This window comes from Cryptomeria japonica, chromosome 2 (assembly GCF_030272615.1).
Source record: "Cryptomeria japonica chromosome 2, Sugi_1.0, whole genome shotgun sequence".
NCBI classification, from domain to species: domain Eukaryota; kingdom Viridiplantae; phylum Streptophyta; class Pinopsida; order Cupressales; family Cupressaceae; genus Cryptomeria; species Cryptomeria japonica.
Window position 1 is genome coordinate 265152665 of NC_081406.1, and position 72089 is coordinate 265224753.

The 72089-nt window shown below is 37.3% G+C and overlaps 1 protein-coding gene across 1 annotated transcript; it reads left to right on the top strand.

Annotated features, from left to right (window-relative positions):
• The first annotated feature begins 4538 nt into the window (after positions 1 to 4538).
• On the top strand, positions 4539 to 47224 carry LOC131056091 (uncharacterized). The gene is made up of 2 exons (XM_057990429.2): positions 4539 to 5306; positions 46797 to 47224. The coding sequence occupies exon 1, from the start codon at positions 4869 to 4871 to the stop codon at positions 5298 to 5300; it is 432 nt and encodes a 143-aa protein (XP_057846412.1). The 5' UTR covers positions 4539 to 4868; the 3' UTR covers positions 5301 to 5306; positions 46797 to 47224.
• Positions 47225 to 72089: the final 24865 nt, after the last annotated feature.

Sequence of the window (72089 nt, forward strand, 5' to 3'; positions counted from 1 at the left end):
TATTCACTTCTAAGCATCAAAAGGAGAGAAGGTATTTGAAAGATCAAGAAAATCCTAACTTTCACACCACTGGTCAAATGTAGACACGTGGAAACCCACCAAATCTGGTTTGGCTGACCAAGGGGGTGTGTATAACATTCCTGACACCACATCAACACCTAACATTGATTACTTATTGTTAGGGTTCCCACAGATACTGAGAGGGGGGGGGTGAATCAGTATCTGACTGGTAATGAAATTTTCTTAAAACTGAATATGCAGAACATAAAGTAACAGTATACCGGTATGCAAGAATTAATGTAAATAACAGAATCAAAAACATCCACATGAAAAGAACACCATAACACAAGATGTTTAACGAGGAAACCCGGTGTGGGAAAACCTCGGTGGGATTTGTGACCCACAATATTCACTTACTGGCCAATAAGAGAATATTACTTACAATAGGGGCCTGCACATGCAGGAAGGCCAACTGCCTAGAGCACACTGCTCAATAAGAAGTCAAACTGACTTACAATGAGGATTATGCAAATCCAATGATCTGTACTGCTTTACAATAGCATCTTCAATGCCGGATTCAGTACCGGTTCTTGCTCTGTTCTTTACATATACCCTTGACCTACAATTTGCACATTAGGTCTTCCTTATAATTTATTATGTTTCCTATCCATATCTTACAAATGTCTACAATGATCTCTTTTATATACAAGAGTCATTTTACAATTTGCCAAGTCGACTTACAATAATAAACAAAATATTACATATCAAAAATCCTGTCGGCCTCTATGCCGGTATACATATTTCCTTCTGTGCTGGTGTACATCTTCTATGCCGGTGCCGGTGTAGATTGATCTTGCTGATGCCGGTGCACTGTCTTGTTTGAATAATGCTTTGCCGATATAATGTCTTGTCGGTGCCATAGGATTTGCAAGGTTGCCTGTGTAATGCTTTGCCGGTACAATGTCTTGCTGGTGCCATAGGATTGCAAGGTTGCCATCAATGACAAAACCTTCAATCACACACAATGTCTCATTGGAGTGTCCATATGCCAACACTTATATGTTTGAGTGCAAAAAGGAAGAAGATTGCTCACAAAATCCATGATCTAAAGAAAAAGCTCCAACAAAGGGGGTGCATGTAGGTAATAGATGAGGTATGGATGCCATATATCTCCTCAGGATCAATGAGAATGTGTTTAAGAATTTTCATGTAGCCCCAAGATTTGAGATTTGGCAGTTGGGGGAGTTGTTGAGCATTTAAGAGGTTTCTGCAGTTTGAAAACACACCATCACAATTGTTGTTGGGGTTTAGGGGCAACCCTGCCATCATGCTAATGAGTAAGTCACCACAAAAACATGACCTTGAAGAGATTAACCTTGTTTGGGATTGGGCCTCAGGCCTCCCATATGCCACTTATTGAAGGTGAGGGAAAGAGGCAAGAGGAAAGGTGAACACCGAGGATCAAAAGACTTTAAGAAAATGAAAGAAAAGTGACTGGGATTGTGGTTGGAGTTTTTCCTTGACTCTTACCATAGAGGTAAGGATCAAGGAGAAAAATCCTCCCAAGATCATCAAAAGCAAGGCTTGTTGAGCATACACTTATACTAAGAGGTGGGTTAATCAGTATAAGGCCAATTATATTAAACTTCAAACTTTAACAATCACAGATCAATAATATTACTAATAGTAGCAAAATCAAGAACAAAAATCAAACAATATCCATACATGATAGAACACCATATTTACGTGGAAACCTTTTTGGGAAAAAACTATGGTGAAATGACCACTTGGATTTTCTATCCAAATATAGCCTCACAAAATAATGATAAAATAATCCTACAATATTTGTAGACACCAATCTTCTAGAGACACCAATCCCCACTTACAAAGTTTGTAGACACCAACCTACTATAGGGACCAATCTACTGGAGACACTAATCTCTTTTATCGGGAGGCACCAACCTCTTTGACAAATTTCATCTTCAATATGATTCTTTTGAACAAAATATTCTTATTAGATTTGTTCTAATTTAGGTTTTGTCTACTCTACTCTACATTATCTCTATTCTACTCCGATTCACATGATTTAGCATTACATACACATTGTTTCCACCTTTTTTACACAAATTTGCTTTGCATATTTAGATCTCTCTTGGGTGCCAAAATAAATATTAGGTCAACCCAAAACACCTAAAAATAAACCCTTATGCATTAAGCTTTCCATAAAAAGGTTGATTAAAAAAACATAGCGATTAGAGGGTCAACCAAACAAATTAAACAAAATTCATTGTCATATAAATGAGGCGTTGAGGATCAGGGTTCAGCCTTATCGCTTTCCAAATAAATAAGGTAACACTTAAACTAAACACCTAAGTGCCAAAACATATCGAGAAAAGAGACCAACATCCTTTTTGTTGGGGGTCAAGGATCACAGTTTCCCTTTAACCCATTTCACACAACTTTGCATATTACTTTAGGTTGAAATGACAATTGTCGAAGCCCAATAATGATAGTTGGGGACAATCCTTAAAACATCTTCAAACCATTGCCAAAACACTTTAAGTTGAAAAGTTGAACGTTTAATGCCAATAGAGAACTTGGTAGTCACTTGTCAAGGGTTGGGATTGGGAATTCCCTTTATGTCTTTCCTCACAAAATTGAGCAACTTGGTGAGGTCATGACTTTCAGCTCATAATTCAAAATTTTAACCCAATTCAATTGTTGGAAAGATGTCCAAGAGATATAATTTTGTCCTTTAAAAAGTAGTGCTTTTGGCAGTCCATTTCAAAGGACCAACAATAATCTTGATCTCACATTCCACTCCAAAGACCTCCAAAAAAGTAATTTACTAGAGCATATAAAAATATTTAAAGATTTAGATTCTTGTATTTGTTTGTTCCCCCACTTCCTGAATAATCCTTATCAGACCCTTAACAAACTTCATGCTCCATGCTCCTTTGACATTAGTGACAACAATCACAACAAGCCGTAGAAGAAACATTGATAGGGAAATTGACAAGGTTCAAGCCTATGGGTTTGGACTTACCAAAGAGGAAAACCAAAGGGCCAAGGGTTGAAGAAAATAAATGGAGAAGGGGTGAATGAGACTGTTACAAGGAAGGGGAAAGGAAATCAATGGGATTGGGAATTTGGGTTTCCACATTAACCCTTACCAAAAGCTAAGGGTTACCACAAAAGCCTGCTCCCCACTTGCAAAAAGAGTTAGAAACTTTTAAGATGGCAAAAAAATAGAATTAGGCCTTGACCCTTCCGCTTACCTCCTTCCAAATGAAAGAAGTCAAGCAAAAGGTCCAAAGACCAATCACTGAAAGTATAATAGGTAGAAATTAAGGAAAGGGAAATCAAGGTTGGGCTTCATGCCTTTCTCTTACTTCCTTCCAAATGGAAGGTAATAAGTGGAAGATCCAAAGGCTAAAACATTTCTAAACCTAAGCTTGGCGAGGGTGTCAAGGGTCAGGCCTTGCGTCTTTCTCTTACACCCTTCAAATATGGGAGTAAGAAGGAAGCCCAAGAGTCGACCACCGACAAAGAACGTGAACTTAGGAAATTTCAGATAGATCCTTGGAAATTGAGGACGAATGGAAGCATGTAGCGGTATAGAGAGAAAGGGAATATGGACAACTTGAACCCCCCCAAACATACTTAGCCACTTTTTGACATTTTGCAATTTAGGAAATTTTGGCTAAGGCATGGGAAAGGGACAATAGTACTCAAGCAAGGTGTTTCATTTGGATCTCATATAAATTATAATTGATGGGCAACTAGGGGACTTGAAATGTCAACAATTTCCATGGCGTTAGACCTTGGCCAATGACCATTAATTTTGATATAAAGAATAGATCGTAATATGTAGTGCATGGTTGATTGTTTGGATGAGTATGCTACTGCTAATACTTCAATAAGATTTTAACCACCTATCATAATATTCATAAAACAACCTATCATGCCCAAATTGAAAGTGAAGTGACTATTTTAAGCGCTCGTGATAATAATATGCTTCTAACATTTGCAATGTTCATCTTAGATGTGTTGTGGATGTGATGGTGAGATTGAAACACATATTTAAAACTAAGTAATTGTGACAAATTTTAATAACTAACAAAGTTTATCCATGTAGAGCCTATGTAGAAATGATGAACTATGTAATGCTATGTTCACCAATGGTGAACTGAATAATGTTGAAATTTAGGTGGAGAGGGCACAATTTTTAGAACCCCATACATCACATAAACCTAGTGTCTTGCCATAATGTTGTATTCATGTTATCAAATGCAAAATGATGACAAAGCATTAATATGAAGGAATGTTGCGACCATAACACCAAATATACCATACATTACGATATAATATTATTAATATACACAATAATATTTTATTAACGATCAAATATTATAGAATGATTAGTTCATTAAATAACAATATATCAATTATTCATAATTTTTTATTTCTAAACTTTTGAGTGATGTTGATATAGCCATTAATAACTGGTCACTTCTCAAAAATGATAAAAATGATACCAGTAGAAGAAAATACATGACAACATTTTTTATTACACAAAAATTATGTGAATGCTCCCACACCCAACTACAAATTGTGCAATTTTTCGTACCATTGTGGTCTCCATGCTTGTCTCTACAGCCACAAGGATAAGGGGTACACCACCACCAGGCCCTCTGTCCTATTACCAGTTGAAAGCTTGTGAAGGCAAGTAAGGCGAAGAGGAATATTGTTGGTGCTGTTGCTGGCCAAGTTACTATTCTATTAAGTGCATAAAACACCACCCAGACACTGTTCAAACACATCCGAAGGGATATCAATCCGAGTGTGGATTACACACGTTGTTTAACATGTCTCTGTCTACGAGTTTTAGCTCAGGGACAAGCAGGGTTCGAGTCCACTGCGCCCCACCTCAAACTTCCTCATTTAGACCCAGAAAAAGAGTAGCATTAGCATATGCAAGAATAAAGAGGCCAGTGGAAGAGCGCTTCAATATACTCTGCGAGAGGAATGTATCGGAAAACCAACTGGAGGAGCTCTGCGTGGAGAGGTGGTCAAAATGGGAGAGCGGGAAATGCAAACTGTACTGGGAATGGCAGGTTGATCAACAGGTTTACATTGTGAAAGGAAGTGTGAGGGTGGTTCCTAATGGCTGTGACGATGATGGCGCCTGGTTCTACGCAGGCGACCTCGTGCGATATCCCAAGTGGCTCGAGGCCTCCTTGTATTTCCAGGGCCCTTACGAGGAGCGCTACCGTTTTTTGGCCTACGGGGACGATTAATTCAAGGTAATTTTTCTTAAACCCTAAACCGCAAATTTAAACTTTTTTTGTTCGTGTTCCAAAGGAATTTTTTATTTCTTTTCATCACTTTAATTTTTCTTAAACCCCATACTTAATCTATTTTAGTTTTGACCCTAAAGGAGTTCTATTTTCTTTGCATTACTGCTTATGTTATTGAAATTTTGTTTTCTTGATGTCCATCTCATGATCAAGCCCTTGAAAAAAAGTGTTAAACTCAGAAGTGTTTACAAATTCAACCATTGCTTGGTACTTATATTCCATTGGTACATATTCCATCTCGTTATTTTTTGTTTCTGTTCATTGCTTCCAAGGTTGATTAGAGCATAGCCACTCAAGACATTGGAATCGTTGTGTGTGCAAAAACTTTTATGCTTTTTTTTATAGCCTTTGCACCTAGCAGACAACCATTGTTGCCTTCATGCATCACATTACCCCTTGTTCATTGCGTGTTCTTGTGCATGACTAAGTGTAGCCTTGCATATGACCTAGTAGATGCATTCCAACCATGTAATAGAATGCTAACTGTTAGGGAGTGCAATTGACAAAACAATTGGAGGTGGATGGTTTGAAATGGATCTTTACAACTTATTTATTTTGTAACTTTAATGTTTTTATTTTTAACTACTTGCCTCTCACATTGAGAAGGTTGTTGAATGGTGGACATTGTAAAATTGTAAGCAAACAACTAGATGTGTTTCCTCTTCCTGGGTCATAAGAATCTTCATTCCTAGATGTGATCTTTGTAAACAACCGTAGTATCCTGTTCATTTCTATATGTGAATAGAAGTAATTGTTAAATTCTTCCACTTCGATTGTATTATTGGTTTATTGTGCTTCATTTTCCTTTTGTAAAATATATGAATCCTTCCCTTCACATTATAGGTTTGTCTCCTAGAACTCCTAAGATTCGAATTTTGGTATTAGAGCATTGTTTTCACATGCTAGTACAAACATGTGTACAATGGTAGAAGGAAGGTTGTGTGCTTGGTTCATCTTTTGAGTTTTTGGACACACATCATAGCAAAGGTAAAAGTAAGGATGCAATGAAATTGCCAGAATTTTTTTCCAACATTTGACATGATTGATGAAACTTTGGAGGCATCGTGTTAGGTGCTCTTCAAGCAATTCTTGGATCTCATGGCTCAACTTGGATTGGTGCAAAATGCAGTGAGCTAATCATTCCTAGGCCATCACAAAATCTTTTCAACGTACATTCAATTTGGATATTCCCATGTTTAAAAGTAATATTAATGTCATAGTGTTGGATATTTGGGTGTGACAATTGGAAGTTATTTCTTTGCAAATTGCTTCATAGATGAAGATAAAATTTTGTTTGGAGCATTGAAGATGTCCATTTCAATGCCCCATTGGTGGCATATGCATAGAACTTGAGGGATCATGATTTGATTTGGATGGGGGATTCCATTGTCAACATTTTGGAAGAAGAATACTATCCCCTTAGGCACTTTGAGGATGAGTACATGAAATTTTAGTAGTGTAATGACCAATTAGTTGAAGATTAAACCAATGAGTTCCACAACCACTTTGTGCATTGAATGAAGACACTCTCAAGCAACACAAGGTGCTCAAATATAGAAGTGGATTATCACCTTACATTCACACAAAGATGAAGTTTTTGACACCGAAGACATTGGGGCATGCCTTTTGCAATATATCCAAGATAAAATCCAAAATGAAGCTCAACTAGAAATATTCTTTGCACAAGAACAAACTAGCGTATGAAACCACTTCCAAGTTGCTAGTGGAGAAGTAGAATTTTATTGTGCAGAAGTTGCAACAAAACACCAAATCATTAGCGCAAAACTCAAAAGACATGATATTGTTTGCATCAAGCAAGTACAAAGGAAAAAAGAAGGGTGATAATTGGTGACATTTTTGTTGCATGATTTTCCATAGTGATGTTAAATGTCATGTGCAACAATTGCTTATTGTGCAAGCCACATAAGATACCATGTAGCTTGAGGATATTGATTAGGAGGCATAGTTTCTCGACACAAGTGTTGTGACAATTGATACTGTAGAGGAATGCAAGCTTATCTTTTGTATGAAGTACAATGGTAATCAAAGAACATTAGCATGCAAGATATGATCAATCACTTGGGCCTTTCCACTAAAATACACTTGAGGCCATACTCTTTAGGATGGTTACAACAAGGTAAATAAATTCTTGTAAAACAACAATGGACTTCAATTCAAAGAATGTAGTTAAACCAAAGTTCCCAGACTTGGACTCGGCTCTGACTCGGCAAGGCTGACTCGGCTTGTGACTTGGCTCGGACTCGGCAATGACTCGGCAAAATAAGAACCCTTGAAATTTAGAGATTTTTAATGATTTAAAACTTGTTTCATACACCCATTATTGAATTAAGATTAAAGACACTATAACATCATCAAATAGAAGCTAATTTGATCACATACATAAACATACATCCATCACATGCGTAGAAATGTAAATTGTAGCTGAAGGTTTCTTGACTCCACCCAGAGTAAGACCTTAATTTTTGGTTTTTATAATTAAAATGTCAATCATCACATACTAGCTATTAGAAACAACAAAATAAAGCAAGTGTTCCAACAAGCCAAGAAATTCTTAAGCCTGAGTTGCATGAATCGGGCATAAGCATGCTCTGTGCATGGAAGTTCAAGTGCCCTCATTTAATACCTACTATATTCCTGCAGAGTAGCTACAATTCCCTCCAACCAACAAGGGTGGGGCCATGCTAACCAATTACAGTTTCAATATATCTATGTTAAAAATTCTATTCCACCCTCCACTAAACCAACTAGTACTGCTAGCACACAAACATTCTGCAGCATAAAATATGACTGGAAACTCATAGCAATCACTGAACTTTTAACTCCATATCTGATGGTAAAATAACACAAAATGGACTGATAATGAAAATTAATATATTAACAGTAGACCCCATAAGTGAAAAGCCTTATCATCCCCAAAATCTACATATCAGATCAAGTTACTTGATTTGGACGGTGCTTCCTCTGACTGAAACTTACCTTCAGCTTTACTCACCAGGAAAGTTCAAAATGTCTAAATGACGATAATAATATATTGGCACCCATTTCACTGTCAAGTATAAGTTTATAACCATCTCCAATGTTGACTCTTACTTCATTCCAGTAAAATAGAACTCTGAAACAGAACCATAAATATGTGTACTTCATAAACATTTAAAGGGGGATGTTTTTGGTACATAGCTAATGAACCATTAAGAGAAACTATATGATCAATAGAAAAAAGGCACCATTCACGTTAAGGTAATAGATTAATAATCCATTGCTTCTGCTAAAACTAAATATGCTAGTAAAGAAGAATGATTACAATCAGATGTTGCAGAAAGAACTCCAACAGTCACGTTAATTGTTAAGCCTTTTATAATGAAAGTCATTCTTACAGATTTCAACTATATGCATATAACATCGACAACCAGGAAATTAATTTAATCCTATCATGGAACTAGAAGTTTTCAGAAAGCTCACATCATCTTCATCACAGCGAGTCACGGCCTTCGGACTCGGCGAGTCAGGGAGTGACTCGCTGAGTCGGCGAGTCAGGCGAGTCACGCCCCCTGACCTGTCCGAGCCCGGGTCAAGGTCACCGTGACCCGGCAGGGGTCACCCGGCCCACTGACTCGCCTGACTTGCCGCGAGTCATGGAACTCTGAGTTAAACCCGTGCAAAACATAGTTGCTAGTGACATCGTGTTGTTGGAAGTTTGCGATATCCTACTTGAAAGGCCATATGTGTATGATAAAGATGGTGTGTACTAGGCAAAGCCACATAGATGTACAATTTATGATGGTTATTGATATTTCTATCTTCACGAGTCTTCACCAAAGACTAAAGTAACCTTGATATTTGCCAAACAATGTTGCAAAATTATCTCGCGTACAAAAAAGTTGTGCTTTTCATGGCTTGCTTGAAGACACTTATGTAGGAGAGCAAGTGTGCATTGGTAGCACACAAGATTGCTCAAACATCGTCATAGATTCATAGCAGTAGCAAATTGATAAAGTACTATAGTGGTACATGGATGTCTTTGAAGATTGCAAAGATCTTTTGATACACTACATGGTGCAACACAAGATCAACTTGCTTCTTGTATCAGCTCTTCCTAAGAGCCCTTTGTACTGCATATGTTATTCGAAGAATAATGAATTCAATGTCAAATCTAGGAGTTGATTGATCAATTGAAGATCAAACCTAGCTTATCTCTTCTCCATGTGGCAGTTTGATAGTCGTTTTGCCAAAGAAAGATGGCACATGTGGCCATTCCATTGAGTATTGCACGCTTAACAAGCTCATAGTGAAAACTTGATATCCTCTTTAGTGTAAATGTTTCGATTTTCAATTCAAGATGCAAGTTATATTCAAGGTTATTTTTCTTCTTTCAAGTATATGTTATTTCTTAATATAATAGATCTGATTATTATCTGGTATGTTGCAGATGGAGAAGGAACATTTATGAATTTCAATGTTCTTCTCATAATCACCGATTGATATATATATGCCAACAAGGAGGATCAAGCAATACCTTGACCGGTCATGTCTATTAGACATGACCGATCAAGATATTACTTGATCGCACCTCTTCAATCATAATCACATTTAACTTATACCAATCGGTATATATATAGCTTAACAAGTTAACCGATACTAACTGGCGTGCATATAATCAACAAGTGAATCGATGCTAATCGGTATGTATGCAGTCATTTAATAAACCCGATAACAATTGGTATTTATATAGTTAACATGTTTGACCGATACTAATCGGTGTGCATATGATTAACAAGGTAAACCGATACCAATCGGTATTTTGTGCTTTATGATTTGCAACCGATAATAATCGGTAGTTAGACATTGGTTAAGAATCCGATGTTGATCGGAATTTGCAAGCAAGGTTATATATATATAAATCGAAGAATAATCATCAAATGAAGGAATGATAACTGAAGTCTTATCATAGTCTATTGATAAGATAGATGATTGAATGAGAGACTTCATTTATCTCTCATTCAATCATTTATCTTACCGAAGCTATCATGTATCAACATTTAGTACACCGACGATCTCTGGACCAACTCCATAGTGCACGATTCTTCATGAAGATCAACCTCAAATAAAGATATCATTAGCTACCATTTCATGCCAAACATGCTTGGAAAATTGCATTCAAAACCAAGGAGACATTGTACCAATAGATGGCAATGCCTTTTGACTTTACCAACATGCCAACAACATTCATGCACCTAAGGAATGAAATCTTGTGACGCTTCACCAACTCCTTTGTCATTCTCTACTTGGATGACATCCTTTTCTTTGACAAGACTTGGGAGGAATAAGTGGAGCACATCTTGGATATTTTGTGCCAACACAAGTTGCAAGTGAACTTTAGCAAATGTAGCACAAATCCAGTACTCTAGCTTCATCACCAATTGTATGGGGATCCATGTAGATTTAGAGAAATTCAATGTGATTTGAAGTTGGCCAACTCTGTGCAACATCATTGACTTTGGCAACTTTCTTGGACTTGCAAAAGTTTTCTATAGGTTTGTTCTCAGATATCTGCACATTTCTTGTTTGCTAAGTCAAAATTATGTACACTAGGGTAGTGTTTGTTTGACACTTGTGCAACAACATGCTTTTGAGGAGCTCTAGTATTGACTTGTGCAATGCTTTTTTTGGCAATGCCTAACATTACTTAGTCCTTTGAGATTCAATTCAATGCCTCTAACCATGCATTAAATGCAATACCACTTAGCATTGGCATCTAGTTGCCTATCTTTCAAAGACATTGAGTGACATCGTGTAATATCACCAATCGGAAACAATTGTATGTCATTGTACAGGCTATTAAGTAGTGGCAACACTACATTCCTGGTAAGGAGATAGTTATTCATTCTAATCACATGTCAACCACTTCAGTTCCTACACACACAAAACAACTAGAGAATATGCGCCACATGAAATGGATAACATAGGTTTTGTAGTTCCATCTGATGATCAAGCACAAGAAGGGGAAGACAATAAGGTAGCAGATGTCATGACCCCTTTTCATAATCAAAATAATTGGAAGATTGGTTACCTTTTTTTAATTTCCCTTAGGCTAAGGGATAAAGCTGCGGAAATAATTTAATAATAATATTTTAAGTTGTCCTAGTAACTTTATTTTTTCAACTGTAATGTCCCCATTCAGAAATAGGATTTAATAATAAATAATAATAATAATAAATTAAAACATAAAATAAAAAAATATAATACAATATAATTAAGATGTAATTAAGTTAATGAATGTTCAGAAGGTGTGGAATGAAGAGTTGTGAGTTTCTCAAAAATGAGATATAGGAGGGAGAAGAGATCATTTGAAATGGGGAAGGAGGAGGCAAGAAATGAATGAAGCATGGGAATCAAGGAAGGATTAATGGAGGAAGAAAGGAATGGGAAGTAGATAAGGTTGGGTCTCTTTCAAAGGGCAAGAATTATGAAGGGTTGTACTATTTAAAATGGTGCTAATTGTGAAAGGTTGCGTCTCTTGCCAAGGGGCAGGCATGATGAAGAGATGTGACCTCTCCCTCACATGGGAAGATATAAAGGGAATAAGGTTCATTTGAGGAAGAGATGGTAGGGAGATCAATTTGGAGAATAATATATTATTCTCAAAGGCAGCAATGAAAAGTGGTGACTCAATTGTTATAAAAGGTAGTGCCTCAATTCCTATGAAAGGTGGTGACTCTTCCCCCAATAAAGTATAATGGAGAGATCATTCCAAGCATTCAAGGATCACTCTCTCGCTCATCAATCATCCAATCAATAATCACTTAGTCATTACTCACCAATAACCCAAATCATCCAATCAAAGGAATTCATTGAATCAATTAATCAATCATACAAATATCATCGATGGCATAGAGGATCTGATATCTGAAGACATAAGCTCAGGCAGTCCGTCTAATTACTGTTGTGTGGTATGATCATTCTGTGCAAACTCCTAAATGCTATAACAATATTATATATATCTGTTTCTGCACATCACTATCTGCATAACTACTTCAGCATCTTTATGATTTTTTACATACTGTTGACATGACTCTATATATATATATCTGTTTCTGCACATCACTGTCTGCATAACTACTTCAGCATCTTTATGATTATTTACATACTGTTGAGATGACTATATATATATATATATGTCATAGTTAATGTAAATCAGACCATTATATTCTGCAATTACTTCATGTAATATATATGTCCTCATACATTCTGAGCAAAGTTGCATGGACACGGATACGGATACAAATATGGACACGGCCTTTTAAGACCCTCAATATGGATACGGCTAGATACGTCATTCATGAAAACACATACACATATATTTAACACAATTTTCTAAGTTATTCGAGGAGATTTTCATTACTTCAAAAGCAATATATACACATAATTGCTACAAAAATAATGATAAGTTGATTTAACATTTTACAATATGCAAAAATAGTAGAGTTGTATTGGAAGATAACCCAAAAAATGGGTCACTGAAATAGAATAACATTTCATTTGTCTTTCTCATTTGGTGTAGGTTTTGTTTGAAAATGCATGAATGAAATTTTTAAAAATAAAATTTAGGAAGATTTATGTCAATTTTTTTAAAAATCAAATCACATGGTATCTAGCATGGTTGGAAATCAAGGTTTTTTGGGTATGCATGGGTACAATATTCGACATCTATCCGGGCTGTATCGGATACGTATCCGTTTTGGATACGGGCATGGATACGGGGATACGCGTGCCCAGGGAGGGACAAAGGAGTTTTCGGCTACTCCGAGTCTGAGTGTTTTCCATTCTGTCATAGAAGGAAGAGGATCTGCAAGAGGGGTATGGTAATGAGGCATTCCTCTATGGTACACCACCTCTATGAGGGGACCAGATGGTCCCATGAGGCCAAGGGGGTACAGTGGGCACCGCTCTTGGGCCTAGGGGAGATGGTTTTCAGGGCACCCTGTTGCAACCTTTCTCTCCTATCATGATGCATAAGTACAGGGGGATCAATCATAAAGGGAAGGAGAAGGTTGCCAAGATGAGGGGATAACGGAAAGGGGACACCTCACTGGGTGGGCCACCTCGTATGGATGGCATGGGCCACATTAGGCCAAGAGGGATGGTATATCCTCTCTTGGGCCCAGGGTAGAGGGTCCGAGACACCTCATCGAGGTCACTTTCCTCTATGCTCTCCTATGGTCGAGCCTCCAAAACATTTAGAGTATTTAATGGATGAATCCCTAATTTTGTTACTGATTATTATATATATATATGCTGCTGTAAATTCACTAATCTGATTACTGTTCTGTTATGATTTCACAAATCTGATTTCTGAGATTATTGTTGTAAGAAGTTTCTAATCTGCTGCAGGGTTTCAATTGGGTGAAAGGTATTTCCTAAATCCACTTATCCACTTGGAAATTAAGAAATTAGGGCAAACATGGGGCATACCCAATTAGGGACATTACATCAAGATTGAAAAATGATGACTTGTGTATAATTATTATTTTAATAAAATGGGGCTAGTGTATTTTTATTAAAAAGTGTTTTTGACACTTTTGGAGGGAAAGAAAATTCAAAGTAAAAAGGTGTTTATAAAAGGAAGAACTTGGCATAAAAGAAGACATCATTTGTGTTCATCTCCATGCCTAAGGACAAAATGTCAAAAACCCTCTGGTGTGAGGAATTTGGAGAACGGAAACCCACTTGTTTTTTGGTTTGGATTGGAGGATGTCTATTTGAGGTGATTCCATCTAGGGATTTAGTGTGTTGGAGGAAGTAGTTTCAAGTTTCAATTTTGGAGATTTTTTAGTCTGCTGGAGGAAATTGTTTTAAGATTCAATTGTTTGAGGGGGTTTAGTGTTGAGCAGCAAATTCTAATCGATTGGTGTTAGATATTGTGGCTGAATCAATCTTTTTGGGTGCCATACCTTTCTAATTCCATGTTGCAACATATAGAGTTTGTTAAGTTTGGTGTAGGCCATACATGTTTGAGATCTTTTACCGCAGTAGTAGTTTACTTCTAGCTATACTTGGTACCAATGACCCATTGTACATTTTATTTGTCTTTAGCATCAATTGTTGCATCAAATTGTTAGTTTGGTATCACTAATATTAGATAATATTTTGGATTTATGCTATAGTTTTGGAATTTTACCAGTTTACCATAATATCCTATTTCCTGCATTTATAATTGTTGTTGAATACTTTTGTTTATAATAATAATATTGTAAGTGTTATGTTATTGCTTTTCAAATCATTATTTTATTATATAATATATTCAGTTGACAACCACCACAGTAATATCATTGTAGCGTTATGGGTTTTCTATATAGCTATTATTGTTCCATATTTCTCCAGTGTTGCACAATAAGAAAATACAAATATTGTTGCATATTTTATGAAAATTCCAATAAGGTCTTTAAAATGGTATAAAGCTTGATTTTGCCGTAGCGTGTAGGGTTAGAGCCAACAATTTTAATGCGGGCCAGAGATAGAAAATTAGATTTTATCAAAGAGTGTAGAAAAAGTTGCAGGATCAGGGTGAAGAAATTGAAAAATAGAATGGGGGAAAGAAATAAGAAGTTTTGACAAATGAAGAGAATACAAATATCCAATGTAATGCCATGATCAGTATGAGGCAGGGCCAGTAGCAAATGACAAATCTCATGGCACAATTATTACAAACAATGCAGAATATAAATGTCCAAGGCTTGTGCTGAAGGGAATCAGTATATCAACAAACTTTTACTTTTCAAAATTTGTTTAGATGCAATATCAATAAACATTGAAAAATCGGATTAGAGGATGAAAAATCTTGTTCACTTGAGGTGATTCTCTCAAGGGATCACATTTGTGTTAAAAGATTGAAGTGATTTCTCATTCTAGTTTTTATAAAAGAAGAATTTGGAGATTTTAGCCTGTTGGAGGATTGCAGTTCTAAGATTTAGCTTTTGAAGGGATTTATTGCTTTATTATTTGCTCTAGCAAATCCTAATTGATTGGTGTTAGATATTCTATCTGAATCCATCTTTGTGGGCGTTGTACCATATAATGAGTTGTGCCTTTCTAATTCCACATCACAACATATAGAGTTTGTTATGTCTGTCACATGCTGTACAAATTTGAGTTCTTTTGCATTGTACCACATCCATTAACCATTATATGATATGCTTGCAATTGTAGTTGGGACCAACCACCGATTGCAATGTTTTTTTTGCCTATAGTAGCAATCGTTACATCCAAATTTTGAGTTTGGGATTGCTATTATTGGATAATATTTTGGGTTTATGCCATAGTTTTGGCATTTTACTAATTAATAATAAAATCCTTTTTGTTTCATTAAAATGGATTCATTTGGACATTGCTATTGAATACTACTATTCATATCATTAATTTATAAGTGTTGTTATTGCTTTTCAAATCAGTTTTTATTATAATCAGATGACAACCCCCACAGTAATATCATTGTAGTGTAAGGGTTTTCAATAAAGTTGTTAGTATTTTGTTTACTCACTTATTCTACTTTGCAAGATTATAGAGTAAACGAAAATGTAGATTTATAGTACATTGGAATAGAATTAATTTGCAACATATTCATAAAATATATCATTATTACCAACTACTAGATATGCAATACGCACAATAACCTTAGAGAGTTGTCTTGACTATAAACAACTACATTTAAATATTGTATTGAGTTGGTTAAGGCTACCAATTGTCGGTAACTACCAACTGCCAACTCACAAGTAGTCGGGAACTAATCACCGCAATTACAAAACATAACAATTATTTATTTAGCTGACTATAACATTGCACTTTTGCCAACTCCATCGACCCCCCAAAAAAGTAAGTGGTTTTCTAGACAACACAAACAAAATTGGGGCTAGACACAACAAAACTGAAGAGAATATCTACTGAGAGGGGGGAGGATGAGAAGACATCCCTAGATGTACTAAGGATGTAGAGGTGGATGTTGGAGAGTGCTCCTATTGAATTTGTTGGTTGGCCACCAACTCTCGCTCTTGGACTGCCTTCACTATGTAAGCTGCCTCCATCAAATGCTTCTTTGTCCTCTCTAGCTCCTATTCTATCTCTAGTAACTTGTTGCCCCTCTCAGCTAACTATTGATCTTGTTCTCCAAGCTGTGTGGCCCTCTCTGTGAGTTGTCTATCTCTTTTAGACACTGTCTCCTCCAAAGTTGCCACCTGTGCATGCTCTTGAGCCAATTGCTTTTGGGACTTCCTAATGTGATGAGCCAACTCTACTTGGGAAGTCTTGGCCTGGCGAAGGGCCTAGTTTCTTGACTGTGTGGCCTCCTCCATTAAAGCCATATGTTTGCACCGACGGAAGGTGGTGTCTCTAAAGCACACCTCCATGCCATGAAATGCTCCCAAAAATTGGCCATGTCTGCCTCCAATTGTTGGTCAATGTGGGTGCTAGGCAACCAACATTTCAAGTGTCTCCACTCTTGGCCACCCCCATGAGATGAAACATCTAAATAATTCTTTCTCACATCCCACCTGCATGAATGTGAGAATCTGCTTTGCCTTATGTGCTACTAATGGATCATGGCCAATATCAAGGCTGTGAGCAATGTCCCCCACTGTATACATAAACTTAGCCATCGATTGCATTTCTCTAATGCAGCACTGTATTGTGTCTAGAGGATCATAGGGATTCAGTTAGCCCAATTCTAGAACAATTTCTTTAATCTCACTAGATGACAACTCCTCTCTTGTGGGTGTGGTTGGCAGCTGTGTATCCTTTGGAGGTGCCTATGGAACTGTGACTATTGTTGGCTTTGCAGATGGCTGAATTGTCTCCCTAGTGGGTGTTGGCTTTACAAGTGGCTGAATTGGTGATGCAGAGGGGTATGGGATGTTCAAGCACTACTTTAGGTTCTTGCTCAATAAGGGTCTCCACTGGGTGTCACCCAATGGACCAATGCCCTTAACCTTCTCAAGGTTACTAGAGCCTGCCCTAGATCCTTCCCAAGGATCTCTTCACTCAGGACAACTCACAATTGACAAAGAGTCTCCTACCCCTTAGGTTCCAACCCATCAACCAAAGACACCTAACAACCCCACACCCCCAAGCAGCAAGATCTTTACTTACAAGGTGGAATTTGGCCTATGTGAACGTTTACACATGTGTTATATGGCATTTGCATAGATCTTGACCCCTCAGATGGGTGTTTATTAGCCTTTTGTGTCGTTTCCTCTACTTGACCTAGGAAATAGGGCTACAAGCAATTAGCCCTCCATTCAGACTTTTCTTGTTATGTCTCACAACCTACCTGAACAACCCCTTGACTAAATTTGATATTTGGATACCCTTTTAGGCATTCTACAAGATTCCAAACTCCTGCATCTGGGTTTTGAGTACGGATGGTCAAACCCTATTGACCCTATGTATTGGGGTTTAAGCTCTCAAAAGCTTCACCAGTTATAAAGGAATGAAAGAATGTCACTTGCCAAGGGTTTGCACCTACCCAAGGGTCCTTCTCATGCCTAGTTTGACCATCCACCAGTCTGCTGTTCAGGGTTTCTACCTTCTTTTCCTACTACACAAGCTTGCCACATGACTGATGTCAAGCCTAGGGCATCATCTTAGGATAGTCAAATGACACTTCCTGTCTTCACAACCACTAGGAACATTTAATATACATGCCAAATCAACATACTCCCAGGTTTCAGATTGATCCCATGGAGAGATGTTGATTTGTGCCACTATTTGCATTCAAACCCTTGGTTTGAGGGTTTTACCAGGCTAGTGGGATGGAAAATTCTCTTTCTCTCAAACCCGAATGTTTCAAGACCTCAGATCAACTCCAAATGGTCGGTGAACCTCTGCTACAACTTGCCAGATGCTTAAGTCATGCCCACCATTCGCTAGGAATCATGCAAGAATAAGAAACTCAAGAAAAATGCAGAAAAAGTCACAGTAACCGTTTTGTTTGAAGACAAGAATTTCATTCAAAATCATCTCTAACAATAGGCATCGTTCCTCCAGGCTTATATCACGCCAAGGAACTCCTCCAACTGCCTCATTCAAAATCATCTCTAACAGTAGGCATCGTTCCTCCAAGCTTATATCACACCAAGGAACTACTCCAACTGCCTCCAACGTATACAAGCAACCAACCAACCGTTGGATTAACCATATTTGAAAATGTTGCAAGAAAAGTTGCTTAAGACAACAATTGCAACTTTGCAACTTTTGACAACTTTTTACAAGTTGGTCCTGCCTTCACACCAAAGGTCAAGAATGAACATACTACACATTGCAGACCCCTAAACATCAAAAATACCAATAGAATGCTCAGACAAGGCCTTTGACCAAGTTGACACACCTTGGAACCTCAGAGCTTATTACCTTGCCTAGTCCTAATCAATAGGCCTTCAAACACACACACACACATTCTATTCCCAACATAACCATGAATCAAAATGATGTAGACACATGCCAAAATGAAGTAGACACATGTCCTAGTGTTCCTGCACCAACTGGTTGTGACTATGAATGCTCGCTCTATTGAGTGTAATCCTGGTGACTCTACTAAGGGTCATTAGGTGGTCTTTGTAACATGTCCAACTAGTTGTCAATGTGGGTGGCTTCCTTAACCACTGTAGTGCCTTCCGCCGAAGGTGTAAATGCTTTTGGAGGTGGCAGCAAGGTTGGCACTAGTGGTTCCATCACTATTGGTGAAATTATTATTGGCGGTGGCATGGTTGGTGAAGGTCGGGTAGTGACCAATGATACTACCGCTGATGCTATTGCTAGTGATACAACTGTGGCTGACAATGGGACTATTGACGAGGGTGCTACAACTGGTGCTAACTCTATATCTCGAAAAGGGATAGCCTCCTCCACGTCTTCCTGAAAACATGCCTCTACTTCGAGTGACACCTCTATTCTCTTTCTCGAAAAAGATAGTTTAATTGCCTCACACACGTCTCCACTCCCTGAATCCTCCTACTGCTTCCTCTTCTTCTTGGTAGTCTGCCATTACTCTTTGCCAACTGATTGCACTCCCAAGTTCGCCCAATAGAATGCGGTTGGCCATGAAGCATCAAGTTGGCCGACTGGCTGAAGTCGACCCCGCTTGTTTGGGGGCACTCGGGTGTGAATGGCATCAAGCAAAAGATCCATAGTGTGCCGGGTCATATAAAATGCCTTGTGCTTCAAGTAGAGGAACTCCCTAATCCACACGCTTGCCTAGTTGTACACTTTCCCAATGCTCAGTCCCACCATTAGGTCTGTCATCCAAATGACAATGTCGGATGCCTTGTTGGCTCCTGTGAGTTGGCATTTAATTAGATCAAGTATACACTTCCATTCAACAGTGGTGATAAAATTCTTCTTCAACCCTCTATTATTTGCATTCCATATATTGCCCTTTTCCTCCTTAGTGAGGTTTGAGTGTGTTGGTAAGCAGATTTGCCACTGCGATTATTTTTGCCCGAAGAGCAATGAGAACCGGGCCAATAGTTGGAGAGGTTGCAGTAAAATCACAATCTTCCTCTGTGTTTAAGAGGGGAAGCTCCCTCGTATGATGAGGATATTTGTAATTTCTGTGTACTTTTCACCTAAAAGTACATAAAGGAAGCAAGACAAAACTAAAGGAAGATTAATAACAGAAACTCTACTGGAATACATCCGAAAACCAAATAGGATTCCATAACTGATAACATTTACAAAGGGGTCATAAGCACATATGTTTAGATGCACAATGACAATGAATGAAGGATGATGAATCTCAACATACAAAGAGATCAGCTACTTCAACACATTCAAACTAAGATACCAAAGCTTGCTTGTGTATCATTACATCAGCTGCACAAATTATCAATGTTTTTACACGTGCATAAAAAGGCTACCAATTTAACATACGAGAAATTGGAAATGATAACGTAGAAGCACATTTAGAACATACGAACTAGAATGTACTCCTCATTATCATTGAAAATTACACAATTTTAAAAACCTTTCTATACATAGTATGAACATAAACTTCTTCAAAGTCTCTGTGGGAATTTCACCAGATTTTTCCCTTCGTAAAAGTCCCCTTTAACATTACAAATAGCCTCGTATTTATAGGCCTTCTCTCGATAACTACTTAGTAACTACCTTTGTACTTTTCGAGAAAATAAAATAAGCTCCATTTTGTTGGAAATCTCTTAACTTTTACATAAATAAAGCTTATTTTCTAACTTGATTACAAATATGTGACAAAAAGTCACTTTAATTAAAAGATAACCTTAAGACCTATGGACTTTGAGAAAAATCATCAAATAATTGATCTCGTCGAGATGAACATGTAGGTTTTTCCCAATCCAAGAATCATCTGTTTACCAATAGCTTATCCTTCAGGGACGTGTTTCAACTGTACATAATGACTATCCTTTCCTTCAATGGGACCTAATTTGACACATTTAGTTCAAATATGACTTATAGATTCTTGTCATAAAAATAATACACACTTCTCAAGCATCACACACATTCCTCATTAGAATAGTAATTGTAGTTTCATCTGCTATTTCATTCTCGCACCTTGTAGGAATTAGCCTTTCCACTCTTTTAGATTCTTCAATGTAATGATATTCTCTATGTCATGTGCAAGGCAGTCAACAAATCAATTTTGTTATCTCCTGAAACCATGACATCCCATGAAACAAAGCATTTTGGGAGTTTTCTGTCAAATAGTTTGCAATGCCTTGCTATACTTTCACATTCCATATGCACAACTATCAAGAATTTTCAACTAATATTGACAAAATCCCAACTTCTTTAATGCTTCAGTGATGTCCATACTGTGTTACATGACTTCAACTTTCAGAAGCAGCAAGGATGTTAGCAAAGGTGGTGGAATTTAGCTTCACATCAGCCAGTAGCATTTACTTGAATTCTTCTGAAGCCTCATTTTAATAAATCCATTGTGTGCAATATTGTAGTGATCACAATCCATGAGATACATTATTGGTTCTTAGCGGCATTATGTCAAATATTTTAGGCACCATGTCAATGCTCAACGTTTTCACATGCAATGTTTGGGTATATTTGCCTGAGTTTCTAAAGCTCTTTCAACTATTCCATTTTGTGCATAGCCTGCAATTATTAGATATTATCAGGCCGATTTCTATTGAGGAATTCAACCAAACACTTTGTGTGCCATGTATATTTCACAGTCATGGCATGCGCTGAGACAATATTTTCTTGGGGGATTTCATCAAACGATACAAGCCATTTTGTCTATGGTTCCACATTTTGCTTATGCAACCAGCTAGGAATTGCAACTACAACATCTGACAAGAATTCTTCATCCTTTGCGCTTTAATGGATGCTGAGTTCTGAAGACATTTTCAATAAATTCATTCTTTGCACATCCTATGAGATGGGCTCTCTTTGGTTGACATGCTCTGTCTGAACTCTGCCTTGCACCATGTAAATGCTTTTCTTGGAAGTTACTAAAGTCGCTTCAACGAATCACTTTGTGCACATTCTGCAATCGGTTCATTTCATTCCTTGAGATGATGCATTTTTGGGACATTCTGATAAAAATTCCATATGCCTTGCGTATGCTTCCACACATTGGATTTATGTCTTCTATTCAGCACAGCTGTGCAAGATACTGGCAGAGGATGTAAAACCAATCTGGATCTGGTTTTACAACTGCTAATTACGTTTGTTTGAAAGTTTCTACAGCCTTTTTCAATAAAATCTTTCTGTGCATACACCTGCAATCATTGCATACGAGATGGGTGTAATTTTTTTTGGATCAGAATTGAGGTTTCAGAGATAGAGATCAGTATCTCTGATATTATTGTTTAATTCAGAAATTAAAACAGTAATATCTGAATATATATTTCAATATCTTGAATTAATCAATTAATTTTATATCAAAGCATATATATGTTGCTTTCAGAATATATATCTATCACAGACTTTTATATCTATATATCACAGGATATGTATATATCACAGGATATGTATATATAGTGCATAGCATATATTAATCACAGCCTATACTTAATCATACAGATCTCAGCAGAATATATCTGATTTTATGCTCCACTATATGTTATATACCTGCAGTATAGTGTCCGCACTGCTTCACTGTTATATACATGACTATATATATATCCTGATCTCTGACTATAATGCATGCACCGCTGTTGAATATCTATGCACCCCTATTATAAGCCTTGCTATATTATCTGCTTTGTTCTATTCACACACTGCTGTATATATGTGTGTGTGTACAGACGTAGCCGCATCTGAACTTGAAGCCAAGGGATTTTTTTTTTGTGCCGTACCTGCGAATCCATATCCGTATCCGATTCGGTACTTTTGCTTATTTTTTATTTTTATTTTAGCATTACTTTATGTTTTATATCATTCGATTTAGTATTTGTTTTTAAAATTTAATATTTAAATTTAATTAATATTATAGTTTATATTATTATTTTTTGATCGGTAATTGGCCGAAGCTTGAATAGCTTTTGACTGGAGCTATGAACCAATGGAGACACAATAGGGGGCCCCATCACCATTACATATCTTTGAATCATTATTATTATTATTATGTTTGATTAGATTGACCCCAAGACCTTCCCCATCCTATGGAAGGCCAAGAGTCACAACTTAGAATTCCACTTCAGATGTCCCTATTGGAAATTGAATTGGGGTCTCCACAGTGAGAACCCAGTGTTTTAACCAGTTGAGCTCAACCCCTTGGACTTTATAATTTATATTATTATATATTAACAATATTTCAAATTAATTTTTTAAACATATATTATTATTTATTTTGTTTGATGTTTAAACTAAATTAAATATTAAAAGATATTAGTATATTATAATATTATTAGATATAATTATATATAATATATATCATTATTATATAATAATATATATATGTGTGTGTGTGTGTGTGTGTGTGCGCGCGTGTACAACTCGAACCCAAGGGATTTTTTTTGTGCCGTACCGGCGAATCCATATATATTATTATTGGATACGGATATGGATTCGTAAGTACGACACAGAAGATAAATCCCTTGGGTTTGAGTTTGGGTGCGGCTACGTCTGTACACACACACATATAAATATATATATTATTATTATATAATATTATAATAATCCCCACTAATGTGTGTGTGATAGACGTAGCCACACCCGAACTTGAACCCAAGGGATTTTTTTTGTGCCATACCTGTGAATTGTTAAGTTCTTTCAAAATTCTGTGATCAAAATAGAAGAGATGGAGATGATCTGAAAATTGTATTTTATCTGCTATAGCGTGTTTTAAAGATGCACCACACTTATCAATTTCGGTGTGTACATCCTCCCCAATGTAAGCATGCTATATAAGTGGATGAGGGGTTACGTAGTGAAGAGATATGTCTTCCCACGTGGGAAGACATATCTCTTCCCTACGTACCTCTCACCACAGTATATAAACTAGTCACCGTTTACTTACCCAATCGGAAGGAGTGCGACTTGTTTGAGAATCGCTTTACCACCCGATACCATGAACGGTGTAACTGTTGGTCAAACGCGATAAGTTAACTTTGGTTTTATTTATCATTAGTTAACGTTAACACATTAGTATATGTAATCAAATGAATATATTTATATCGGAAGCATGAAATAGTACGACCGACATTACAAAATTAACACTCCCTCTTAACTAGGGAGGACACATTTCATGTTAGAGAAAACATCACAATTCATCCATTGATTGTGAAGAGAGGAGATATCACACCATAGTGATATTCAAAGATATGGTTCAACAATGAATATCAAGTCTCATGATACTCACCATAACTCATAGTTATCAAGTAAGGTATGTGCACTGGCATCAAGTCACATGATGCCTACCATACTGATAATGATTTCATGGCATGTCCATGAATATTATGTTCATAATATTCACCATGAAGATCTCTATCATAATTATGGTTTATTTAATGATATCAACCAACAAATATCTACCATAATGTCTTAGACATATATATACTATCATGACATGTCCACAGATATCAAGTCACATGATATCCATCAAGATAGTTAAATTGATAATTGTAAAATTGTCACCTTACAATATCAATTTGAAACAAGTGTTCATTATTGAAAAGTCGTCACCCTTCAATAATGTTCACAGAAGGCCCATGTAGTCATGGACTCACACACATGACAAATAAAATAGTCTACACACTAAACATCTTTAAATAGATTAGTATATCAGAAGAAATGAGACTATCTCTCAAAATTAAATATCATTTTCAACCATACGAAGTTTATCTCTAAAGTGTTCAATCTTGATCCTGGAGAGAGGCTTGGTAAGAATGTCTACAATCTGATCACCTGTACTAATATAATTCAGTCGGATCACATTCCTTTCCACCATATCTCGAACATAGTGATAAGGAATCTCAATGTGTTTAGACCTGTCATGAAATACTGGATTCATTGAAAGCTTGATGCAACTTTGATTGTCACAGTAGATGACAATAGGATTTAAGGGCTGACCAAACAGTCCTACAAGCAATTTCTGGAGCTATACAGCTTCTCTTGCTCCCATGGAGGCTGCAATGTATTCAGCTTCTGTAGAACTCTGAGCAACTGAAGACTGTTTTCTACATATCCATGAGATCATTCCCGATCCTAAACTAAAGCAACATCCTGATGTGCTTTTCCTATCAACTATGCTTCCAGCCCAATCAGAATCAGTAAATCCATGTAGGTCAAGTTCTACATGTTTATATTTCAAACCAAAACCAATAGTTCCTCGAAGGTATCTCAGAATATGCTTTGTAGCAACAAGATCTATTTCCCTGGGTTCACTCATGAACTGACTTAGTGCATTTACAACATAACATATATCAGGTCTTGTGTTTACCAAATACATTAGAGATCCAATAATCTGTCTGTAGAGTGTAGGATCTGCAAACTCTGATTTTGCAGCTGTTTCCTTTAGCTTGTGCAGATTTGTCTCCATAGGTGTGGTCATGGATCTACAATCCAACATTCTAAATCTCTTGAATATATCAATGGTGTATTTTCCTTGATTAAAGATTATACCATCTGCCTGCTGCCAAACTTCCAATCCAAGGAAGTAGGGAAGAATTTCCAAATCTTTCATATCAAACTCAGAGGCTAATTCTTTCTTACATCGAGAAATACAATTATCCTCTCCTGTGATTAGTAGATCATCAACATAAAGAATAAGAATTAATAATTCACCATTGATTACCTTGTAGTAGAGATTTGGATCTGCTTCATTCTTGGAAAATCCTAATTCCAAGAGATAGTGATCAATTCTTTCATACCATGCTCTGGGGGCCTGTTTCAGTCCATAAAGAGCTTTCTTTAATCTGCAGACATGTGATTCAGCCTTATGAATCACAAAACCTTTAGGTTGCTCCAAATAAACTTCTTCTTCAATCTTACCATTCAGAAAAGCAGTCTTGACATCCATTTGATGGACTTTCCATCCTTTAGATGTTGCAATAGCCAAAACTGCTCAGACAGAAGTGTATCTGGCAACAGGAGCAAATGTCTCTTCATAGTCAATACCTTCTTTCTGTGAGAAACCTCTGGCAACAAACCTTTCTTTGTGCTTCTCAATACTGCCATCTGCTGCATGTTTGATTTTGAAGAGCCATTTAGAAGATACCACAGATTTGCCTTTAGGCCTAGGCACAATATCCCAAACATTATTTTTTAGAATTTACTGATACTCTTCTGACATAGCATCTTTCCAAACTTGATGCTTGAGCGCATCTCTAACACAAGAAGGTTCTGCATCAATGATCTCACTCATCAAGGCAGTATAACTGGAAAATAGGTTAGGTCTCTTACTTTCTCTGAAGGTCCCCTTTGGAGCAGCATAATTTTCAGCTTCTTGAAGCATCTTTTTAGTCCAAAGTGGTCTCTTCCTAGTTTCGGGATAATTTTCTTCTAAAGGTAAGCCTTGAACTTCATGCTCAACATCTTTAGGGGTCTCCCTCTGAATCTCAGGGGTGGAATCCTCATCCAAGCTTGTAGGAGGATCTTGGTGTTCTAATTCATTAGAGCTTTTGGACCTCCTTAATGCTATGTCTTCCTCAAAGATGACATCTTTGCTTAGTTCAATTTGTCTTTGACCAGGTATGTATATTCTGTAGGCTTTAGATGTTTCACTGTACCCAACAAATACTCCTTTCTTTCCAGAAGGTTCTAACTTTGACCTCTTTCCTTGGGGACATGAATATAGACTGGACACCCAAAGATCCGGAAATGACTTATGTCAGGTTTGTTGCCAGTAAAGGCTTCTTCAGGGGTTTTATTGTCAAGAAGAGAACGAGGACATCTATTTTGAATGTACACAACTGTCTTAGATGCTTCAGCCCAAAATGAGGTTTCTATATTTTGGTCAAACAACATAGCCCTAGCAGCTTCTACTATAGTCCTATTCTTTCTTTCAGCTACCCCATTTTGTTGTGGGTTATAAGGTACAGTTAACTCCCTCTTAATCCCAACATTTATACAATAATCTTTAAACATATCAGAAGTGTATTCCCCCCAATTGTCTGTTCTTAAGGTTATGATTTTCTTACCTGTCATATTTTCTGCAAGAGCTTTGAATTCCTTAAATTTAGAAAGGATTTCTTTAGACTCTTTGTACCTCAGAAAATATATCCAGGTCTTCCTAGAATAATCATCTACAAATATTACATAATATAAAAATCCCCCTAATGAGGGTACATACATGGGTCCACATAAATCAGAATGAACTAATTCTAATACATTTTTGAATTTACTATTTCTAGAATTAAAAGACCCTTTAGTATTCTTTCCCAAGGCACACCCTTTGCAGGCTCCTTCAGATTTTTGACTTAGCTTGGGTAAGCCGATCACCATCTTCTCTATCTTAGGTAGGGCATCGAAATGAAGGTGCCCTAATCTTCTGTGCCAAAGTTCATTCAAATCTGGAGTCTCATGAATCAAGGCTAGAGGTGGAGTGGTGCAAAGTCTGTAGAGTCTCCCTTGTCTTACTCCAATGTTGTGGGCTTTCTTAATGGTGGAGTTCTTTGGCCAAGCAAGTACCTTTCCTTCCATTAAGGTTAATCTGTAACCCTTATCTTCAAGTGCAGAAACTGAGACAAGGTTTCTCTTTATACTAGGTACAGATAGAACTCCAGTCAGCTGTAGGGATATGCTTGACTTTAGGTTGATATTGTAGGATCCTATTCCCATAGCTGGATATTTTGAGTCATCACCAATTGTCACTTCTTCATTTGAACTTTCCACAAGTGTATCTAGGTGCTCACGAAATCCAGTGATGTGTCGAGATGCTCCGCTGTCAATCACCCATGTGTTGAAACTGGAGGTGACTTGACTAGAGAGGGTTGAGTAGAAGACTAGCTTCTCAAAATTATTCCCTTTCTTAATTTCTGCCATTGCAGCTTGTTGTTTGATCCTGTCTGGACACTTCATTGCATAGTGCCCATATTGGTCACATCTGAAACATTGTACTTTAGAAATGTCTCTCTTCTTCTTTGAAGACCTCTTCCCATTTGAGCTGTTGTCCCTTTTTCTCTTAAAGTTCTTCTTCTTTCCTTTCTTGTGGGAATTAGATTTTAGAACTTGAATGTTTTCATTACCATTGTTTTGTTTTATTCCTCTTGTGACAAGCCGAGATTCCTCTTGAATGCAATCGATTTTCAATCTATCAAGCTTAGGAAATTTAGAACGAGCACTAATTCCTTGAATGAACGATTCCCATGAGGTAGGAAGTCCATTTAGGTCCATCATAGCAAGTTCTTTGTTGTCTACTAGATGTCGAATAGTGGATAGTTGATCCCTAAGCTCAGTGATCCTCAAGAAATAGGATGTAACTGTTTCTCCTTTATTCATCTTTATATGGTGTAGTTGATTCTTTAGGGTGAGAGCCCTGCTAGTGTTGTTGATTTCATAAATGTCAGCTAGTGCTTTGAACATCTGAAAGGCCGTCTCATATTTAGAAATAACTGGTACAATGTGGTCTCTTGCTGGATCCACAATTATCTTAAGGGCCTTCTCATTGTCCTTGCTCCACTGAATTTTCTCTGTATCATCAGAGGGTTCAAGAATTTCACTTTTGACATGGGAGTCAATTTTATTTTCTTTCAAAACAAGCATGATCCTAAATTTCCAAGATACAAAATTTGATGCTCCATCTAATCTATCTTCAAACCTAACTTCGGTTGCCATTAGGATTATGGGAATGTGATATTAGTAAGAGCCTGGTGAAAGTTTATGAGATCGTTACAGAATTTTAATATGATCTTCCTTAACTTCGCTTTGATACCATGTTGAGACATGGACCAGCTAGGACTTGAACCTAGGACCTTCCATACGCTGCTGGAGTGCTCTACCACTGAGCTATTGGCCCTTCTTGGACCAGTCCATCGTTGGTCCGGGTGTGGCTTATTTCCAACACCAACACCCCCCATTAAGCCACACCTCTTGTGTGCTTGGGGTTCCTAGCTTGAACCTGGCTCTGATACCATGTTAAGTTCTTTTAAAATTCTGTGATCAAAATAGAAGAGATGGAGATATGATCTGAAAGCTGTATTTTATCTGCTATAGCGTGTTTTAAAGATGCACCACACTTCAATTTCGGTGTGTACATCCTCCTCAATGTAAGCATGCTATATAAGTGGATGAGGGGTTACGTAGTGAAGAGATATGTCTTCCCACGTGGGAAGACACATCTCTTCCCTACTTACCTCTCACCACAGTATGTAAACTAGTCACCGTTTACTTACCCGATCAGAAGGAGTGCGACTTGTTTGAGAATCGCTTTACCACCCGATACCATGAACGGTGTAACCATTGGTCAAACGCGATAAGTTAACTTTGGTTTTATTTATCATTAGTTAATGTTAACATATTAGTATATGTAATCAAATGAATATATATATATCGGAAGCATGAAATAGTACGACCGACGTTACAAAATTAACATGAATCCATATCCGTATCCGAATCGGTAACTTAGACATATACACATATTCATATATATATATACACAGAGAGACGAGAGAGAGAGTCAAATTTCTATGAATCAATGAACTGCAATATAACAGCAGTAATATAATATTACTGTTAAAACGATGTTGGATGATGTCTACAGAAGCCTGCATGCTGTAATGTCCCCTTTTGGGCTATCTTGGAATATTGGGACAATTACTTCAATTCCTCACATTTACACAATCTAACCTTTGCAATTATGTAATGGACAACTATCAATTTGCTATTTCTGATATATGTAACAATATATATACTGAGAGCAAATTGATTTGATGTGTACTAAGTGCAATGATCTCTTAGGAGCTCTGCTATGTCAAGTACGGCAATATGAATACGCAATGAGATACGATATTTCTTAAAGCTGTATATATTTTGCTGTCTCTAATATGACTCTTAATACAGTCGCTTAGAGCAATTTTAGATACTGTATCTGATCCTGATACAACAACTTGCAATGAAATGGTTGATACTGTTTCTGATATAGGCTATCTTCTCTGGCAATTACTAGTGTCACCCCTGATTTGTAGATATGTGCTTTCAACCAATTTATGGGCCTTCGGCCTTGCTCACTACCAGCTCTTCCAAACTGGAATAAATAAAAAATATATAAAAACATTCATGCTACTCGGAATTATTATGATCGTCTTCTTATATGATGTATTTGGAATGATAAGTCCCTTGGTAAGAGGTGCGTCCCATGTCCTTTAATACTTATCTTTCTTTATACAACTATTAATCGCACCTTGTGAGATATCGTTAAGATTTGTACTCTTGACTTATGATGATAATAATTATTAATTCCTTATTGAGTTAATAGTTATGGTAATCGTTGTCAATCGCTATCTATCCCTTCGACGCCAACTAATGATCTTTCTTTCTAATCTCTTCGTATCATAATGGTAGTCTCAAGGATGCTTACGGGTAATTGGAATTGTCTATGTTCTCAAACGCTCCCCCTCATATGATAGTCGACTTCATAGTTCTCAAGACGATGGATGTCATTCACTCCTACGTAGCTCTAGTCTATGCCAATATGATTCCTTAGCATTACTCGATATTCATCAATGTTTGTTGAGGGACATGTTGTGACCTAATCACACATCACCCCATCCAAGATAGGGACCCCTATCTTTTAGGCCCTTTCGGTCGTTTGGTCTTGGTTTTTTGTGTGTTTTGGTAGCGATCTCGTCAATCTCTTCGCTTTGTGGATGTTCGGGGGTTAGTTAGAGTTGATCTGCTTCTCTGTCGAGCGAGTTCTATGAAGTCTAGGGCCTGTTTCGTCCCTTTTTAGGGTTTCTGCCTTCTGTCCTAGATTTTAGGGGTTTCTGTTAGGATTTTGAGAAAATTGAACATACAACTGGAATCAGGACTCTTCAAGGAACCTCCTAGTAAAATTTGAGCCCAAGAAGAGCAACTTTCTATTTTTAGAAAGTCCCTATTTTTAAGGGATTTTTCCAAGTCCCGGAATGTCATCATTTTGTCAAAAATCAAACTTACTATCTTTAGTAATTTCTATTTTTAGTAAGTTTCTACTTCTAGTAAGTCATTCCTGCACCCTGTCTAGGGGTCTAACGCTGACACTTTGAAGGTTTCTATTTTTGGAAAGTCAGTACTGGCAGGATCAGTTAGATAAGGCGACAAAGATTAGACGTTTGCAGATATTTCTAATTCTGGAGAATCAGACAATAGACAGAGAAAGCTAGAAATGCTGGAAGCCTATGCCTAAAATGGAAGCTCAAAAATTCACCAAGGATTTAGGAAGTCACTCCAAACTTGCAAAGGGGGGTCAAATTGTCCTAAGTCTAGAAAAAATGAAAATTCCTTGCCCTGTTGGAAATAGCGCCTAGGTATGCAGTTGGGTGCCAAATTGAGGAAGGCAAGGACAGATGGACAAATTTCAAGAATCCTCCACAGGGGTGAAAATCCGCCCAACTATGGACTTGGGCGCTAAATGAAGGGTCTGAAGGATTCACAAAAAAATTCATGAATCCTTGCTCATAGAGAAATTCTGCCCAAGTCCTGTGGAGGGCACCAAATGGAGGGGGGCAAGGATAACATGGAAAAATGAAAAAATCCTTTGCCAAGTGTGATTTGCGCCCAGACATGAGGGAAGGCGCCAAAGTGACATGCCCAAGGAGAGAAGGACAATTGCAAGAATCCTTCTAGTCAAAATTGCGCCCTAGCTTGATGGAAGGCGCCAAAGTGGAGGGTGCATGGATAACATGAAAACATTAAAATTCCTTGCCTTGTTGGAAATTGCGCCCTAACAAGGCGGAAGGCGCCAAAATGGTGTTCCCATGGACACCAAGCAATTTAAGGAATTCCCTCTCTAAGGGTGAAATGCACCCAATGGAGAAGAAAGGCGCCATAATAGACATGCCATGGAAAAGGTGAAAAGATGAAGTTTCCACGCCTTATGAAGAATAGCGCCCAAGGGTTAGCTAGGGCACCAGAATGGAGAAGGCAAGGAGAAATGGATAAATTGCAAAATCCATCACCTATGTGAAATTCCGCCCTAACACTTGGGAGGGCGCCAAATAGCAAGAGCCATGGAGAAAATGAAAAGTTCAAAATTCCTTCCTCAAGCCAAAAATCCGCCCAGGTATGCAGTTAGGCACTGAACAGAGGAGGTCATGGATGGCATGGAAAATGATAAAATTCCAAGGCACAGTGAATTCAACGCCCAAGCTTAAAAATTGAAATTTTGCGTAAGGCATGGAATCCAAAGGGGTCAAGGAAGAATAAAAAGTAAAATTCCCCTCGGGCGATTTTTTGAATTTGCTATTTTTAGACACCGAATCTTGACGAAGTGTGGAAAATTTTGTAGATTCAGAATCGGGGTGAAATTCTCCATCCAATGAACTTGACTCCTAAATTTTAGGAGGATCCCTAAAAAATAGGGATGTTGAAAAGAGACATGAAAATTCCTTCAAAAGCAGGAGACGACAAGTTAGAATGAAATCAAGCAAATCCTGAGAGAATCCTTCGAATTCCCTCCAAAATTGGAAAAAGTGAAAATCAACGAGTTGGCGAAGAGAATCTTCCAAGTATGACGCATGACTTGGAGCATAAAGAAATTTCTAAATTCAAACTCACTCGCATGGGAAGTTTCCTTTGCATGGTACAGTAATTGGGGAAAGTATGACGCGTCATGAATGCAATTACTAATTTAAGGTCTCCTAACTTAGCAAGACGTTTTGAAGAATTCTATATAAGTTTGGAAAGGCATTTCATTTCTCACGTGCAAGATTTCGGAAAGAAGAAGTGGAGAAGTGAAGAGTGGTCATACTTAGTCTCTGTTTTCATCACTTTCAAGGTGCTTCTAGGATGGCGGAATCAAACAAGGCAGCTACTCTCTCCAGGCAGGCGTTGATCAAGGCAGAAATGAAAGGTTTCCTTCCCCATTCCCGGCTGAATTCAAGATGGGAGGAAATCAGCGATACTAATTTAGGCACATTCAATTTGGCTGCATTCAAGATCAGAATGTTCGGGATAGTAGGACACAATGCATCGCCAACAACAGTCAAAATTGTCAAAAGCGGAATTGTTGCAGCAGCTAGCTTTCCTCTTGCTATTCAGTGCTCGGACTTGGTCCAGGAATGTGCAGCACATTATAATTTGGAGCGAAAGACAATCTCAACACCTGACGGCAAGCTGCTGGCAACATTGACTCCAGAGTCAATTGGTGAGGCTTTCGGAATTCCTTCGCACTATTCCATGACGTACAGCACCAACAGCGGAGCTAAGGCAGTATATGAAGCAGGTTCTACCAGGTGTGCTGATTTGATTTACAAGCAGTGGTTGCTGAAGCCTAGGGTACATGCTTCCAAGATGCCAAAAACTCTCACCATCTTCGAGTTCAAGCAGGCCAAGATGCCAAAAACTCTCACCATCTTCGAGTTCAAGCAGGAGTATGTGGACCTGATAAAAATGTTAAGCAGAGTAATGAGGTGTTCACATTTTGGGAACTTCGAGACCTGGATGTTCTTCTATATAGGCGAGATCATGAATTCAAATGTGTTAATCGACTGGGCCAAATTGATCAGTCACTACTTGCACGAGCAGTTGAAGATCTTAAAAGAAAAAAGGTCCCAGTCCTTTTTCATGAGCTCCTACCTGTTCTATATGCTTGCACGAAGAGGAGGATTCGATGGGTTGCCAGCAAGAGGAATCATGGGCTGCGGACCAGCTCAGTTAAAAGTACATGAATGCTATCCCCAGCTACATCTTCACAATGTCAATTCTTACAGGTTGGCAAATGACACCTTCACCGTGTACTTGACATGGCTTATGCAAAAGAAGTTGCACGTGAGGTTGTCGCCACAAGCAAATGCCTTGGTCCAGAAGTATGGAGCTGTGTTTCTGCAATTTCCGAAATTCACCTACATCAGGACGCAAGGATTCTCATTCCAGTCGTACAAGTTGCCCAAATATCCATCAGACAAGCTTGTATTGCTGGAGCTTATGAGGCATTTAACTGCCTATGATCAGCTATGAAAGAAGAAGAAGCAGCAATCGATTGAATTTCCAGTTGTCTTGGTTGACTTCATGGAAATATGCTCAGGCTTGGAAGCTGCTGAAAGTGCAGCAGGGGAATTGACATTCTATCGCCTGCCATTCTATACGTCTAGGGCCCAATATGATCCTTACAGCCAAATCAGAAAGGTTGTTGGCATCAAATTCATACACAAGTTTCACTTAGAGGATTACTGGGCAAGTGTCGAGGATGACCTTGAGGTCCGGAAGAGAATGCATTCCAGATTGCCCCTCGACATCGTCAAGATAAGTGAAATTTATCAAGTGCCAGATCAGGTGAAGAAAGATACAGATTTGACACAACCTGAATTCGAGAAAGTAAAGGATCAGCCTATTCAGTTGCTAGATTGGTCAGAGCCCGAAATGGATGATTTGAGTATCTTAGCTAGACCAGTGCTGAAATTTACTAAGCACTGGATTGACAGGCAGATAAGGAGGTTGGCGGAAGAGAATGTTCATCTAACATATCAGTAATGGGAAGCTCTTCGCAGGTTCAGGTAGGAAAGGAAGTGCGGATGGATAAAGGAAAAAATGCCCAAAAGAGACCAAGGACAACAAAGAATAAGGATATCCAACAAGAAATCCCACAGGAGGTTCAACAGGAATTCCAGCGGGAAGAGCCTCCACAAAAGAAAGCAAGGACGGAGAGAGAGCATTCATCGACAAGTTCCTCAAGTGTGCAGGAGGTAGAGATGTTCCCACATCCAGCAGGTCCACTTCCAGAGAGCATTCCGACACCAGATATACTTAGCATCAACGCCTCACAGGGACACCATCGACCAAGAAGTCAAAGGCAAGAAAGTCCCCCACATCAGGAAGAGGCTCGCCAGGATAGTTTCGTGGAAGCTATCCTTGGTGAAATGGAGGAAGAGTCGAAGGAACAAGAGCACGTAGAGGATCATGGTCATTCCATCCCCACTCCAGATTGGCTGGTAGGAAGGATGACAAGGGAATCAGAAAGGGAAACCGATCCTGCTTAGGAGTTAGAAGAATTACTGAAGAAGATGGATCGGCCAGCGGAAAGAAAGGCTCCCCAGAAGTTTTCCAAGGTGGTCAGGGAAGAATCTGGATACCGGACCTTGCATATTGCTGAGCCTGTAGTGGATAAAGACAAAAATGAGATCAAGCAGGAGGATTACGTCGTCAGACAGATTGATCTTGGCCATGCTTCCACAGGTCAAGTAATGGGAGACTTTGAAGAATCTTCCTTGGCCATGAAGGAGAAATTGTTGAAATCAAAGGCAAAATGTAAGCGACTGAGGGAAGAAAATAGAATCTTGTGCGAGTATGTCGGGAGTTTCAAGAGACCCCTCACGGAAGCAGGTCCTTCATTCACTCCTTCCTCCCTTCCTAAGGAAGTGGTTGATGATGCAGAGGTTATCAGAGCGATGGCGTAAAATTCCAGGGAATGGATAGAGGATGTTTATATCGAAGCAGGAAAATTCATTGAAGATTTAGCTCTGTTTCATTCAAAGTTCGTGGCCCTCCTAAGCAGATTGGAGACATCAGAAGGATTATGGGAGGATGTGCACATTTACCAAGACTTAAACATTCCGCGGTGTAGGGCTCTGACAAAGACTCCAAGGCAAATTCTGGTGGACGGGAGAGTGATTCAAGAAAATGAAGCTTATGACTTTCCCCGATGGTTCTATGCCATCTGCTCAGGGAAGAACACCTTTGACAAATTCAGCGTTGACTCCTTCACTTTGAAAGAGTCCATCAGAGGGGTACAAGAGGAAATCATTAGTGCAATAGAAGCATTGTTTGCGAAGAAACTCAATGACGGAGGAATAACGGTGAACTCCCTGAAATCTTAGTTGCACAATTTCTTCTTCGTAGGTTCATTCCCTAAGGAACATTTTACAAATGTTTCTTCATTCTCCGGTATAATGAAGAAGACACAGGAAGTCACGATGGAGTGGGAGAGCTTCTTTTCCAAGAGCAAGGAAGAAATTGCCTTGATGGGATTTGACATCGAAAATGTGCCAAGTGTCTCCATCGGAGAGTTAGAAGCTGTCGTCGGCAGATTCATTGCATACGCCATAAATGAACGAGATAATGGTCTTCCATTTTTGGACGAAAGTCTTTTGGCTGAATAGTAGTGGCGTACTTATTGTTGAAGGTATTTTGATTGGACGTGGGTCCAGTCAATGCATGTCGCCATCAGACAAGGAATCTTCTTGCATGCCGCCTTCTCATTATGGTTTTATGATAGACTCTCCGTGCATGTCGCCGTCGCCGGGAGAATGATGGGCATTTATGAGGGTGTTCACTATATTTTGAGCATAATCAACATCATGGGGCACATTTAATGTGCCAGTGGGCGCTATTTTAGGCTCTTTGAATTAATTGTACATGGGCATAATGGGTTATTAATTGCCGATTCCCACCTTGTTGCACCTTGAGTGGAGAATCTTCTAGGGTGAAACCCTAATTAGGGTTTGCATGGCTTGAGACCTATATAAGGGGGTGACCCCCTCATTTGTAAAAGGAGGAGAGATTATTGTTTGAGATTGTTGCATCAGGATTGTGAAGTAGCCAACTTAATGCATTGTTCAATTTGATGGTGTATTCTTGTTCTACTTTGGCAATCTGCATGATCTTGCTCTCTTCAATTAGATTAGATTTGCTTATATGTTGTTAGAAGAACTGGAATTGATAGGAGAACTTGTTGCAGAATCCAAGCTCATACTTTTGGTGTGCAGCTGATTGTTATATGCCGTGCAAAGTTAGCCTGAGCCTGTTGAAGTGTATGCGTTTAACTTCGGTTATCAGTAGAGATTGTTCAATCCGATGGTCTGTATTGATGATCTGAAAAGCCTCCACGCACCCTTTGAAGATTGCACCGCCTTCATGTAGTTGTGCTTTGCTGGCGAAACAAAGAGTGGTTTGATTTTGCATAAGTAATCCCATCTCCTGTTCTTAGGATTAAATTAGCCTTAGCCTAGTTTTTCTCTACCCTACTCCTATTTACTTTTCGCATAATTCAAAATCTAAAAGATCTAAAACTAGAGCTTTCAGTGCAAATCATTCGTGTAGGAATCCATGAGCTTGCATAAGTTTTCTTCAATTGAACATATGTAAGGCCCCTTGGGTTATCAGCAAACCCATCAAACAACTGAGTCACGTCCACGCACTAAAGGAACCTTGGGATTAGCCGTTTGAACTTTAAACAATCCTAGCATACGGACTAATCTTGATCAAGAGAGGATAAGGTGACCATTGGTGATTTTATTCTGTGTTAGATGCGGTCATAAAAAACATGTCAATAGGACGGATGACCTTCATTGCTGTAAATAAACAAGCTCCCTTGATCATTGTTCTTTCCAGTAATCACCGCCATTTGTTACATATAAATGTTGCCTTGGTAATCGCTTCTTTCTTCATTAATTGAAAGTGCCACCCTTAATTTATATATCACTGTTTTGACAAATGATAATCCTTGTCAATTTTTGACTTAAGCGCTGTCCTTTATTGTTCATGAACCATTGGTTTACTTCCAAGGGATATTGATTATACTTCATATTATGATGGCTGCGCAATTATATGTTAAGCAATCGCTGCTCCCTTTAGTTAGATCGGGTTTGGACATAATTGTATTTAATTATCGTATATGTCGACTCTGCCTTGGTCAATATTCTTTGACCACTCCTTATTAACTCTCATGCTAGTGGTATAGTTATCTTAATTCCATTTACAAATCGCGCTCTTAAATGATTGATGCTTGTTGTTGGACCCGAGAGTCGCTGCCATAGCCACTAATAAAACTCTTGACGTGTCAACTGACTGCTGGTAATTCATAATAGTTTTATATTCAAAATGCTCTCCTCTTAAGCCGAAAGACTTCATGACTTATCCAATGTTAGTCTTATCGTGCTTGTTCCCTCTATGAATATTATATTTTATTACTATTTATTTATTTATATTATTATTTAATATATTTATTTTTGTATAAAACTTATATATATATATATATATATATATATATTTTAATTTTAATTTTAATTTTATCATTAAATTGTATTTCAAAGTGGGGACATTACAGTCTCCTTCACTCAAGATTGTTTGTCCTCAAGCAATGATCATGGAGTGCTCAAAATTATTCTCAATATGAAATGGCTTTGGAAATACACATGGAATAAACATGCTGAAAATACATTAGACATGAAACAGACACAGAGAATACACATAAAACATGGAGCATACACACAAAAACACATATTGTTAGGTTCTTGACACTCACTAAGAGTATCCTCTACATTCATTAAGAATGTCCTTAGCACTCACTAAGAATGCTCCTGGCACTTGCTCAGAGTTCCCCAAACATTCACTGAGAATGTTCCTAGCACTCACTAAGAATGCTCCTTGCTTTCACTAAGAATGCCCCTGACATTCACTAAGAATGCCTTGATTTCTTGCTGGATGTCTCTCCATCACAGCCTTCTTCTATCATATGCATTTGTCCTCTCTTGCATTGATGGTTATAGCTCCATGGTTCTTTACATTTGAAACATAGATTCTTCTCCTTTAATTCATCTCTTGCTTGGCATCGATGCTCCGTATTCCATTTTTCGTGGCATACATAACATTTTCTCCCTGCATTCTCATTCCTTGAATCCCGGCTGCAGGTGTGACCCTCTCTCCACTTCTTGTTGCAATCAAAACAAAGGCCCTTTTTCTTCAATTCCTCCCGGTCATTATAAGAAAGATATGGTTTCTTGCGTTTATCTTCTTCAATAAAATGACCATCTTTTGGTGGTACTCTCTTGTGGTGACTTCTTTTCTTTGTTTGGGCAGAGTTAAGCCTTGTGGCCTTAAGAATTGCCTTTTGGAGGGTAGGAGGTTCGAAGGCGCTTACTAGCCCTTGGGTTGCATCATTCAACCCTTCTATGATTAGGTAGATAAGTCCGTCCTCGGATATTCCGGGGACCATAACAGCTGATCTCTGGAATTCTGAAATATATTCTTCAATGCTTCCTCTCTGCTTTATTCTTGTGAGTTCTTTGAAGTGTTTTTGAGAGTGGGTGTGATCAAACCTCTCAATGAGTTTCTCTTTGAAGACATCATAGGTCTTAATATTTTTATGGTCTTGTGTGACTAGACCATGGTGTCGCCCCTGATTTGTAGATATGTGCTTTCAATAATTATTAATTCCTTATTGAGTTAATAGTTATGGTAACCGTTGTCAATCGCTATCTATCCCTTTGACGCCAACTACTGATCATTCTTTCTAATCTCTTCGTATCATAACGGTAGTCTCAAGGATGCTTAAGGGTAATTGGAATCGTCTATGTTCTCAAACTCTCCCCCTCATATGATAGTCGACTTCATAGTTCTTAAGACGATGGATATCATTCACTCCTGCGTAGCTCTATTCTATGCCAATATGATTCCTTAGCATTACTCGATATTCATCAATGTTTGTTGAGGGACGGATGACCTTCATTGCTGTAAATAAACAAGCTCCTTTGATCATTGTTCTTTCCAGTAATCACCGCCATTTGTTACATATAAATATTGCCTTGGTGATCGCTTCTTTCTTCATTAATCGAAAGTGCCACCCTTAATTTATATCACTGTTTTGACAAATGATAATCCTTGTCAATTTTTGACTTAAGCGCTGTCCTTTATTGTTCATGAACCATTGGTTTACTTCCAAGGAATATCGATTATACTTCATATTGTGATTGCTGTGTAATTATATGTTAAGCAATTGCTGCTCCCTTTAGTTAGATCGGGTTTGGACATAATTGTATTTAATTATCGTATATGTCAACTCTGCCTTGGTCAATATTCTTTGACCTCTCCTTATTAACTCTCATGCTAGCAGAGTAGTTATCTTAATTCCATTTACAAATCGCACTCTTAAATGATTGATGCTTGTTGTTGGATCTGAGAGTCGCTGCCACAGCCACTAATAAAACTCTTGATGTGTCAACGGACAGCTGGTAATTCATAATAGTTTTATATTCAAAATGCTCTCCTCTTAAGCTGAAAGACTTCATGACTTATCCAATGTTAGTCTTATCGTGTTTGTTCCCTTTATGAATATTATATTTTATTACTATTTATTTATATATATATATATATTTTAATTTTTATTTTATCATTATTATTTTATCATTAAATTGTATTTCAAAGTGGGGACATTACACAATCCAATCACATTCTGGAAATACATTATTTCTTTGTACTTCTCACACAATACCACACTATGGCAAATACACCTTTAATAGGCTAATAGCTTATCAAGGATTTTGAAGTTTGCAACTGTTTTGAACAGTGAAATCAGAAATCCAAATTATTGCTGGTAGTGTTAACTGTTGTCATGATTAAGTTAATTGCTGTTATGATGCTGTCATGATATATTTATTGCTGTTATACTACGGTCGTTGCTGTCACTCTTGTCATGATATATTTAATTGCTGTTTTAATACTGTCATGATATATTTATTACTGTTTTTTAAAATGCAATTGTGTTATACTGCTTTTTTAATGTGGTCATGACATATTTAACAGTCTTTTTTTTAATTGTTAATGAACTATTTTTTTAAACATTATAAAAAATTGCTATTCTATAAGGGATGCCTAGCTGTCTTTGGGACAGTCAAGGGTTGTCTTCAAACTGCCTTGTGGATGGCTAGGCGTCCCCTAAATGTTTTCTGCCATCCCCGGTTTTGGGACATTTGCAATTTTTCTCATATTGAGGGGGATGGCTAGGGGACATCCCCTAACGTCCCCTGGTCGCTGACACACCTCAGGGGACAGGGACAGGTTTAAGGGGTGGTGACACATCCCCATGTAACACGGGATATGCCTTCAAATTCAAAAACATGTTTTTGTCTTTTTTTGTACATTATTTTACGTTTTTTTTTAAATACTATTTTTCCCTGATTTTTTGAAAAAAGCTTATACAGTTGGTTTATTGATTTTTTTTTCTCAGAAGATCTTTGCTGCTATGTGTTAGCGTATGTACTCTCAAGTTCAAGCTTATAAGGCATGGTATTAAGATGTCAATAAATACACCTTGCTAAAATGATCGGCTGATTAGTTTGCTTAAGATATCTATACTTTCAAGTTTTCAACCTTATGAGATGAGGCATTAAAATGCCAAAATTCTTATATTAGCTGGCATTCAACTCGAGGCACTATTCAAATGCTTCAAATTAATATCCTAGTAAATTTTGCATGGAATTTTGAGGTTATATGTACATGCAGGAAACCACCTCCTTCAGAGCGTGATAATGCAACTTAAGGTTAAACATTTTGATTTATTGAAAACATCGGCCCAAAACAATTTTTAGTGTTTGCTTTTTAAAACCAATGTGGGGTCTGGAGCAACCAAATCGGGGGTTTGGGAGCAGAAGCTTCCAGCAGGATCGAGGAACAGCAGTGCCCCTAGTGCATTCCCTATTGCAATACAGGACAGGGTCAAAGGGTGGAGCCTTTACTGCCAAGCTCAAATGGAGGCCTTTGAGACCACACAAACCTTCATGGCACATGCTCGAATGCTTGAAAAAAATGGATGGAAAATGAGTGTTTTGTGGGTGTTAGCCCCAATTTCAAACTATTCAAATTTTAAACTTTTGTGTCAAAATAGTCAATTTGAGAACTTCCTAGTCATAAATATTCCCAATGAGTACTTGGATAAATAAAGGCATGTTGATCGACCATTTTGATGCCTTGTCAAAGAGACTTGAATCACCGATTAATGGATGAAGGTTTTTATGTGACAAAATATGTTGCATCAGTCTTTTACATTTGTTGTCAAAATTGCCTAAATCACCGAATGATAACTTGGCCAGATTGTGAAAGCAGTTCAAATTATGGAATCACTTAATATATCACAGCTTATCGGTGAATTGTATTAGTTTCTTAAGTGACCGATATGGTGAACTCATAACTCATCGGCAAGCTGGCTGATTTTGCAAAGCATAGAAAAATGCCGATGCATTCTCAATTATTAAAAAATTAGTTATTATAAATTTATAACTCATACATCGGCACTTTGAGCAAGTTGTCAAAGTTAAGAAAAATGCCGATACATTTGTTGAGGAAAGAGTTAGTTATGATAACTAACTTCAAAGATATTAATTTTTAAACCTCTTCTGCTTGGCTTACTCCATACAATGTTCGCAATGGTTCACAAAGAATTAATTTGATGAAACAACTTTAGGAATTGCATAGAGAATATCATGCATGCAGACCACCTCTATTTTTTCATAGGCTGCTTCCAAGAAGATTTTATCCCATCGAATGCAATGATGGCACAGTTTGCAGAAGATGGATTTGTTGTAAAGGATTTAGATCCCTCAAGCAAAGCAACTGCTGCAGGACATGCACATAATAGATTTGTTAATAAGGCTTTTAAAACTTTCACAAAGAATTAATTTGATGAAACAACTTTAGGAATTGCATAGAGAATATCATGCATGCAGAGCACCTCTAATTTTTCATAGGCTGCTTCCAAGAAGATTTTATCCCATCGAATGCAATGATGGCATAGTTTGCAGAAGATGGATTTGTTGAAAAGGATTTAGATCCCTCAAGCAAAGCAACTGCTGCAGGACATGCACATATAGATTTGTTAATAAGGCTTTTAAAACTTTCAAGCATATGCAATAGGAAGGTGTAAAGCCAAACTCTGCAACTCATGATGCGACTCCCTTATCATATGCAGCCAGTGCATAAAAGATTAAAGCATCAACAAGGCACATGAATTGTTTGATGGAATGCCTCAAAGAGAGGTCATCTCATGAAAAACAGTTATTGCAGGCTATGCACGAAATATATTACACAAATATGCTCTCAAGATCTTTGAATTAATGCAGAACTTTGAACACATTCAGCCAGTTAGTGAGCACGTGTGATGATTTTCAATAGCAAGAGGTCAATGAAACACAAGGGATTCCTAAATATACTGAGGTCAAAACACCATAAAACGGTGCATGCTTTTTGTGTAGGAGACAGATCACATCTACAGGCATGAGAACTGTTTGAAAGTTGCCTCAAAAGAGAAGTTGCCTCATGTGATGCAGTGAATGACAAGTTTTACAGCGGAGAAATTTATTAAAATGATTTTATATTTAATTCAAATGCAATTTAGAGCCATAAAACCCAATTCCACTATCATTCCTTCTATGCGCATGTGAATAGTTTGACGGGCTGAGAAATGAAATGATATGGTTGCAGAATGTGTGCAAATTATTTTCTGCAAGGTAGCTTTCTAAATATTTGATAAAAGTGTGTTCATGATCGACTTTCATAACAAGTGAGTAAGGCCTGCGATGGTTGTGTTGACGTGTTTTCTTGTAACCTGCAAATCATATATGAATCGAGCATTGTAGTTAGTAATGCCGACCTGCAGAATGCATGCAAGCATGGATACAGGCAAGTGAGTTGTTTGATAGAATGTCTTAAAGATGGCTTTAAAATTTTATATCATTGGCAGAACGACTCGAACAGATGTGTTCTTATCACATGTCATGGCTACGAGATATGTACAAATCCAATTGTTGTCAAGGCTTTTAAAGCTTTTAAGGAAATGTGGCTGGTAGACATGTACGTCAAACATAGGCGTGCATATGAATTGTTTAACAAAATCCTCCAATAAGATCTCATCACATGGTATCCCATGATTGCAGGTAATAGGAGTTTCGAAACCTGACTGCAAAAATCTTTTCTTGAGTTTGAGGATCTAATAGATCTAAGACTGACATGTTTAAGTTGAAAATACAATAGAAATCTACTTGACATGTAAAGCAGTAACAAGGCATGTGAAATGATTGATAGCATGCCTCAAAGCGATGTCACCTCATGGAATTCCATCATTGCAGAGAGTGCGCGATATAGATTTATTGAAAAGACTTTAGGAACTTTCAATGGAATTCAATTGCTAGGCGTAAAGCCTAATTCTTTCCTAGATTCCTACATACAACCACTAAACACACAATTTTGTCAAATGGTGTAGTTGCAAACCGCCCTAATTTCTTGTAGCTATCATGCAAAATTTGGAATCATAGTTGCATTACACGAGTTATTTGATAGAATATCTTAAAGAGGTTGTCTGATTGAACATAGCTTTCTTGAGATTTGCAGAAGATAGAATCACTGAAAAGATTTTAAAGAAAACCTTGAAACAATGCAATTCGTAGGTGCAAGGTGACCTAGTTGACACACAAGCAAAATATGAAGCACAGACAGATGCGTGAATTGTTTGTCAAAATGCTTCAAAAGGATGCCATATCATGGAATGCAATAATTATAATAAACACATGAAATGGATCTGTTGAAAAGCTTTAGAAACTCTCAAAACAAATGCAATTGGTGGGTGGAACATCTAAGGCCTAAGAGGGATCTGCTTACTTAATAGCCAGTACACCGTGAAGCTGTTTTATTCATTTCAAGGCACAGAGTATTTGTTTTTACCTTATCAAGGAATACCTTCTTGGGGTGGCATTATGACAATACTTACTCATGCAGATTTTTTAGTTGAAGATGTTGCACGCTTTTATATTGCACAAAGTATCCTGGCTTTTCACTTAATACATAAGCACAACTATGTTCATGGGGATATCGAGCTAGATAAATTGTTGTTAGATAAGGATGGCCATATCAAATTATCAAACTTTGGATTATGCAAACCACTAGATCCTGCCACATCGTTAACACTGAATGAAGACAAGCCATTTAATGATAATGAACCATGTCGAGCTCTGGAAATGAAAGGACATTCAAATTTGAGAGGAGCGTAATGGGAGCCCCTTAAGGTAACAGATTCAACATTGGAAAAGAAATCGATGATCATTGGCTTATTCCACTATTGGCACACTTGATTATATGGCACCTAAGGTTTTTGGTAAAGAAGGGCTATGACATGAAGTGTAATTGGTGATTCTTAGGTGAAATAATCTATCAGATACTTGTCGGCTGCCCTCCTATCTATTCTAATGACTCCAAAATTGCATGTAGAAAGATCCTTTGCTCGAAGGCATGCTTGAAGTTTCTTGAAGAACTTTGAGTATCACTCAAAATGAAAGACTTGATGTAGATCACAAGTTGGGTTAGGACGGAGTGGATGAAATAAAGGCACACCGGTGGTCCAGAGGTACTTAATGGGACAGTTTGTATAAGATGAAAGCAACATACAAATCTGTGCTCACTAGGGAGTTGAATACTCACAATTTCGAGAAATATGATGAAATTAAGCCTCTGCATTATTCAAGAAGTTATACTCAAGAAAGCAAAGGATGTCTATCAGGTTTAGTTAGAATGCGTCTCTTTGAAGGCCTATTTGTTGTTGAACTAATATTCCATATGCCACTGATCAATGTACCAATCTATGAATGCATTGAAACATTCAAGCTTTTTCATCCTATGGAGAGTTTTAATGATTTCATATTCATTTCAACAGAAAGATAGGTTTTGCGTTCTTGATGAGTTGGATGGTGAGATGATTACAAAGATAACTAGAGTACTCGGAGATGGCAAAACTACCTTGACAAAGATGATGGATTGCTCCTTGCTTCAAAAGTTACATGTTTTCACTTGCCTTTTTGTAAAAGTGACTTATGTCACTCGTCATAACTGAATTAAGAATTTGGGCTTAATTTTTGTAAAAGTTAGATAAACCCTAACTTGTTTCCAAAAAAGGTAGTTATTAGAAGTAATCACTAAGCTGGTTATCCTAAGTGACTACCTAATGAAGTTATCCTAAGTGGTTACAAAATTGAAAATAGTTATCATCTAAATCCTATAAATACAAGGCTTTTGCATTGTTTAAGAAGACTCTCACGGAGGGGAAACTTTGGAGGAATTTTCAAAGACACTTCAAAGAATTTCTTATGCTCATGTACTATGTATAGAAAGGATTTTGGACTTGTATATTTTCAAAAGGATAATGAAGAATGCATTTCAATTCATGTGTTCCAAATGTATTCATATGTAATAATTATCAATCTCGTGTATGTTAGATTGGTATCCTCTTTGTGCATATGTAATCTGTGCAATTGATGTAATGACATTATGACACACAAGCAGGCTTTGGCATCTTAGCTCGAGTGTGTTGAAGTAGCTGATCTCTTTGTATGTTGAGATTCGTCTTCCTTCCTTCGTTGTCATTATGCATTTAAACATATTTGCTTTTACCCCTCTTGTAATTGTTATCATTTGTGAAGTCCTGTTTGGTATTCGTATGTCTACTATTAGGGTTTCTGTTATCCACTTTCTATAGTTTTGTCTTTCTTCCTTTTTATACTTTCAGGTTAAAAGTGCGCAGAAATTACAAATTCCCTCATCATACGAGGGAGCTGCCCCTCTCAAATGAAGAGGAAGATTGACAGTCTACAACGATCTCTCCAATTGTTGGTACATTTGTCACTGCTCTTCGGACAAACAGGGTCAGTTTTGAAGATAAATTAGCAGTGACAAATCTGTTTACCAACAGTTTGGTAGATTTTTATTCCAATATGGGCCACATTTACAACTTGAACTCACAAGTTCTTGCTGAGTTTTTCTGTGAGTTGCTGAGCCTAGTTGACCTGCAAGTTTTTCAACTATGACGAATACGTTTGAACATGAGTTAGTTCATGCAGTCCATATGAAAAGCTGTACGTTTTGCCTATTTATGGATTTTTTGTTAAATGAACGTTGAAACTCTGATAATCGAATAGCTTAAACCTTCTCTCTTGTTGGAAATACAACTTCTCATATCATTTTGATGAAATTCATCTTTTCAAAGAAGTCTTGACAAAATTATTAGAGTATACTAAAATTCATGTTATGTTGGGTTTAATTTTGCAGGATAGAAAACATATCAACAAATCAACTTTGCTGGAATTTCGCTTTCATCTATTTGGTTGTTAAAATATAATCAAGCATTTTTGGCCAAATACTTCAGGTATCGACAAATTATTCAGAACTTGGTATTGATGTTGCACGTTTCTCATAAAATGATCATCATAGTTTTGGTATTATTGTGACACTGAACTCTTGATTCTCAAGAAATCTAAGTGCGTTCCAAAGTGACCACATATTGAGTGTAAGATGTTAATTCAAATATGTAAATAGAGGAGATTATTGGAAGTGGTATTGTAATTACTAAGTTAACTAAGTCTTTTACGTCATGCAGTGTTGCATTATTATTATTTTCAGTAGGTAATTTGAAATTGGATGACCAATTAAGATTCACCCATTTTACAGGATTTAGTAATCGCTTTTGTTTCTTGGTACCTTATGTTGGTAAGCTTCAGCTGTCTTTAGAAATTGCTCTAGGCACTCTTCTGAAAAGTGGCAGCAATTCAACTAAGGGGTTGTCTTATTCTTTTGCTACAGAATTAATTTTCCTTTACAAGTTTAACCCACATAATTTTTTCTACAACTGCTTTCAGCAAAAATTATGAAGCATATTTTAACACATAAAATTAAAATTAACAGAATATAAATTGTTTTGTTTAAATGTAGTTATGCATGTGTAAAATATTTGCTTTGAGTGCCTAGGGATACAACAATGGTTCCTGTTTGTGTGGGCAGCATACATAAGAAATGATTCGGTCTCTGTGACCCTACTGAACTCAAACCCATTTTATCTGAAAATGAAATGTCTCATAAAATGTCCAATGAGATAAGATTTTGATGTGTACTTCGACATTATGTTATTTATGGTAAATTTTAAATGTGTCGGATTTATACACAGAACCATCTGATAGTGGGATTGAGGAATGCATTCAGTATGGAGAGCCAAAAGCAACAAGAAATGAGCCAGTGTAATAACTGAAAGCTCTATGAACAAACTTGATTATCTTACACCTAGAAATCAGTGACATTAACACAGTTATGAAATAGAAGACATGTTAGAACATAATGTTATTAGGGATCACACCCTTATAACATTTATATATAATGTTCTAATATAAGGTTATAAAACCTTATATATTATATGCTTTATAAGCATATCCCATTTGAAATATTTATAATCTAATAATTATTAGATTATTAATTATTTATGAGTGGGGGTTATTGAAAAGTTGTGACTAGTGAAGCCACCCTTCCTCCTATATTTAAGGAGGTTCTCTCTCATTTGAGAGGTGTGAGAATTTGGAGCTTTATGGCGAGTTGTATCACTATACATATGAGGTATTATCAATTCTACTATATATTTTAAGAATAAAAAGTAGAATAAGGTTTTATATAAAAAATTATTGATAAAAAAAGAAGGATGTCAACAACTAATTTTTTTTACATTTTCATTGTAAATTATAACTAGTAGTCCTTGTTAACTATAAAAAATAAAAACCTTAATTATGATTAGCACCATTTATTACATTTTCTTTACACATATTTTATACATATTTATATATCTTTAAGAGCCATAGTATATAACCAAATGATTTTATACTTTTCTACATCAAAAAATGTGCTCTTTTTAATATACCAAATTTCATTCGTAAGAAAAGGATGCAAATTTTTCTCATAAAATAAAGTAGTCTTCCTCAATAAGTCATATGATTTGGACTAGTTGTACCCTTTCATAATAAGTCGCATCTCTTAACATTTTTCCTCTTCATGATGATAAAAGCATAAAAAAATCACCACTAAGTTGACTGGTCCTTTACTCATTTGTTCTTTTGCAATGCTATGGTGACTTTGACATTTTGCATTTGGAATCTCATATATTTCACACAGTCTGATACATTTTGTTTCATTCCTTGCTCTCGAATTTGCATTTCACAATTTACGTTCTATGTGGTAATGGATAACTCATAGTTTGTTCATGTATATACATGAGGAGTCATGAGGAGTAGGTAACAATATCCATTTGCTTCTTGTGTAATGAATTGCATCCTTTGATACTTGCACACATCTGCAGAAAAGGCTCTAAAACTCATTGCATATTAGCTTTGTGAGTAGAAGAAACTATTGTTCGCAACGAGAATAATGAGTAGGTATCCTCTTGTCTTTATTTTTCATAGCTACGTTGGCATTTGAGGTTTAGATAGAAATTGTATATAAAATGTGGGCTTTGCGAAAGACTAAAGGAAATAGCAGTTATCCTTATAAAAGTCAAAAAGGGCTTTCTTTGCAACTAATTGAAGGTAAATGAGTCGCAACTTTTTCATTTTCCTCAGGGCTATCTTCCCAACCGACATCTCCTTTCTCATATGGCCAATAATAACGACATCTCAATTATATCGCCAATTCTGTGGAAGGGATCGCTGAGCAAAAACAACTTTGAAAGCAATTCCACTATTCTACCATGCAAATGTAATACCCAATAATATCGCTGGAAGAAGAGATAATATTCACCCCTTGCATCTAGAATATGAAGCAATGACAGAAAATGCCCATGTAGGTCCACGATACTCTTTAGATATTCATGCCAATAATATACAATGCTTGCAAAGATGTCAATACAACAAGGAAATATACGCTAAGGTGAAAGAAGCTCGATCAAACCTCTATTTATATCAGCCGACTTCCACTAATTAATGCTTGCCTTTGTCAAAGTCTTCTATCCGAGAAACACCCCGACCATGCTCTCTATGTCCTCCTTCACGCTACCATTTTCCCCAAGGCTATTATTGTTCATGGTGAATGATTATCTTTTATAGTTTTATGATAATCCTAGAAGCACCAAGTAACGCACACATATACTGGGTAGGAAACCATTTATTTGTCAATCTGCATGGATTTGCACTTTTTTGATAGTACAATGTGTAGTGTTAAAAAAAGTTATTGCATAGATATTCTTATCCATGCACACGTATTTCAAATTTTGGTCTCATCCACGCTCTGTCGCTCAAGAATCATATCGACCACCAGTAACTAATATAAAAAAGCTCTACATTTTGGGTGCTAATAACCTTTATTAAGTCTTTGTTCATCTTGTTTCAAAACAAACACATTCGTTTCAGATCGGATGATAACACTGTCTATATAAAAAAAATCAGAGTTATGGAAAAATTGTTGCCTATGGAACTACAAACAAAGTCGAAAATCATTCAATGATTTATGCCTCGACCATGTCGTAATCAAGAACAATTCGTGTTAAGAAGTCAGGGTATGTCTCAATCGTATGCCTCTCTAACATGATCATATTGGTATATAAATATTTTGAAAACATCACCATGTTGAAGCAATAGAAGTGATTCCTACCTTCCTAAAATATTAGATAAGATCAATTTATTGGCTGAGTAATATCTAGTTTAAAATGTGTATTGGACCTTTGGCTGGCAAGGGATCATTTTTTTATAACGTCTTTTTTGGAGAAGCACGAGGACAAGGGTGACAATAATGACCACAGTGGCCAATGGATACAATGTATGGGTAATATATTGAGATCATTCTTGCACTCTCACCATGTCAAAATAATTTATCATCCTTGATAGCTGGTCATGTACCTCCTTAATGAGAAGTGACAATATTTTTCATTTCAAAATTTAATAAAATTTGTATACTTTGTTAACTTCATGTTCAATAAAATATTGGTGTGCACTCCTAATCATGATATATGAACATGTGAGGTTACTTGGTAATTTAAATTGGAGTATTATCTTAGATAGCACCTACAAGAGAATTTTTACAATATGGATTATATAAACATGGTAATAAACTTAAGTTCCAACTTCATGCTATTAAATATAATTGTAAATTATTTTCAAGGAACTAGTATTCTTGTGTGTGCAAGCCTTAAGAAGCATCTATTTCTATATAATAAATATGAAATTCTTGCAATATGTGGGTAAAAAGGCATTTTAATCACATTGATTTTGCCCTATGAATGTAGAGAAAATTGCACTATTGATGACTATCACATACCTAATAAGGCAAGGCTTATGGTCAATATATGGGAAATAAGAAGAGGCCCAATTGCATGAGAAAGTCTCTTAATCTTACAACTTAAAAATCGTTGAAATATTCTTCAAAAGGAAAAAGTTAAAAGACTTAAGCTTGCCCTCATTTTACTATTGAAGTGTGAAAGTTTCTCAAAATTTGTAACCACATTAACTAAAAAGATAACATGATATCTCATTAATTGTTAATTGACTATAAGATTAAATATGAAGGGGTAAAATATTTACCTATATTTCACTTTTTTTATATATAATATCATGTATTGAAAAAATCCTCTAATACTTCTTGAATTTAATGGACCTTATTATAATGGGTGGCTATCGCCCTTACAAACTGTTTGGGGAGAAAACCTGGAAAGGATAGCTCACCCATTGCCTAATTTTTTATGGATCATTACTATATGTAGTAGCATGTCTATTTTGTATTTTAAACAAGACAACAAATTATTCATTCCTATTCTCATGAAAATATATGTTGATCTCCTTTCTACCAATCATTGGACTATATTTTATATTTATAAGGAATATTATATGATCTTTGGCAAATGACAAAAAAAAATATTATGTTCTTTCTTTGCACCAAAAATGAAGTTGATTACTATGTTACTAACTATATTGTTTCTTCTATGGCGAGGTTATGCCTTCAAAACGTATGGTGCAAGTGCTATTACATGGATGGTGCAATACTTTAATAAGAAGACTATCTTCTATGTGTCTTTGAATCAAATGGACAAAATATGAATGTAGCTCTTAAATAATCAATATGGCCTTGAAGATTTATGGAAGAGTTCCATTTGGATACATATGAAAGTACCATATTACTTGAAGTTACTTTACTCTTTCTAGAGAATATCATTTCTAAAGATCAAAATGAACATTGAAGATCATGGGCACCTCACTCAAGTGAAAGAATTCTATAATAAAGGCACCTTGAAGATCATGGGCACCTCACTCAAGTGAAATCATTCTATAATAAAGACACTTTGAAGATCATGGGCACATACTATATATTGTAATTTTAGCCATCACTTTGAAATCCTCTATGCAATGATTGGCTTTGAGATGATGCCATTAAGGGGAAGTGTACATGACACCACCCAGTGGCTAAATCCTAGATTTAAGATCTAATAGGCATAAGACCTTTAGGCATTATATGCTCCAAATTCAAATAATGCTTGGCCTTAGGTGACGCCATTGAGGGGGAGTGTGCATGTCAATGACACCACCTAGTGGCTAAATCCTTTATTTTTTAAGTCCTACGAGCACATTATCATAAGACTTACAGGCATATGTTTTTAAGTCCTACGGGCATTTGTAAATTCTTCTCCTTGTAAATCTTCCACTTGCAAAAGCATTGTATTAAGTCCTACGGGCACTATGTAATGAACCTGGGGAGAGGCTAATTTGAGGAGACCGCGGCTCCAGTATAATTTTTTAAGACCTCATAGCATCATTTTTAAAACACTGGGATTATAAATTATGACAAGATGACTTTCATGTAGTCTAGAATGCATGATCTTCATGTTGACATATATTTGTGTCCCTATTTATCACTGTCAAAGAAGACCTACGTTACTGGGGTACTTCATTTTTTTTCTTCTATACAAATTGGCATGTGATCCCCTATTAACATTAAGGGGGAGTGTTAGAACATAATGTTATTAGGGATCACACCCTTATAACATTTATATATATTGGTTCTCATAAGTCTCAAATTTTCAAGAAGATTATGTGAACCACCTATGTTGATAACAATTGAGCGAGTAACTCCCGCAATGTCTATGACTCCTGCAGTTCCTGCCTAGGCGTTTTCAAACTGCCTTGTGTCTGCGACTCCTGCAATTCCTGCCGAGGCTCTTCCTAACAACCCTCGCTCCCCTGTCAATGCAAATGGCGCATTTGCTGGGGTTGTCGCTGCTGTGGGTAGCGGTGGGGGTTACTCTGCGTCGTTTACCGTTGCCTCCCCTCTTCTTTCTGCGGAACGTTTTGTGTGTGATGCTCCCTTGGTGGTGGGTTGTGCTGGTTCCCCCATGGTTGGTGCCTCGGATCCAGTTTTGGACTTGGATGCCCATGCTATTGCTGCTGATGCTTAGGTCAATGGAGACTCTCCTCATACTGGTGGGGCTCCTGATGACCCTCCTGCGGCTGCTAATGCTCTACCCAGACCTTCTTTTGCTGGGAACCGTAGCTTTGCTCATGTGGCCAGATCTTCTCCCCATCCTTCCAAGGGGGTTCGTCCTCTTCCTTGTGCCAAGACTTCCCCTGTTGTCTGTGGCCAAGAGGTTGCAGAGAATATTGATTTCTACCAACACAGTGCTTTGGTCTGCAGATTTGCTGGGTTTTGGCCTTCCCTTCCAGACCTTCATCATTGGGTGAGTGTTTCTTGGAAGCTTTTAGTTGCTTATGACATTGAGCTTTTCCCGTGTGCTAAAGGTTTTTTCATTGATTCTTTTACTGCAATGTGCTGAGCTAATAGTTGAGTGCTATTCACTACAATGCACAATCAAGAGAGATCATTGCACCTGTTGGAAGGGTTTTAGCTAATCTTTCAGAGTTAGCCAATCAAGAGACGTTTGGAATTCCAAACTACAATAAAACCTCCTACAAGATCAAAGAAGATACCAAAAAGATTTATGATAACCAGTCTATACTTTGTGCAACAAATATTAACAAGTCATGGTTGGAAAAGAAAAGACCCCAAGGGAAAGTGCCAAAGAATTTGTTGCGTCCATACTTCAAAGAGGAATATAGTAACATCATCCTACTATTGAATAGGGTAATGGGCAGCCCTCAGGGAGTGCCATTCGAGACGTGGATGTAATATTTCATTCATGAAATTACCTTGGGAGTCAAGATGTTCAATTGGTCCCGCATAATCAACAACAATCTTCATGAATAGTTGATAAATTTGGAGGAGGCAAAGTCATTCTACATGAGCTCCTGCATGATCTACTCATTGGCTAGAAATTTTAGATATTCCGGGCTAGTCTGCAGAGGCATAGTTGGCAATGGCGAAAATGAATTCAAGTCTTATGACTGTTACCTGCAGCTGCAGCTTAAGGAGAAGAGCCATTTCAAGTGAGTCAATGATGCATTCCTGATGTATATCACAAGGACATTACAAGGAGGAACTCACCAAAGGTAATCTTTTGAAGCCAAAAGTTTATTCAACAAGTATGGATCCTGGTTTATCCAGTTTCTAAAATTTACATACATAAGAGTTCAAGGTTTTGACGATCGTCCTTACCGACTTCAAACCTATCCAACCAACAAGATGGTCCTACTTGAAGTTCTCTGACAACTAGAAACATATCAGGGCTTCAAAAGGATAAGACAAAAAGAAGCTATATCCTTTCCATTCTTTATTGGAAATATGCAAGAGTCTTGTTCGACACCACATGCAGCTGAAAGTGTCAGGCTAGAAATGCAGTGGTATCCCTTTACATTCTATTGGTCCAGAGCTAACTATGATCCTTGCAACAATATTGGATCAGTGAATAGAGAAAGATTCAAACATAGGATGGACATAAAGGATTTTTGGGCAAATGCTACAGATGAATTTGACATCAGGAAAAGGTTATCGTCTAGACTCCTAGTAAGCTTGATTAGAATGACTGAACCTTTCCTTGTGCCAGACCAAGTAGAAGATAATGCAGAATATACTCAACCTAGCTTTGATGAGCATGCACCTCTTTCTCCTATCAAATGGTCAGATACAGAGCATGTAGACTTGACCACCTTGATGCAACCAGTTATGAAATATTCTAGTTGGTGAATTGATCAACAAAGTCATAGATTAAGATGGAGAAATATAACCATGACTTATGACCTGATGGGTGAAGAAGAAGAATGTTCTTCAAATGCAAAGGCATCTCAAAGTGCTAGGCCAATTGAAAAAGCTAAAAAGAAAGGGTAGGCAGTTGTGAATGAAGGACCTGCTTAGAAGAAACAAAGGTTAGAACCATCTCATTCTGTCACATGAGCAAGCATAAATGACATATTGGCCATTGATAATTTATTGGCAGAGATGGAAGTTCCTTCCCCAATTCATGGAGAAAATGTAGAGTCGATCCATCAAGAAGATGAGTAGCCTTCGTCTCCTACTGGCATAGAAGTATTGGAATCAAACAATGAAATGGATGTTGAGGAAGGTGGATTTCAAGAAAGATTGATTTCTGCCCTTCAAGTTATCACATGTGAAGAAGGCAATGACGAAGTGGAAGGCATTGAGCAACCCACTGTTCTTGATTGGTTGAAGGAGAGATTGAAAGTAAAAACTGAAGAAATAGAAGTTCAAGAAGAGGATGACATGACAAATTTCTTGGCCAGATTAGAACATGTTACCACAAAGAAGCTAGCCAGAAGGTTTTCCACCATCCAGAGAGATGAAGCCGGTTGTAGGACAGTGCAAATTGTTGTGCCAAAAGTGGACAAGGCAAAGGGAGATATTGGTCCTCATGAATATGAAGTCACTGCGATCAGTTTAGGACCAACTACCAAGAAGCAGGAAGCTGAATAGCTGGATAGTTCAGTTGCTTCCATGAATGCAAGAGTGGACAAGAAAGTAGAAAAGAAGAAGGAATATAAGAAAGAAGTTGGGGGCCTCAAGGAATACATTCAGCACTTGACAAAGCCAATTAACCAAGTCAATCCAAAAGCTCCTCCACTCTTGAATCCACAAGAAACAATCAAAAGTTTTGAGGAAGAAGCAGTAACAGCCAGAGAGACCAAGGCATGGATGGAAAACACAAAGAGGCAACCACATTTGTGGAAAGGTTAGCATTAACGTATGCACAAACCTCCTCTTTACTCTCCAGGATTGCAAATATGGCAGAAGCATGGGTCGACCTTCAGGACATCCAAGAAATAATTATTCCATGCCTTAGAGAATTAAAAGAAGTTTTGAAGCAAGAACTAATTGATGGAAATGTAATAGAAGCGGAAGCTGCATATGACTTCAATAGTTGGCACTGGACATTGGTTGCATGCAGTGAAGTCTTGGAGAAAGTAAAGGCAGATGTTGACGGGGGTGAGGAGCAAATAAAAGAAATTCAAGACATGGTTTACCTTGTAGCTGCAGAGATACTCGAAAAGGAAACTGTCTGCGAGAAGGACATGAAGTTAGAAAACCTGAAGGACAAGACACAAGAAATCTTCTCTACTGGACCAGTCCTGAAGTAGAATTTGGCCAAGGCATCAAACCTCCTATCCATCAGAGATGTTTTCCAAAAACATGAATTAGATTGGGAAATTACTTTTTCTATATGTGCAGATGATTTGGACGAATTAGAATTCAGAGCCAATGTGCTGCTACATGTCACGATGGAAGAGATTGATCAGATTGTGTCAAAGTTCATCAAACTTTCTGCCTCTCAACACGAGAAGGGGGTGCAATCCTAAAAGATAGCATCTTGTGCCATTTGTCTTGCATGCATTGTATATTAGTTTTATTTTGGGAAACCCTAATTAGGGTTAGGTTGTCTTAATCTTGACCGTTGATCTTAGATTGATCTTGACCTTTATTTTATTTTCAAAAACTCTATATAAACTCATTCTCTCATTTCATTTCAGTGTGGAGAGATTTATGAAATTGTAGCGTAGAGCTACTTGAATAATAAAAAGTTCATTATCAGTAGTGTTTTGAAATCTTATTGTTATCAAGTGGTTGCATGGTTGCATATTTTCTTCAACACTTACAATAGATTTGCTTTGAAGTTGTTAGATGAATGAAAGATTCATAGTTTAGATTGGTGAAAGTTTTGCTCATACTTTCTTTGGATGGATGATTTTCATTCAATGTGTAAAGTTAGCCCGAGCTTTTGATGGGGATTCTTAACTTCTACTTTGAGTAATATTGTTCAATTGTTGGTATTATTCATATGTGTGAAAATCTTGAGCACAACCTTAGAAGATTTCACATGCTTTGCGTAGTTGTCCAAGAGTGGTGAAACAAACTGTTGTTTATTGGTTTCACCCAGTCTACACTGTCTCTTGAGTTCTTAGCAGTAGTTAGAATCCCTAAACGCTTATCCTTTTTATCCTTTTTTGAAATCCCAAATAAATAAAAAAAGAGGATTTATTGATAAATTTGCTTAAGTCCAGCTTTTGAATGATATTAGTTTTCAAGCATAAGTCCCGCTTGTTTTCAGCACACACTACCCAAGAAGCTATCCACATAAAATCGCTTGTTCACACATATAGACGTTGGAGTCGCCTTTTGGTCTTTCTCACAATCTTGGCACAAGTAGTGATTTTGTTCAGGAGAGGATATAGTATCCTTGGATATTTTATTCTAATGTTCGTATATGATAAAACGTACACTAACACACACCTATGAAGATATCTTCTTTTGGGATCAATGTGTTGCTTATCAAACTAGTTTAAGTATGAAAATCACTAGAGTTAAATCTCTAGTGTCAATTTCACAATACTTGAAGACACCAAAGACAATTCAGAACGCCTTGGTGTAGTCTCTTTTAACGATTGGTGCAATTCTTGAATGTTGCTACTTTACAATACTTTGAATGTGATTAAATATAATTTCCAGTCTATCTAATGATAATTATTGTCATAGGGCTTGTTCTTGCATATGATGTTCCAAGTGCTCCTTTTAAATGTCTTGATATGTAAGATGATAGGAAATAGTTTATTGAAGGAAACTATATGAGAGAAGGACACGTTGTTAGAAAAATTGAAGGACAAGACACAAGAAATCTTTTCTACTGGACGAGTCTTGAAGCAGAATCTGGCCAAGGCATCGAACCTCCTGTCCACCAGAGATGCTTTCCAAAAATATGAATTAGATTGGGAAATTACTTTTGCTGTATGTGCAGATGATTTTGAAGGATTATAATTCAGAGTCAGTGTGATGCCACATGTCATGATGGAAGAGTTGATCAGATTGTGTCCAAGTTCGTTGAAATTTCTGCCTCTCAATAGATAAAGGGGGTGCAATCCTAAAAGATAACATCTTGTGCCATTTGTCTTGCATGCACCGGATATTAGTTTTATTTTGGGAAACTCTAATTAGGGTTAGGTTGTCTTAATCTTGATCGTTGATCTTAGATTGATCTCGGCCGTTCATTTATTTTTTAGAAACTCTATATTAACTCATTCTCTCATTTCATTGTGAAGAGATTTATGAAATTGTTGCGTAGAGATACTTGAATAATAAATAGTTCATTATCGATATTGTTTTGAAATCTTATTGTTATCAAGTGGTTGCATGGTTGCATATTTTCTTCAACACTTAAAATAGATTTTATTTGAAGTTGTTAGATGAATGAAGGATTTATAGTTTATATTGGTGAAACTTTTGCTTATACTTTCTTTGGATAGATGATTTTCATTCGATGTGTAATGTTAGCCTGAACTTTTGATGTGGATGCTTAACTTCTACTTTGAGTAATATTGTTCAATTGTTGGTATTATTCACAAGTGTGAAAATATCGAGCACAACCTTAGAAGATTGCACATGCTTTGCGTAATTGTCCAAGAGTGGCAAAACAAAGTGTTGTTTATTGGTTTCACCCAGTCTACACTGTCTCTTGAGTTCTTAGCAGTAGGTAGAATCCCTAATCCCTTATCCTTTTTATCCTTTTTTGAAATCCCAAATAAGGAAATCCAAAAAAAGAGAGCATTTATTGATAAATTCGCCTAAGTCAAGCTTGTGAATGATACTAATTGTCAAGCGTAAGTCCCCCTTTTATTTCATCACACACTACCCAAGAAGCTATCCATATAAAGTCGCCCGTTTGCACATATAGACCTTGGAGTCTCTTTGTGGTCTTTCTCGCAACCTTTTCACAAGTAATGATTTTGTTCAGGTGCAGATAGAGTATCCTTGGATATTTTATTCTTATGTTCGGTATATGATAAAACATACACCAACATAAATTGGTGCTAGAAGGAGGGTGTGGAGATTCTACAATTAATTGTTATTCACAAGTTGAAACAATAGGCATGAAGTAGTATGGTGTTGCCGTATGAGTTTCCTTTTGACATACCTTTTGAGCAACTAGAACTAGGACTACACTAGACGAATATTATCGATCAGTTACATTTGCTTGCTTGGAAGTCAAAGATAGATCACGTTCAATTCAGACAAGCAAGCCGTGTTATTGCTGAAGAAGAAGAGAAAGGTCGGAAAATTGAAGAAGAAATCGAAAAAGATTTGAAGTAACAAATATTCTTGGCCCTTCAACAACAAATTCATAGAGATATACGGTGATTTTCCTTGAAATCAGTCACTCAGTCAGAGAAATGATGAAAAATGGGAATACCAATCACTCCTCCCACACTAGGTAGAGATCTTGAGCCAGTAGTACAACCAGACTTGAGTCTCAACGATGAGCAAGAAAACGTCATTACAAAATTGCACACTCTAGCATGGGAAGTGAAAATAAATTCTCCTAATTGGTTTCGAATGTGCTTTATTCTTGAGGAAGAAGAAGAAATTGATGATTGTATTGACACAAAAATACGAAGAGAACAACGTCTACTACCACCGCAAACCGTTGAGCCAACTCCCCAACCTTCTTCCTCACCACCTCGACAAGATTGAAAGTCACGCTAGATCGCACAAATTCCCCTTTATCAAACAAATTTCAAAGAGTCCTAAGCTCAGCTCCGAGCTCATCCAAAAAATTTGTAGAATTGGAATCGTCTACCAGAATCAAGCAAAGGAAAAGAACATTTGCGACAAATGAAGAAGAAGGTTCATCAAGAGAGAAGATACCTATTGAAGAAGATATTTCCGGTTTGTTCCATATTTCAAGTTTGTTTCAAACACCTTTCTCAGAGGTTTCAATTCCAAGAGATACCCAAGAAATCCCAGTGCTAGAAACCTTGTTCCAAGAAGTTCACACATCTCCAGTTCAAGTGACACCAATTCAAGTAGTATCGCCACCAGCATCCCCGCCACCAGTTGCTCAACAAATATAAATAGGAGTACATCAAGAAAATGCTCCAATGGCGTGGTGTCCAACAAATGCATCACCTATGTCCTTTACTGTTTACCATAACATGCCAAAGAACTCAGAACAATTTTGTTCCAAGTTTCTTAGCGGTGACATGAGCCGCACTGCAGACAAACATATTAAATTTTTTGAAGATCTCCTCCAGAATAGAGATGTCCAAGAAGAGGATGTCGCCTGTAGATTGTTCCTGTATACTTTCGATGAGGAAGCCTCATATTGGTATATCCATCTGTCGGTCGACTCTATCCACAATTGGCAAGAAATGAAGGCTGCTTTCTTAGAGAAATTCAAGGCACCAATTTTCCCAACAAATTTGTATACATATTTTGTGGAAGTGAAGAGACAACAACATGTTCAACAACAAATTCCACAAGGCCTACACAAGGTTGCGAGATCCTTACAACTTGGATAATGTTGTAGCACTACGAGTATATTACACAGCCTTAGACTGTCTTACCACTATGTTTGTAAAGTCAAAGAATCCAGTCCCAACAAATTTAAAAAAGGCATACGTTGCAGTAGTGAGAATTAGCAATGACTTGGGAGTAGATACTACTTCAGAGCAGTTCAATTATTTTGGAAGTCCTGCTGCCCAGTATCAAATTCAAGTTATCAATCGAGTGTTGGCTCAACATACTCATGTGAAGAATCTAGTTCCTACACTAAATAATCAATTAGTTCTTCACCTGAGAGGGCCCATTTCTCAAGCACCACCGCCGCAACTAGTATTTCTTCAAAATGCAACGACCTCACTCTTAACTCAAGAAGAGAAGGATGAAATGAAAGAATTGATTGACCAAGTCAGGAAATTGTCAACTGAGGTCACATATTTGAGAAATTAGAATAATCAAATACAAAGTATAGAAAGGAACTATCAATCAACTCAAAGGAATTACCAAGGTCAAAGTTCTTCTGGATACCAAAGGGATAATCAAAATTACCATAGAGAAAATAAAAATTATCAAGGGAATAATCAAGGATTCTGGAATAACAATCAAGGATTCCAAAAGATAACATGGAATACTAGACCTAACAACGGTAATGTATTGTCTCCCTTAGATAATCAACCTACTGCTGACAATCGCCCCGCAAACAAAGTATTCCTGGGCAAAACAACGTTATTAGGATGATGCAGACTGCACAACACTGATCAACATTCCGAATTGAATTGTCACGAGTTTCAAGTAGCATCAGATGTTTTTAAAAATGAGAAAAGAAATACAGAGGATCCTCTAGTGACAGGATACGAATTGGTCCCCTCACCAAGATACGATCAAGCCCTTGTTCTTGAGAATGTCAAAGAGTAAGTGCAGTATCGGCCTAATCAAAGATTACCACCTGCATCTACAAATGGCCCAGTGGAGATGCCACGATACCAAGAAACTCAAGTTCCACCGAACCATTCAATTATAATTAATGGATATAGTTTTCCCCCATTGAATAATATTGTATTGGTGGATGGTACCAGAGAAGTCCAAGCATTTCAACAAACGTTTGGAAATCCACTCAAAGTGTATCAGAGGAATGTCTGCCAAAATGAACCTTTAACGACTCCATTCCTCCAATTTTTTTGAAACTCAACCAAATCCAAATGCTACTAGTGTGTCATCTCTTCCAAGAGATTCACTTGAATATCATCAACAAAATGTCCAAACAAATGGGACAAGACAAGCTACTGTACCACAAGTCAAGAAAAGGCGACAAACAGTTCCTCGGGATGGACATCTACAGTCACATGCACAAGATCCTTCCAGAGAAGAGTTGAAGAGATTAAGCTCATACGTGCTAGAAGAATTTAAGAAGATAAAAGTCAACTTACCCTTGATTGAGCTGATGAAAATCCCCGAGATTCGGGAAACACTCCTAGATAGTTTAACTAAAACTATTGTCCTAAGGAATACCTCACAGAACATGCCAAATAGAAACATATCCAATGCTCCATCAAATACAAATGTTGTTCAAGAGAAATCAGATACGCTATGCAAAGCGTTAAATGCTCCACAACATCCTCCTAAATTTATGGGAGTAGTCCAAACATCATCAAAGAAGTCAAATCAAGAAGACATGACGTCAGAAGAAGTCCTCATGGACACAAACATATTCCAAGAAGAAATTTTGATAAATGAGCTACCACAAGATTCACAAAAGAAAGAAGAAAATCAAGATATCAATAATCAAGAGGAACACCCGATAGTCTTCTACCAGGGAAAAGATGAGCCCGGCCCATTTTTATTATCGGTCAGAATATTTGGCAAAATGTTGCATAATTGTTTAGTAGACTCCAGTGCTTCAAGTAACGTGATGCCACTAGCTGTCTGTCAAAAGTTAGGATTGGTGCCTGCAACAACCAATAAGAAAGTCACTCAATTGGACAAAACATAAGTTCCTATTATGGGAGAATTGAATAATATTCACATGCAGTTAGCAACAGACCCAAGGGTGCAAAGCTGTATCGACATTTCAGTCGTCGATATTTTGGATGGATACAACATGCTTCTGAGAAGAGATTGGTCGAGAAGATTGAATGGATATATTTCGACGAACTTTTCTCATATGTGGCTGCCATGGAAAGGAGTTCCAAACCAAATAAAGATTGACAACACGCCAAGGCTTAGTCTGATGATTATTGAATATAGGGAAAACAATGAAATATTTTTTCTCGAGACAGACTTAGGTTCTTATAAAATTAAGGTGGAAGAAATCTTAGTGTTACATACACCACCCAACAAAAAGAGAGCTAAAAAAAGGCTCAAGCCCGCAATGGTAGTCACCCAAGATGATCAAAACAAAGATGAAAGGCTATTTGAAAGCTTTAAGGACTTCATTTGGACGAGTATAAGTCAAAGAGTGGAATTGAAAGGCAGAATCCAGGAACTGCTACTGACCAACTGGTGTCAAATCCATGACACATCCCATTCAGAATTCACGTGCAAATTGTGCCATAAAGCCATCAAAGAGGCTCGCGAGATGCTTCTCCAATTTGAGGATCCTGAAGAAACTGAATAGGAGAGCAAAACCAATAATAAAGAGAATAATAAAATCTAAGATCCTAAGAAATAACAAGTTAAAAGTGCTGAAGTAAATTAGTTACAAAGTTACAACCCTACTAGTACATAGGCTTGATCACCCTCTCAAACAACAGAACTAGTTTGGACCTTAAGGTTTTATGGATCCTGATCAAAGAAAGGAGTTGGAGCTGGCTTTGAATTAACTAGTCCAGTAGGAGACATATACCTTGAAGCTCATAGGCTAGAGTTTCCCTGCACAAACAATGTTACAAAATATGAATCATTGGTTCATGGATTATTGTTGGTCCTACAGAAAGGAACCAAAATGTTACAAGCATTTGGAGATTCAAAAGTGATCCTAAAGCAAGTAAGAAAACAATACATCTGTCATGATAAGAGATTGATCCACTAGTGCAATAGAGTGTGGGACCTTATCGAGAGCTTTTGCGCTTTCAATATTCAGTATGTGAAACAGTTAGACAATCAGATGGCAAATTCTTTGGCATAGGTAGCCAATTCTTTGGAGCTGCTTGCCATGAATGACATAAGCCAATTATCAGTAGAGTTATCATCAATACCATCAATCCCGATAATGTTACAGACTTCCAAGTATTCACCGATGATGACCATATCCACGAGTTCTTAACAAGCTCAAATGTCTTCTCTCCAGAAGTAATTGATGAAGGTGAGGAAGTTGAAGAAGCTGAGTTTGATGATGATGGTGTTTTGAATCTAAAGACAAATATCATTCCCATAGGAATGATATAGTTGGAAAGAATATTTGATCAGGATCAAATCAATGAAGCAAAGAGTCAAAGGATTGAAGGTGATCAATATGAAAAGATAAATTTGGGAACCAAAGATGAGATCAAGAATGTATGCATAGGAAATGCTTGTACACTAGAAGAAAGAGATGGTATAATCCAGAACATGAGACAATTTTCCGACATCATAGCTTGGAGTTACGAATATTTGAAAACTTATGACACTTCCATCATCACGCATACGATTCCCCTCAAGCTAGGAAGCAAACCGTTCAAACAATGCCAAAAGTTGGTTAACCCATTATTAGAACATCTCATTTATCAAGAAGTCAAAATTTATTATCAACATGGATCATATTTCCAGATTACCACTCAACGTGGGTCGCTAACTTGGTCCCAGTCAGGAAGAAAAATGGAGAAATTAGACTATGTGTTGATTTCCAAAATTTGAATCGAGCCTCAGATAATGATAATTATCCTTTACCATCACTTGATGAGGTCTTACAAATTGTTAATGGATCACAAATAATGTCCTTCTTGGATGGATATTCAAGATACAATCAAGTGTTGGTTGAATATGAAGATAGAATAAAAACAACATTTGCTATGAAATGGGGAACCTTTGCCTACAAAAGAATGCTCTTTGGACTGATAAATGCAGGAGCCACATTTCAAAGGGCCATGGACATCTCTTTCAAAGACCTAATTGGAAAATGCATAATCATCTACATGGATGATCTAACAGTGTTCTTGAAGAAGAGAGAGGACCATGTTGAAGATTTGAAGAAGGTATTTCAAAGATGCCAAAGGTATGGGATTTCCTTAAATCCAAAGAATTATATATTTCGGGTCACCGAGGGCAATTTGTTGGGACACCTGATCACAAAGAAAGGAATCCTGAGCGTATAGAAGCTATCTCAAGAATTAGTTTGCCTGCTAGTCAAAAAGAGTTGAGATCTTTCTTTGTAAAGATCAATTTTGTTAGAAAATTTATCACAGACTTTGCCAAGATAGTAAAACCTTTGAATTAAATATTGAAAAAGGATGCTAAGATGGAATGGACACCACCAGCAAGGAAAGACTTCAAAGAAATGAAGCATGCCATAGTTGATACTCCCGTCTTAGTTATCCTAGACTACATGAAGTTGTTTTACTTATATTCTTTTGCATCAAAACATTCTTGTACCGCAATGCTTACCCATCGAACAAAAGAGAAGGATGAACATCCCATAGATTTCATGAGCTCACCCCTTAAAGATGTAGAATTGAGGTACCCCAGTATTGAAAAATAGGCCTATGCATTGGTAAAGGCTATAAAAAAGTTTAGACACTATATCTTGAGAAGTAAAGTTTTTGCCATTGTCCCTGATTCCGCTATCAAAACACTCTTGATGCAAAATGAGCTAGGAGAGAGAAGAGGGAAGTGGGTTGCTACTATCCAGGAGTATGATATTGAATTGCAACCAATTAAGCTAGTATGTGGACAAGCTTTTACTCAGACCATGGCTATTGAAGGACCTGGCCTAGTACAAGAAACATATGTTTTAACCGACACCTATCCAAAGGAATGGTTCCATGACATCATCTCATATTTATTAAATCATAATTATCCTAAACAGATGAACCCAATGCAAAAGCGAGCTTTCATACTCAAATGCCAACGCTAAATGCTTCAGGGATTAGTACTCTACAAAAATAATTGTGAAGGAATTTACCTAAGATGTGTAGGAAATGATGAAGCCAAGAAAATTATGGAGCATTTCCACTCTAAATTCGGTATAGGCCACAAAAGGAGTCAGGCGACGACATGCCAAATTCTGAGAGCAGGATATTACTAGCCCTCCGTTTTCAAGAATGCATATGAGCATATCAAAACCTGCCATACATGCCAAATTAATGCAACTCGTGAGAAGAATCATGTTATGCCACTACAACCTATTAGAGAAGTGAAACCATTTGCAATGTGGGGATTTGATTTCATCGGCATAATAAACCCACTGTCGTCAGCCCAAGACATATATTTTGACCACAACAAATTATTACACTAGATGGTCGGAAGTTCAAGCGTTAAAGATTAACACAACATATGCAATTATCAAGTTCCTAGAAGAACATGTTATCACTAGATTTGGATTTCCTAAGGCTTTAGTATGTGATAATGGTTCATCATTCACTTCCTTAAAATTTTCAAACTGGGCATTTGATAATGGGATTGCCTTGAAATTTTCGTCAAATTATTACCCCCAAGGCAATGGGTTGACAGAGTCAACGAACAAAAAATTACTCAATGTCATCAAGAAGTTGCTCGAGAAGAATCCGAGAGATTGGCATACTTAGCTTAGATTTTCTCTATGGGTAGACAAAACAAGAGCAAATAAATCTTTGGGAACTTCTCCTTATCACTTAGTCTATGGACAAGACCCTATTTTCCTGATCCAGCTAAGGATCCTAGCACTCAAATTTATGCAAGATTATTTTGGACCCGGAAGACAAAGTTCAAATTCATTTGTCACAACTCCTATTGCTAGAAGAGCAGAGAGATCGAGCTCTCTAGAATTTTCCAAAACATCAAGGGGTTGTTAAACGATTGTTCGACAAACATGCTACAGTAAAGGCTTTCACAATCTTCGATTTAGTCCTTTATTGGGACAAAGTTCACAAGAAGAGAGGGAATCATGATAAATTTGACAACATGTGGATAGGACCATACTAGATTCTGAGATACTTGGAGAAAATGCTTTCAAGTTGAAAACCTCGACAGGAGAAGATATCCCGTTGTCTGTCAACGGGCAATAACTGAAACATTATTTCAAACTTTGAGTTCCCTGATGGGCCTTGTCTGTACATAGTTAAAATAGTTTCTTTTGAGTTTTGATTTGTTTTTAGTTTAGTTCCTTTCGTTTGTTTTAGCTTAGTCGTTTATTTATTTTCCTAGTTAATTTGTTTTCACTTTCTTAGGTTAGTTTGCTTTCTTATTTTTCTTTCATTTTCTTGGTTTAGTTTTGAATAAGAAGGGATTCCCATTTGTGAGAAGAACGATGTTGCTTACGTGCACACTTCTGGTGTACACTACTATATTATGTCTAGGATACTCCTTAGACAAATATTTGTGGAGAATCTTAGAATCCTAGATTAAATGTTTCTAAAGTATCTTAAAGTTAAGATTAGTACTTGATTAGAAAGGGAATCATCTATTATATCTTGACACCGAGTCTTTCAATTATTATATCTTTTACACTTAAATGAATTCTCTGAGCTAGTATGGTCTCCCAAGTGAAGTCATGGAAAATACAAAAAGAAAATCACCAAAAGTCTTACTTCAACACCACTATAATACTCAAGCCCATGCGAGCTTCATTGCTTGCGAGCCAAGGTGTGGAAATATGTGAAAAGAAAAGAATATCAAAAGTGAATGAAAAAGAAATGAATGAAAAATAGGAACACTTGGCTTTGGGTGTGCGGAAATCTCTATAGGTGTACCCCCATTATCAAAAAGAAATTAAATCATCAGAAGTAGAGCAATCTTTGTGAAATTATAGAGATAAGCTTTCTAGGGCTATGGACGCTCGCTGGCAGGAAGGCTCTATCCAAGGATGCTTTTGGAGTTAAGACAAAATGCACACACAACTTCATAGTTTTCCATGATGGAACCAAAGAGTCATATTGGTCTTAAGAGACGGGAATGAATGCATATGCACACACTTATAACTGAAGGATGAAAGATCTTGATATAGTTTATGATTCCTCTTACTTTTTTGAGTACCCTTCCTAGCCAACAGGTAAGTTAGTGTTAATTAATCTAAGATTCTAGATTTGAAATGGATTCTATCTTTGGAATGTTCAGTAACATTCCTCACATGGATTCGTTAGATGTTGTGACCTATTTCACACATCGCCCCATTGCAGATGGGGACACCTTGTTTTTGCTTTTTAGGGTTTTGTCCTAGCTCTGTAATTTCATAAATCCATTTTTTTTTAGAGTTTTGAGTTAGAGTTTAAGTCATCGCGAGCTAAATAGAGGATTTATGCTCAGATTTGTGTGTGAACGTTGTCAAAGTGTTTAGAAGGTCTGAAGCACGAGGATCAAGATTGCTTTGAGTCATTTCTGAAAACTTTTTATTTTTAGGAATTTTGCTTTTTGCTTTTTTCTAAAAATAGAAAGTTTTGTTTTTGGCACTTTGGGCAAAATCCAGGAAGAAACTTTTTTTGCTTTATTTCACTTTTTGCTTTTTTCTGCTTTTTTAAAAGTAGAACTTGGGTTTTGTTCCTCAGGTCATTTGGTCAATGCCCATGTCTTCAGACTCAAATTTTTTTGCCTCTAAGTACAAAAAGCAAGGTTGTGTTTTTTTTGCTTTTTTGTGGAATTAGGGTTTTGATCTGTAGGCCGTATCATTACTGGCCATATTCTTAGAGTAAAAAAAATTGGTCTCTAAGTGTAAACATGGCAAGTCAAAGATTGACATGCCAATTTCAATAAGTGTGAAGACATGGTTGTCCAGATAAAATTCGCCCAAGGGAAGAATGGAAGACAAAGGTTGAATTAGGCCTTGGAAGATGGCACGTTAACTTGTATATCCAAGCTCTGTTCAAGTCTACCCATGGACAAACAAGTTGTCTAACACTTTCTAAACTCCTACCTTCAGTTAAGAAACTCATGGCGAGAGTAAGACAAACTCCTACATATGGTTAAGGTTAAGCCAAGCAAACATGTCCAAGACACCTTAAACCCCACCCTCATGGCATGACTTCATCAAAGTCCGCCCTCCTAAAACATGGCTGGCCTACTTCAAAGTCCACCCAAGCATGAAAGTTGAGACATGGCCAATGAAGTGCCAAGTCCGCCAAGCTAAACAAGTTGAGCATGGCAGATAGAAGGTGAACCCCGCCCAATAGATAGAATGTCACAAGACCTTCCAAGTTTGCCTTAGGCAAAGCATGTCTAAATTCTGCCCATGCACAAAGATTCTTGGCAATTGATAAGTAAAGTCTTCCCTCCTAAAAGAAAGTTGGCAAGGGAGCTTCCAAGTCCACCCATGTCCAAGGAGCCTCAAAGTCCGCCCTTGGCAAAGACTCTGCAAAGTCCGCCCTGACATAAGGAAGATGAAGTCTGCCCTTGTACTGTCGAAAGGAGCATGAAGTCTGCCCATGTCAAGGTACCCTCAAAGTCCACCCAAGCAAGCATCATGCCAACTCTTCCTTGTCTAAGAATACTCCAAGTCCGCCACAAGGAGAGGAATAAAGAAAAACAAAGTTGCCAAAGACACATGTCCAAGGACATGTCAACTCCACCATCTAGATAAAGAAAATCAAGCAAGCACAAGGAAAAGATAACCAAGTTTTGAAGATGGCAAGACAAGTAAGAAGTCCGCCCAAGGTATAGAAACATGGAAAAACACATTTCGAGACCGCCCTTGGAAAGCATAATAAATCAAAACATGTTTAAAGGCTCTCCAAGTCTGCCTAGGTGGAGTATAATATAAAATGGATGAGAGGAATAACAATTTTGACAAGGAAGCAAGGTGAAATACACTTGAAATCCACCCTCTTCTTAGGATGTCTAAGCAACTTCCAAGTCCGCCCTTGGCTAGACATGATCAAAGTCCACCCTCTCTGGCAAGACATTGACAATGAAGACATGTTAAGAATAAAATAGAATTTTGCCAAAATAAATTGTCCAAACACTTTGGAAATTCATTCAAGCATAAGTTGGAAAGACTTAGACATTCCAAATTTGCCTAGGCATAAATGGAATATGTGAAGATACCTGAGCCAAACATGAAAATTCGCCCAAGATTTAAAGATCAAACATGAAGGCAATCAACTCGCTATGATGAAAGACAAAATTGGCTAAAGGAAAAATAACTTTGACAAAAAGAAATTGCACATGAAATCAAGGGTCAATCAACGAACGGGTTGGAAAATAAAACTTGACACATGAATATTTTTAATTATTTTCCAACACTTAGAATTGTTTTCCCTTTGAAGGGAAAACAATTTCAACACTTAGAAATATTTTTAGTCAAATTCAAGAATTTTGGAAAATGAAGAAAGTTATAGAAGATTCCTTAGCTAAGGATGAAATTTTGAGAGAGAAATAAAACTTTCCATTTTGGAAAGATTTAAAACAATAAAACACAACGAAAATAATAAAAAAATAGAAAAAACAAAAACAAAACAAAGATGAAGATTCTAAGTTTAAAATCCTTTAACTCTATATACTTTCAACTAGTCACTTTCAAAATTCATTATTCAGGTTGGAAATTTGGAGAGCAATTAGAAGTTCTCTCTCTCAAATTTTTGTGAAAGTTGATTTTTGACGAAATTTTTTGAAGGAGTCAAATTTTCTAAGTGTTGAAACACAAGAACAAAGTTTTTTTAATTATTATTTTAAGACAAAATTTTCATAATTAAAGGTGAATTTCAGTGACAAGATCAATTTTGAATACCCAAAATTTGAGTTTGACTGAATTCTTTTATTATTCTGTCTTATTTCTCTCAAATTCTTCACTTTCAGTCTGCTTTTTCACATAAATTTAGCTTTTTAATAGACTAAAAGTGAAATTTTCTCGTAAAAGAGTCTAAAAATCAGAATTAAGATCATCAAGTTGTCTTGAAAATAATATTGAATTTTAATGTGTTATGTAGGTTAATGAACACGAAAGGAGCACCTTCCAGAAACGCATCAATGAAGTTTACCAGGTAAAGGAGTACAACTGGAATGCAAGATCAAATCTAAATGGAAGAATGTCACAAACACTAACCTTATGTTGGCATTGTGTTGTCATTGATGTCAAATGGTATAGCAGGACAACCAGTATGGGAGAATAGTTGATATGTTGTTAAGTGTTATCAACCGGTAGTGTGGATAGTGAAGCTAACAAGTAAGCATGTTGGAGTAACCGGTTTACATGTCAGTATTGGGAAGAAGGAACCGGTTGATGAGTATGTATGTTGATGCTGAACAAGCATAATAGAGAAGTGACTAGTGAGTGATTAGAACTAGAAAGCGTGTGACTGGTAGAGCTTGTTGCAGTATGAACTAATGAAGGATCAACGATGCAACCAACATGCTAGTGTGATGCCATCTAGAAGAACTCCCACTAGATGAAGAGAAGGATTGATAAAAAGTGTGTTGCTTCAGTGAGCAAAGATGACATATGGAAAAGGTACTGGGACATATGTCAAGTTGGAGATGTATCCTCTCTTTAGTGAAGTCACATCATTACCGACAGGTGACATAGATCTTCCTCCACCAGTGTTTAGTAGTTGAAGTGCAGTTGTCTACTCTTCCCACCGGTAAGTGATAATACCTTTCTTATCTCACAACATACATAGTGTACATCATGACTCTCTGGGATAAGATAGTCAGAGTAAGCAAATGCAGGTATTTGGATGCATAGACTAGATGACCAAAGAGGAAGATGAGAAAGCCTCCAGAGGTTGAGATTTGAGATGCACATCGGATCAACATGTGAAGTCAAGATGTGTTGTAGTGACAAAGAAGGAAGTGTTGAGATGATGGGTTTGCCATCTTGGCAAACTAGTTGAGAGGAGAACCGGTCAAATGTAGATGTGGCTCTGCTGCTGCACACATGGAGTTACCAAGGTTCAGATGGAGATGGTTGGAGGTTCATAGCATGAAGTCATCAAGTTTCCCAACCAATAAACAAGGTGGATACCGACATATAGCTAAGAGAAGTGCTCTCACTCTGATGAAGATGCACATGGTGAGTCATCCTAGATTGCTACTGAGGACCGACATAGTTGATGATCGAGTAAATGTGATACACCGATAATACATAGAAGGTGATGGTATTAGGGTCCACCAGTGAAGTTAGGTTATACCGATAAGGTGAGGTTTACCGATAGGGTTAGATGACTGGTAGGTGTGCACCGGTTAAGTGTTTGGTCGGTGATCTTATCTGAACTGACACAGAGGTCCAAGATGATGAATATCGACAGAGATGCCACGTGGAATTGAAGTGGAAAGCATGCAGAGGTTGGTGAAGTGTTGTGTTGGTGAGGTTGTTGGCATTGGTTGACATTAAAGGTCGACTGCGTAAATCACAGGTTGATGACAGTGGTTGGTGGCTCGAAGCAGAACGACAGATTGAGAGCAGGATTGGTGATACAAGGATCAATGAAGGATGCCTTGTTGCTGATCAGATTTGGTGGAGAAACTAGAGATATCATTTATGGTGAGTTGACCAAAACATCAGGCCGACAGACATGTAGTATCTTGCTAAGTTTAGTAAACATGCACTGGAAGGCACAATAATGGCGGTGATGTGCAAAATGTCATCTCTAAGACAAGATCTGAGCTTATTTGATATGCCTCAAGGGTGGTGGAAGAAACCCTAACACAAAAATGTTTGAACTAAGGTTTTGGTGGGAAAACTTGGCGATATATGGGCAGACTGAAGAATAAGAGGATTGATGATGCTAGAGATAGAGAAGAAGGGCATGAGCATGTGAGTAGACTGATCGAAGTGAA

Excerpts from the sequence above, each read along its gene's own strand:
- LOC131056091 (XM_057990429.2), top strand. The coding sequence starts at position 4,869 with ATGTCTCTGTCTACGAGTTTTAGCTCAGGGACAAGCAGGGTTCGAGTC.